Source organism: Ornithorhynchus anatinus, chromosome 5 (genome assembly GCF_004115215.2).
Source record: "Ornithorhynchus anatinus isolate Pmale09 chromosome 5, mOrnAna1.pri.v4, whole genome shotgun sequence".
Lineage (NCBI taxonomy): Eukaryota > Metazoa > Chordata > Mammalia > Monotremata > Ornithorhynchidae > Ornithorhynchus > Ornithorhynchus anatinus.
The window spans coordinates 79,913,355-79,983,661 of NC_041732.1; the positions used below are offsets into that span (position 1 = coordinate 79,913,355).

At 51.8% G+C, this 70,307-nt stretch overlaps 1 protein-coding gene and 1 long non-coding RNA gene across 2 annotated transcripts; both read right to left on the reverse strand.

The window, feature by feature from the left end:
• Positions 1-12,798: 12,798 nt before the first annotated feature.
• On the reverse strand, positions 12,799-19,169 carry LOC114812143. The gene is made up of 3 exons (XR_003759788.1): positions 19,048-19,169; positions 14,838-14,916; positions 12,799-14,055 (listed from the first exon to the last, which is right to left on the reverse strand). It is a non-coding gene; the product is annotated as an uncharacterized LOC114812143 (long non-coding RNA).
• Positions 19,170-21,981: 2,812 nt separating this feature from the next.
• On the reverse strand, positions 21,982-51,805 carry LOC100084474 (zinc finger and SCAN domain-containing protein 2-like). The gene is made up of 10 exons (XM_029065981.2): positions 51,411-51,805; positions 49,622-50,099; positions 48,181-48,307; positions 47,466-47,587; positions 45,794-46,652; positions 29,906-30,462; positions 29,023-29,093; positions 28,263-28,320; positions 26,673-26,786; positions 21,982-24,584 (listed from the first exon to the last, which is right to left on the reverse strand). The coding sequence occupies exons 2-10, from the start codon at positions 50,001-50,003 to the stop codon at positions 23,479-23,481; spliced, it is 3,396 nt and encodes a 1,131-aa protein (XP_028921814.1). The 5' UTR covers positions 50,004-50,099; positions 51,411-51,805; the 3' UTR covers positions 21,982-23,478.
• Between the last annotated feature and the right edge of the window lie 18,502 nt (positions 51,806-70,307).

Here is a 70,307-nt window from a genome sequence, read left to right on the forward strand (position 1 = left end):
TGACTTGTCCAAAGTGACACAAAAGACAAGTAGTAGATCCAGAATTAGAACCCGCACCCCAGAATTTTGTACTTTGCTTTCCTAAAGTTCATTTTCTTTGTCTCGCTCATTTCTTTCCTCCCTTTCCTTAGGATCTTTAAAGAATCGTCCTGTATTTACTCCTTCCAAGGTTTCCCCCTACCTTTCGAGCCTAACAATTCCTGTAATGATCACATCAAGAGATCAAGAGAAGCAGCTGCCTTAGTTGATATCTCCTCTCCAAAATCCTGCTTGAGATTCTGTGGCTGGCTGAATTGTTTCTCCAGCTCTCTCTGAAGTTAGAGCCTGTCACCACTAGATCCTATTCAAAGCCTCTTTGTCAAGGTGTCCAGAGAGAGCTGCACTCTCTTCTCTAGGTTTGGAGGTTACCTGAACCTGAAGTATCTCCACATAATAATAATAATAATAATTCTGATACTTGTTAAACCAGAACACTTTACTAAGAGTAGAGTAGATACAAGATAATCAGGTCCCACACGAGGTTAATGGTCTAAATAGGAGAGAGAACGGGTATTGCATTCCCATTTTGCAGATGAACTGAGGCACAGAGAAGTTAAGTGAGTTGACCAAGATCACACAGCAGAGCCAGGATTAGAATCGAGGTCCCCTGACTCTCAGGTCCATGCTCTTTCTAGGCCATCCTGCTTCTCTGTTTCTGTCTGTCTGTCTCCTCGTCTCAGAGTCTGTGTATGGAGTAACCTTGGGCATCAGGAAATTCCAGGATCTCGGGCTGATCTGGAGAAGGAGGGGTGGGGAAGTCTGATAAATAACAATAATAATAATAATAATAATGGCATTCGTTAAGCACTTACTATGTGTCAAGCACTGTTCTAAGCACTGGGGTGATACAAGGTAATCGGGTTGTCCCACATGGGGCTCACACTTTTAATCCCCATTTTACAGATGAGGTAACTGAGGCACAGAGAAGTTAAGTGACTTGCCCAAAGTCACACAGCTGACAAGTGGCGGAGCCGGGATTAGAACTCATGACTTCTGATTCCCAAGCCCGGGCTCTTGCCACTGAGCCACGCTCCTTCTCTAAAGGACCTGAAGAGGTCTGAGGTTGAGTCAGAAGGGAGGCAGCTAACACCAGTTGGAAAGAATTTTGTAGAATCAACCAGTGGAATTTATTGAGCACTTCATTCATTCAATCATATTTATTGATTGCTAATTGAGTGCGGAGCACTGTACTAAGCACTCAGGAGAGTGCAATACAGCAATAAATGGACATATTCCCTGCCCACAAAGAACTTACAGTCTAGAGGAGGGCAGATACATCTATACAAATAAATAAATGTGTGCAGAGCACTGTGCTAAGTGCTTTGGAGAGTACAATGCATTTCCAAAGGCAGGAGGATGACGGTGGTGAGGGGAGGATGACATCGCCACTTTGGGCATGGCAGAGTGGAAGCAGGAAGAACTTCTTGGTTGCAATGGGGAGGCAGAAGAGGTGAGATACCAGTAACTGAGGGAGGAAGCAGAATTTCCATCCCCATATAGCTGAGCTGGAGTGGGGGCTGGTGGAGTGGGAAGGAAGTGGGAGCAAGACGGTGGAAGGGCCGGAGCGGGACATGGGGAGAATCTGTCCAGTCCAAGGAAGCCAGAGGATGGCAGAAGTCTCCAATCATCAACCAAACTGTTACCCAAACCCTTCGGGAGAGGAGCCTTACCTGCAGGCTCAGTCCTGCCACAGGGCAGAACCGATAGGGACAGTTTGAAGCTGTACGGAATGGGCGGCCCGGGGGGGGGCACTGGGCTCTGGCTCCGATCCTGGAATTCCCGGCTGTGAGATCGTGGGCCGGCTGCTGGGCCTCTCCGAGCCTCAATCTCCTCATGTGACGCTGACCGATAACTGGACGGAGAGAATAAAGCATTCAGTCAATCGTATTATTATTGTAGTCCTATAGACTGTAGGCTTGTCCTCTAGACTATATAATGATAATAATTGCGGTACTTGTAAAGCACTTACTATGTGCTTAACTGCACTTAAGCGCTGGAATGGATATGAGCAAATCGGGTTGGACACAGTCCCAGTAATAATAATAATCATCATTATAGTATTTGTTGAGCGTTTACTATGTGCCAAGCACTGTTCTAAGCGCTGGGGTGGATACGAGCTCACAGCCTTCAATCCCCACTTTACAGGAGAGGTAATGAGGCACAGAGAGGTGAAAAAGTGTCTTGCCCAAGGTCACCTAGCAGACAAGTGGTGAAGCAGGGATTAGAACCCTTTTAGACTCCCCCTCTTAGCCTGCGAGCCGGTTGTTGGGCAGGGATTGTCTCTGTTGCCGAATTGTACATTTCAAGCGCTTAGTACAGTGCTCTGCACACAGTAAGCGCTCAATAAATACGACTGAATGAATGAATGAATGAACCCACGTCCTCTGATTCCCAAACCCATGCTCTTTCCACTACGCCACGCCGCTTCTCTATGTTAAGGTAGGAGGGGGAAGCTGACTGAGAAGCAGCATTGCCTGGTAGATAAAGCACCGACCTGGAAGTCAGAAGCAGTGGTTTAGTGGCAAGAGCCCGGGCTTGGGAGTCAGAAGACGTGGGTTCTAATCCCGTCTCCGCTACTTGTCTGCTGAGTGACCTTGGGCAAATCACTTCACTTCTCTGAGCCTCGGTTACCTCATCTGTAAAATGGGGATTAAAACTGTGAACCAATCCCATGTGGGTCCTGGACTGTGTCCAACCTGATTACCCCAGCTCTTAGTACAGTGCTTAGCACATAATAAGCACTTAGCAAATACCTTAAAAAATAAGAGAATCTTAAAGTTAATGGTAAGGAGATGGAAACCAGGACAGGAATATAGAAAGAGACTGATGGAATTAGGGCCAGAGAGACCTGGAGGATGAGAAAGAGGAGAAACAAGATGGAGGGAGAGAAAGGAAGAGAGGAGAAGGGATTAAAGAATCATAGAGACTGAGGCGGAGACACAGATGCAGAGATAAAGATGGAGAGAAAAAGGAAGCCGCTGAGAGGCAGAGAAAGATGGACACACAGAGCGATAAGGAGAGAGGCTGATACTTGGAAACAAGGTCTTAGAAAGATGGAATCCAAGAGAAAAAGAGACAAAGACAGAATTAAAGATCAAGAGAGTGAAGGGGACATTGGCCCAGAAACAATCAGAAACCTAGGAAGACAGAAAAGAAATCTGGTGGGGCAGAATAGAGACAGAGAGTTGGAGGCGTCTATTGAAAAAGAAGTTGGTCAACTAGCAATAATAATAATAATATTTGCTAAGTCCTTACTATGTGCCAAGCACTGAACTAAGCGATAGGGTAGATACAAGATCATCAGTTTGGACACAGTCCTTGTCCATATGGGGCTCATAACCTAAGTAGGAGGGAATAGGATTTAATCCCCATTTTACAGATGAGGAAACTGAGGCACAGAGAAGTTAAGTAACTTGCCCAAGGCCCCAAAAGAGGTAAATGGTGAAGCCAGGATTAGACCCCAGCTGCTCTGACTCCCAGGTCCTTGCTCTTTCCACAAGGCCACGCTGCTTCTCAAAGAGATGGAAAGAGAACTTGGGAGAGGCTGAAAGATGGGGACCAAGGAACAGGGAGAGAAATGGCGAGAGATGGAGAGGAAAGCAAGGAAGCAGAATACAAGATGGAAACAGAGTCAGAAAAAGAAAGGAAGAGAAAGAACTGAAGGAGGGATGGAGGCAGAGAGAACTTGGGAGAGAAAAAACACAGAGATGGAGAGACAAAGAGCAAGAAAGGGCAGAGAAAAAGGCCAGAGGCAGGCAGACGGAGAGATTACACCTACTCCACTCTGAACTCACCCGGTCCAGAGTCCAGAGGAGATGGTGTTCTGACCAGATGGAGCAGGAGACCATGAGCCCTACATGGTGTCCCAGAATGAACCCCAACACTAGAGGAAGCCAGGCTTTATAGCCTCCTCTCCTGAGGGGATCCTCAGCAGCCCCCAGGAGTCAATGGCAAGTCTCCGCCCTGGGGCCCAGGGCTGCCGGAGCCTCCGTCATCGGTGACGGTAACATCGCCAGCTCCCGCCCAATGTCTCCCACCCGGCAAGAGACCCTCACTCCCAGGGGTCCCTCCAGTCAGCCCCTCTCCACCTGCTGCTGAAGACCCCCACCGGCCCTCCCGTGATGTCCCAGTCTTCCCAGTCTGGGGAGCTGTCCCCGCTACCCAGGAGAGACCGGGATCGGGAATAGGGTCCAGTCCGGAGGGCTGAGGGCCAGGTCACCTCAGTTCAAGCCCTGGCTCTTTGTCAGTCAGTCAGTCGTTAGTCAGTGCTATTTATTGAGTCCTTATTGGGTTCAGAGCACAAACTCTAGGGAAGGTACAGAACAATAAAGTTGCTAGACAATAATAATAGTAATAATAATTGAGGTATTTGTTAAGTGCTTACTATAAGCCAAGCCCTGGGGTGAATACAAGCTAATTGGGTTGAACACAATCCCTATCTCACGTGGGGCTCACATTGTTAATCCCCATTTTACTGATGAGGTAACTGAGGTTCAGAGAAGCGAAGTCACATAATAATAATAATAATTGCATGGTATTTATTGATCACTTACTATATGCCAGGCATTGTACTAAATGCTGGAGTGGCTGCAAGCATTCATTCATTCAATCAATAGTATTTATTGAGCGCTTACTATGTGCAGAGCACGGGACTAAGCGCTTGGAATGAACAAGTCGGCAACAGATAGAGACGGTCCCTGCCCTTTGACGGGCTTACGGTCTAATCGGGGGAGACGGCCAGATGAGAACGACGGCGATAAATAGAGTCGAGGGGAAGAACCTCTCGTAAAAACAATGGCAACTAAATAGAATCGAGGTGATGTACATTTCATTAACAAAATAGGGTGATGAAAACATATACAGTCGAGCAGACGAGTACGGTGCCATGGGAAGGGGAAGGTAGAGGGGGAGGAGCAGAGGGAAATGGGGGGAAAAGAGGGTTAAGCTGCGGAAAGGTGAAGGGGGGACGGTAGAGGGAGTAGAGGGAGAAGGGGAGCTCAGTCTGGGAAGGCCTCTTGGAGGAGGTGAGTTTTAAGTAGGGTTTTGAAGAGGGGAAGAGAATCGGTTTGGCGGAGGTGAGGAGGGAGGGCGTTCTGGGACCGCGGGAGGACGCGACCCGGGGGTCGACGGCGGGACGGGCGAGACCGAGGGACGGCGAGGAGGTGGGCGGCCGAGGAGCGGAGCGTGCGGGGTGGGTGGTAGAAAGAGAGAAGGGAGGAGAGGTAGGAAGGGGCGAGGTGACGGAGAGCCTCGAAGTCTAGAGTGAGGAGTTTTTGTTTGGAGAGGAGGTCGATAGGCAACCACTGGAGTTGTTTAAGAAGGGGAGTGACCTGCCCGGATCGTTTCTGCAGGAAGATGAGCCGGGCAGCGGAGTGAAGAATAGACCGGAGCGGGGCGAGAGAGGAGGAAGGGAGGTCAGAGAGAAGGCCGACACAGTAGTCTAGCCCGGATATAAGTGGACACAGTCCATGGCCCACATAGGGCTCACAGTCTCAATCCCCATTTTACCGATGAGGTAACTGAGACCCAGAGAAGTAAAGGGATTTGCCCAAGGTCACACAGCGGACAAGTGGCGGAACCAGGATTAGAACCCAGGACCTGCTGACTCCCAGGCCTGTGCTCTATCTGCTACACCAACAGCAGACCATGTGGCAGAGCCGGGATTAGAACCCAGGACCTTCTGACTCCCAGGCCCGTAGTCCATCCACAAAGTCACGCTGCTTCTCTCGGACTCGATCCCTTCCCACAAGGAGTTTACAGACTAGAGGGGGAAACGGACAGGGAAAATAAAGTGAAGATAGGGGAAATGGCAGAGTATAAATACCTAGGCTGCAAGCCCCATGCAGGACAGAGACTCTGTCCACCCTGAAAACCTTGTACCTACCCCAGCATTTAGAACAGTGCTTTGCACTTGAGTGCTTAACAAATACCATACTTATTATAAGGACATTAACGTAAGTGCTGTGGGGTGGAGAGGGAAGTAGCAATAGCATTTATTAAGCATTTACTATGTGCACTGGAAAAAAATACCCAATTGTGAATTAAACATAGTCTCGCTTCCTCAGGAGAGCTCAAATTTAAAAATATCCAAGTCCTTAAAGAGCTCAGACTCAAGTGCATAGGTGAAGAAGAAGGAAACAGAGGATGTCAGAAGGATTCATTATTCATTTGCTCAATCATATTTATTGAGCGCTTACAACGTGCAGAGCACTGTACTAACTGCTTGGAAGAGGACAATATAACAATAAATAGTCGCATTCCCTGTCCAAAGGAAAATGAGATCATGATAATGAAAGCGCAGTGGAAAAATCAAAGGGGGATTATATATTCAATAGATTTTTCCCTAACCTGGGAGAGGTTCCGAGAGAGTCTCTGGAAGTTACTTTGAAGAACAACTCTTTTCTTTCTCTCTCCCTCTTTCCCTCTCTCTCCCTCCGGCCCCTGGAAAGCCTCAGAAGCTCGGGTAAGGAAAGGAGAGTCAGCTCTCTCTGGGGGGATTTGTTTGGGACATGGAGATTGGGGGATGGACTAGATGACTGGTTGATAATAATGATTATTAATATTAATAATAAGCACTGGGATAGATAGAAGTTAATCAGGTTGGACACAGTCCCTGTCCCACATGGAGCTCACACTCAATCCCCATTTTACAAATGAGGTAACTGAGGCACTGAGAAGTGAAGTGATTTGCCCAAGGTCACACAGCAGACATATGGCAGGATCAGGAATCGAAAACCGGGTCCTTCTGACTCCCAGTCCCCAGTTCTAACCACTAAACCACTCTTTGGGTCCAACCATCCCACGCATGCCAACATCTGAAGGGTTTTCCACCTCCAGCCTGAAAAACCACCACCGTCCCCATCGCTGAAATCGCCATTTCTTCCTGGAGCTGGAAGTTTCCGGAGCTGGGGAGTCCCTGAGCGGAGCTCTGAGGGCCTGGAATAGCAGACAGAGGGAGAGCGAAGGGGCTTGACGTGGGGCGAGGTGGTGAGGGGATTGGTTAATTGTCACTGAGCTGTGCTGGGCCGAGCGGAAGATCTACCGATTCAAGAGAGCTCATTAGAGCCCGGTCGCTGGGGGGGCCAGGAGACCCCAGACGTGGGCCACCTTCCGGCAGACTGTGGGCCCCCTCTGGAATAGTAATAATCGCAGTATTCGTTAAATGCTTGCTATGTGCCAGGCACTGAACTGAGCACTGTGGGAGATGCAAGGTAATCGAGCAAGACACAGTCCCGGTCCCAAATGGGGATCCCGATCTAAGTTGGAAGGAGAATAATAATAATAATGGTGGTATTTTAATTGTGGTATTTAAATGTAATTGATTTTAAAATTAAATTAATTATTTAATTTTATTTGTCTTTAATAATTGTGGTACCAAGCAAATGAAGTTGGACACAGTCCTTGCCCCACATGGGGGTCACAGTCCCAATCCCCATTTTGCAGACGAGGTAACTGAGGCCCAGAGAAGTAAAGTGATTTGCCCAAGGTCACCGGCAGACTAGTGGCAGAGCCGGGTTTAGAACCCATGACCTTCTGACTAGAAGAGAGAAGCAGTATGGAAAAGTGGAAAGAGCATGGGCCTGGGAGTCAGTACACTTGGGTTTTAATCCTGGCTCCACTGCTTGTCCGCTGTGTGACCTCAGGCAAGTCACTTTAGTTGCCATTGTTTTTACGAGATGTTCTTCCCCTCAACTCTATTTATTGCCATCGTTCTCGTCTGCCCGTCTCCCCCGATTAGACCGTAAGCCCCGTCAAACGGCAGGGACTGTCTCTATCTGTTGCCGACTTGTTCATTCCAAGCGCTTAGTACAGTGCTCTGCACATAGTAAGCGCTCAATAAATACTATTGAATGAATGAATGAATGAATGAATGAATGAATGAATGAATGAACTTCTCTATGCCTCCATTACCTGGATTGTAGAATGGGGATTAAATTCTATTCCCTCCTATCTAGTCAGTCAGTCAATTGTATTTATTGAGCGCATACTATGTGCAGAGCATTGTACTAAGCATTTGGGAGAGTACAATGCAACAATATAATAGACATATTCCCTCCCCACAACGATCTTACAGCCTAGAGGGGGAGACGTACATTAATATAAATAAATAAATTACAGATACGGTCATAAGTGCTGAGGGGAGAGACTGTGAGCCCCACGTGGGCTCAGTATTTAACCTGATGGCCTTGTATCTACCCCAGCACTTCAAACAGTCCTTGGCACACAGTAAGCCCCATTTTAATTACCATTTTTTTTAAAAAAGGTATCCTCGTATTAGAGCCGAGGAAACTGAGCCAGAGAGACGTGCTCCAGGTCATGCAGCCGGCAAGTGGCAGAATCAGGATTAGAACCCAGGTCTCCTGTCTGACTCCCAATCCAGTGCTTTCCACTAGGTAGAGCTGCCCTTCTCAGGTCTCACACTCAGGCAAGTGGAGGCTCTCACGCCTGAGATTGGAGCCTTTGGGCTGATTGGCTGAAAGAGGTTACTCTTATCAATCTATCGCATTTATTGAGCACTTACTATGTGCCGAGCACTGTACTAATGGCTTGGGACAGAACAATTAGCAGACACGTTCCCCGTCCATAATGAGCTGGTATTGCTATTATTATTACTATCGTTACTGTTATTATATTCGTTAAGCCCTTACTATGTGCCAAGCCCCGGGGTGTGTACAAATTAATCAGGTTGGGACTGTGGTTGGAACTAGGCACTATACTAAGCGCTGGGGGAGGTTCAAGATAAGGAGGATAAATTAGTGTCCCACATGGGACTCACAGTTTTAATCCCCATTTTACAGATGAGGTACTGAGGCCCAGAGAAGTTAAGTGACTTGCCCAAGGGCACACAGCAGACGAATGGCAAAAGAGGGATTAGAACCCAGGTCCTTCTGACTCTCGGGCTTATGCTCTACCCACCGAGCTCCCCGTCCCACATGGGGCTCACAGTCTAAGAAGGAGAGAGAAAAAGTATTGAATCCCCACTTTACAATTGAGGAAACGGAGGCAAAGAAAGGTTAAGTGACCTGCTCAAGGTCATGCAGCAAGTAATTGGCAGAGTCTGAATTAGAACCCAGGTCCTCTGACTCCCAGCCCAGTCTCTTTCCATTAGTCTGCGCTGCTTCTCATGTTGGAAAGAAGATGGATCAGTCCCTTGGGCTTTCTCTTGGGGGTTGCGGGGAGAGAGAGAGGGAGAGACAGGGCTTTACCCCACACCCTGCCCCGCCTGCCTCTCCTTGGAGAGAAAGGGAAACGGAGCAGACATAGAACCCAGGCATCCTAGCTCCCCAAACCCAGAGAGGCAATTCTCTCCCTCTGCAGTTGGGGAAAATGGGGTGCAGAGTTAATTAGAAGCGGCGAGGTCTAGTGGTTAGAGCATGGACCTGGGAGTCAGAAGGAGCTGAGTTCTACTCCCGTCTCTGCCACTTTTCTGCTGTGTGACCTTGGACAAGTCACTTCACTTCTCTGGGCTTCAGATACCTCGTCTGTAAAATGGGGGTCAATACCGTGAGCCCCATGTGGGACATGGACTATGTCCAACCTGATTAGCCTGGGTCTACCCCTGAGATTAATACAGTGCCTGCACATAGTAAGCGTTTAACAAATACTATTTTTTAAAAAATCCATGCAAACAGGTAGCCAATAGACAAGCCCAGGTGTTCTGCCTCCCAGATAGGGACACCTCTTATCGAAAAGCAGAGTGAAGAGAGGGTTGAGGGTAGGAATCTGACCCCTTCCTTCATTCCTTCTCCCTATCACCACCCCAACCCCACTTCCTCCTCTTATTTTGACCTCATAACCCCACTTTCCTCTACAGTCTTCTAGGCAGTAAGCACGCTGTAGATAGGGAATGTGTCTGTTTTTTGTTATATGTAGTCTCCCAAGTTCTTAGTACAGTGTTCTGCCCATAGAAAGCGCTCAATAAATACGACTGAATGAATGGGACATATTCTTCTCAAATTTGCTTGTATCCAACCCAGCACTTAGAACAGGGCCTGGCGCATAATAAGCGCTTAACAAATACCATAATTATTAGGGGAGTGGGAGATGAGGAAAAGTAGGGCTTAGTCTGGGAGGAGATCTTGGAGGTGATGTGCCTTCAATAAGGCTTTGAGGTTGGGGAGAACGGTTGTCTGTCAGATTAGAGGAGGGAGGGCGTGCCAGGCGAGAGGCAGAACGTGGGCTAGGGATCGGTGGCAAGACGGGCAAGATGGAGGCACATCGCGAAGCTTAGCCCTAGAGGAGCGAAGTGTGCGGGCTGGGTTGTAGAAGGAGAGAAGGGAGGTGAGGTAGGAGGGGGTGAGGTGAAGGACTGCTTTAAAGCCAATGGAGAGGAGCTTTTGTTCGATATGGAGGTGGATGGGCAACCACTGGAGTTTTTTGAGGAGCGGGACGACGTGTCCTGCACGTTTTTGTAGAAAAACGATCCGGGCAGCAGAGTGAAGTATGGACTGGAACGGGGAAAGACAGGAGGCTGGGGGGTCAGCAAGAAGGCTGATGCAGTAATCCAGCCTGGATGGGATGAGTGAATGTATTAATATGGAAGCAGTTTTGTTGGAGAGGAAAGGGAGGATTTTAGTGATGTTGTGTAGGTGGGATCTATAGGATTCAATGAATGACTGAAGATGTGGGGTGAATGAGAGAGGAGTGAAGGATAACACCAAGCTTATGTGCTCGTGAGACAGGAAGGATGGTGGCGCACTCTACAGTGATGGGAAAGTCAAGGGGAGGACAGGGTTTGGGTGGGAAGATAGGGAACTGTTTTAGACATGTTAAATTGCACATTCCCCCAGCTTCCAACTCAGCATTTGGTGCTCACAGACTCCTGAATGTAACGATTTTCCCACTCTTAAAGCGCTTATTTTATTCACCTATCCATCTTGGGGTTCTCTTCTCTCCCCAACACCATGTATGATAATTCTGTGCTATCTCTCTCATTCGAGATCAGGAATCGTGGGGTAAAATCAAGTTAATTAGGTCAGACACAGCCCTAATCTCAAATACAAATAATACTGATTTGATTGCCTATATAATAATAATAATAATGTTGGTATTTGTTAAGGGCTTACTATGTGCAGAGCACTGTTCTAAGTGCCAGGGTAGATACAGGGTAATCAGGTTGTCCCTTGTGAGGCTCATAGTCTTAATCCCCGTTTTACAGATGAGGTTACTGAGGCACAGAGAAGTTAAGTAACTTGCCCACAATCACACAGCTGACAAGTGGCAGAGCTGGGATTCGAACCCATGACATCTGACTCTCAAGCCCAGGCTCTTTCCACTAATCCAGGGCTTAGCCCTGTGCTCTGCACATAGAACATGCTTAATAAATACGATGATCACATGCTTAATAAATAATGATAACAATAATAATAATTATGACATTTGTTAAGTGCTTACTAAGCACAGGGGCGGACACAAGAAAATCAGGGGGGACACGGTCCCTGTCCCACATGGAACTCACAATCTTAATTCCTATTTTACAGATGAGGAAACTGAGGCACAGAGAAGTGAAGTGGCTTGACTGAGGTCACACAGCAGACAAGTGGAGGAGGCGGGATTAGAACCCAGGTCCTATGACTCCCAAGAGTAATAGTAGTAGCTGCAGCAGATTGTAAGTTTGTTCATTCATCGTTCATTCAGTCGTATTTATTGAGTGCTTACTGTGTGCAGAGCACTGCATTAAGCTCCTGGGAAGTACAATTCGGCAACAAACTGAGATAATCCCTGCCCACAACCGGCTCACAGTCTAGAAGGGGGGAGACTGACATCAAAACAAGTAAACAGGCATCAGTAGCGTTGTTATAAATAGAATTATAGATATATACATATCATTAATAAAAAATAAATAGAAGTATAAATAGGTACATATATACATAAGTGCTATGGGGCGGGGAGGTGGGTAGAGCAAAGGGAGTGAGTCGGGGCAATGGGGAGTGGAGGGAGGAGGAGAGGAAAAGGGGAGCTTAGTCTGGGAAGGCCTCCTGGAGGAGGTGAGCAGGGCTTTGAAGGGGGGAAGTGTGCCAGTTTGGTAGATTTGAGGAGGGAGGGCATTCCAGGCCAGAGGTAGGACGTGGGCCAGGGGTCGACAGTGGAACAGGCGAGAATGAGGCACGCTGAGAAGCTTAGCACCGGAGAAGTGGAGTGTGCGGGCTGGGATGGAGAAGGAGAGAAGGCAGATGAGGTAAGAAGGGGGCAAGGGGATGGAGAGATTTGAAGTCAATAGTGAGGAGTTTTTGCTTCACGCGAAGGTCGATAGGCAACCAGTGGAGATTTTTGAGGAAGGGGTTGCCATGCCCAGAACGTTTCTGTAGAAAGATCATCCGGGGAGCAGAGTGAAGTATAAACTGAAGTGGGGAGAGACAGGAGGTTGGGAGATCAGAAAGGAGGCTGAGGCAGTAATCCAGTCAGGATAGGATGACTGATTGTACTAAGGTGGCGGCGGTCTGGATGGAGAGGAAAGGGCGGATCTCGGCCATGTTGCGAAAGTGAAACCGGCAGGTTTTGGTGACGGATTGGATGTGTGGGGTGAATGAGAGACCGGAGTCAAGGATGACACCAAGGTTGCGGGCCTGTGAGACGGGAAGGATGGTCGGGCCGTCCACGGGGACGGGAAAGTCAGGGAGAGGACAGGGTTTGAGCGGGAAGATAAGGAGCTCAATCTTTGAGGTGGCGGGAGGACATCAAAGTGGAGGTGTCCTGAAGGCAGGAGGAGAGGCGAGCCTGGAGGGAAGGAGAGAGAACAGGGGAGGAGTACAGTAGCAGTAGTTTTGGGGGTTGTTTATTGTAAAAGTTTGTTTTAGTTCTGCGAAGGTTATTTTAGTTCTCCATTCGGGTGTACACATCTAGATTCATAAACATCTCCTTCAAGTTGTGAGTCCCGTGCTAGGCAGGGACTGTGTCTGATCCGATTAACTCGTATCTACCCCAGAGTTTAAGTACAGTGCTTGGCACATAGCAAGTACTTTAGTATTGTTATTATCATCTTCCAGTTTTTTGTATTTCCCAACAGGGGCCTTGGGGAGAGGGTCGTTCTGCCCTGGGCATCTTTGCAGCTGATCCCCACAAGTGGAAACCGGAGAATGTCAACGGATTCCCCAGAAAGGCCATGTCTGAACACTCCCCTCCCTCCTCGGTCCTCGCCGGACCGCCCCCGTATGGTAGGCAGTTTCCTCAGGGATGCATCAGAGAGTCCTTTGGCCGTTGAGAAATGTGAGGATTTGGGTGGAGCTGGTAGGTTCAACTGTCCTGCCCTTCTCCGCAGACTTCTAACATTACAGCATTCCAGACGATCCTGCTCCTATCAGTATTTTCCAAGCTGTTCTCTCACTTGTTCCGGGGACGTACTGCATGTTCCCGATGTTCCGCTGCTGTGACTCTCCTGTTTTTCCCATTTTAGGAGCTTCGATTCACTCTCAAGGACAGCTGCTCCGGCTTTAACTTGTCCCTGAAAAATATTTGTTTTACCAAGCTTCATCACATAGACGCATCAGTTTAGCATCTGAGTAAATAGATCCAGAGGTGCTCCGTGATACAACCAGGCTGTGTATCCTGGGTTCCTATTTCCTAAAAACTTCAACGTTATGTATTAAGAACCATTCTAGAACCTCAGAAGAGAAATTATTTTACAGGTTATTAGAGTGTAAACTTCTTCAGGGCAGGAAAAATGTCCCTTCCCAAACAGCAGCACAGTAAACAGTATTGAATGCATGTTTGAAAAATGCTACCACCTTCTGCAGGGATGAACATTACTTAATTATTCTATGACCTTTATTAAAGTTATTCAAAGCATGACACAATACTAAACAAATGAATTGTTGCAATATGACTATGAGTCTTTGCACAAGGCTGCGGGAAAAGGAATTTGTTCTGCTGACTGTGTAGGAGTTTGCAACTTCAGGGAAGAATTTGTTCCACTCTGCTGGAGCAGCAGTCTTCTTCTTTTCTTAAAGCACCTCGTAGCAGTCTAATTCTTTCCAAAACCTCCACACGCCTTCTAACTCCTCTCTCCACTGAAGTCTTCTTCAATCATATTTAAATAAATAAAAATAAATTTTGGTATTTGTTAAGCGCTTCCTATGTGCAAAGCACTGTGCTAAGCGCTGGGGGGATACAAGGTGATCGGGTTGTCCCACTTGGGGCTCACAGTCTTCATCCCCATTTTACAAATGAGGTAACTGAGGCTCAGAGAAGTTAAGTGACTCGCCCAAAGTCACAGAGCTGACAATTGGCAGAGCCGGGATCAGAACCCATGACCTCTGACTCCCAAGCCCGGGCTCTTTCCACTGAGCCACGCTGCTTCTCAATGAATTTATGAATTCATCCACTTTCTTGAAAATTGAGTCAACCACTTTTGCTTCCAAGATTTTATTCAGTGTCAGAGAAAGCCTCGCCTGGCCCGCTTTAACACCTTGCCGTAATGCGTCGGATTTTTGAAGTTCATTACGGTTGTCATTGGACTAGGATTCCTCCAAATGCGATGCAGCGAACTCATCAATATCTGTGTTGTCCATTTCTAAACCAAACTGCCTCCCCAGTTCAACAATTTCTTTGGTTATTTTGCTCAGAGGGTCGTTTCTACGTCTTGAAAATCAGACAAAAACTGTGGACCCGTCTTCCTTCAAGATCCACTTGCTGTGGATTGCTTAATCTACGCTCAGGTGGGGAGGGGGCAGAGGAGAATCGATTTAGCCACAGCCCTGGGATGGAACATAAAGGCTGGTCCAGCTCATGTGTGGGGTAAAGCACTAACACGATGATATTAATTATTTCTCCAGGGTGGTGGTATCGTGGGGTGCTCTCACCTTGAGCCGAATCATCAGACAATGTCAGTGGGATCCAAAAAGCGGTTGTGGCCTGGGGTGGTTGAAACCTGAGCCGTGCCTGTAGGCAAAGAATGAAAAGCACTGTTGCCTAGTGGAAAGTGCACAGGCCTGAGAGTCACTTGGCTTCATAATCCCACTCCTCCATTTACCTGTCGGATGGACCTTGGGTGAGTCATTTCACTATGTCGCAGTTTCCTCATCTGTAAAATGACCCATTTAGACTGTGAGCTCCATGTGGAGGGCATTTAATAATGTTAATAATAATAATGTTGGTATTTGTTAAGCGCTCACTATGTGCCAAGCACTGTTCTAAGCGCTGGGGTAGACACAGGGGAATCAGGTTGTCCCACGTGGGGCTCACAGTCTTCATCCCCATTTTACAGATGAGGTAACTGAGGCACCGAGAAGTGAAGTGACTTGTCCAAAGTCACACAGCTAAGGGGCCGAGCCGGGATTCGAACCCATGACCTCTGACTCCAAAGCCCGTGCTCTTTCCACTGAGCCACGCACTTAAATATCATTATTATTGTCATTATTATTATTATCATTATTGAAAGTCAGGAGGCTTCACTCTGCTTGCTGACCTTAAACAAATCATCTCTGGACTTTAGCTTCTCTGCCTATAAAATAAAAAGTATAGTCCCTGCCCCTCTCCATTCATCAGGCTGTCAGAGGACAAAACATGTTGTCCAAGGTGACAAAGCTTTAGAAGATAAAAATTCTAGGTGACTACTACCACTAATAATAATAATGGCAATAATAATGTTGGAATTTAAGCGCTTACTGTGTACTGAGCACTGTTCTAAGCACTGGGATAGATACAGGGTAATTAGTTGTCCCACGTGAGGCTCACAGTCTTAATCCCCATTTTACATATGAGACAACTGAGGCACAGAGAAGTTAAGTGACTTGCCTGAAGTCACCCAGCTGGCAAGCGGCGGAGGCGGGATTAGAACCCATGACCTCCGACTCCCAGGCCCGGGCTCTTTCCACTGAGCCACGCTGCTTCTCTAATGGTACTTGTTAAGCGTCGACTATGTGCCAGGCATTTTACTAAGCGCCGGGGTAGATATATTAGTCAGGGTGGACACAATCCCTGTCCCAGGTAGGGCTCACACTCTTAATCCCCATTTTATAGATGAGGTAACTGAGGCCCAGGGAAGTGAAGTCACTTGCCCAAAGTCACACCGCAGGCATGTGGCCGAGCCGGGATTAGAACCCATGACCTTCTGACTCCAGGCTCTATCCACTAAGCCACGCTGTGAATGAGAAATATTATTATCGTAAGACAGACTCTGATCTCTTCAGCCTGCGTATCTGACTCCCCTGCTCCCTCAGGGCAGAGAAGCATCATCTAGGGCAATTCTCTGCTCACAGGACGGGAGTAGGCAGAGGGTTGGGGGTGGCAAAGGAACTTTTAATTACTGATTCGCTTCCTCTCTATTCCCTCCTCTGCTCCAGGAGTGGCCTTACCAGCCCCAGAGCTCAGGCCTTAACTGTAAACTTTCCACAAAGACATTTCCCCCAAAGCCTAATGGGCCTCAAGCGGCTGCTTTCTCCCGGGGCCTCGTTACGTGGCCAGGATAAGTTGTCCCCGTCTGGGCTCTGCTCGGAGACCATTAGTCCGCTCCAGCCTGGGCTCACCTCCCTGCAGTACTTGCCACTGGAGAACCGTGTCCCGCTCCTAAAAGCCCTGAGATCTCCAGCTTATTTTCGTTCTGCCCCAGATTTCCCAGCTTCCCCCACTCGCCAGTTCCTCGGGCCCTCTCGGACCCCAAAGTGCTCTTCCCTGCTCCCAGCGGACGCAAATTAGGCCTCTCCAAGCCTTCCACCGGTCGCCAGCGGAAGTCCGCAGGCCCAGCCAGCTCCGGCTCGTGCTCGGGAGAGGGTCTGGTAGGGAGGAATGGTCTCGGGCTACTACAGACGCTCGGGGCATTGGGCTCGTTTCCACTCTGAGCGGGGCACTCTAAAACACCCCCATCAGCCGAAGCACAGACACCCCGGCACTTCTCTCCCCGAGCTACGAATGCGGCCATCGACGCACCAGTCTAAGAATCGACTCTTGGCTACACCGGGGATTGGCGGCTCCTGTGTTCCCATTCTTCGAGCACCTAGGCTCTGTTTTCTTTTGGTAAGAGGACACCAAACTTCTCAAGAGGGCGGGGTTATAGTGGGTTTAAGAAATTCAGTTCTCTCAGTGTGGCCAGACTGGTGGTTACCAGAAACTCTCTTGTGGGTGTCGGGGAGTTTCTGACCAGGCAGCCTGCCACTCCTCCAATCTCTTTGTTTTTTCTTTTTACATTATTTGTTAAGCATTTCTGAGGAGGGGCAGAAGATCTGGGGGAGAATGCTAGCCCAGGCGAGCCTTCTTGCCTCTGCACTCTCAGATTTCCTCTCGTTAGTCCTCTATTTTACGGTATTTGTTAAGTGCTCACTATGTTCCAGCCACTGTACTAAGCACTGGGATAGATACAAGCTAAGCAGGTCAGACACAGTCTATGTCCCACACGGGGCTCAGAGTCTTCATCCCCATTTTATAGATGGGGTAATTGAGTCATAGAGAAGTGAAGTGACTTACCCAAGGTAACACAGCAGTCAAGTGGTAGAGCTGGGAATAGAAACCAGGTCCTTCTGACCCCCAGACCCATCCTCTGTCCACTAGGCCATGGGGGTCCTCAACGATGAGTACCCCCTCCACTTTGTTGGGACCTTTAACCAGTCAGTCAAGCAATGACATTTGTATTTATTGATAAATTCAGGTCCACCCCTCCCTCTGGACCGTGAACTTGTCACGGGCAGGGAATGTGTCTACCAACTCTGTGGTACTTTCCCAAGCGTTTAGTAAACACAGTAAGCGCTCAATAAATTCCATAATACCATACCACGAATCACCCAAGCCGGACGTTGACTGCTGGATCTAATCTGAGCCCAACGCTGACCTCAGCCCCAGCAGCCCCAGCTCCAATCCCAATCCTGGCCGGAAGCCATACTCTGCCCTTCAACTCACTCTTTGCCCTAACGCCAGTCTTCAACCTCAAGGAAATTTCAAAAATTGGTTTCTGTCCATGATTGAACTTTGGTAGCAGCGATGAAAAGCACTTGGCATTGCTAAGAGCTAACTCTTTCATTTTCCCCCACGGGACAGACATCTCAAGGAGCAGAAGCTGGAGGCCGCCGGGGCAGCCAAGCCCCACTTAATAATAATAATAATAATAATTATGGTATTTATTAAGTGCTTACTCCGTGCCAGGCACTGTTCTAAGCGCCGGGGTGGATACAAGCAAAACGGGTTGGACACAGTCCCAGTCCCACATGGGGCTCACAGTCTCAATCCCCATTTTATGGATGAGATAACTGAGGCACAGAGAAGTGAAGCAACTTGAACAAGGCCGCACAGCAGACAAGTGGCGGAGCCGGGATTAGAACCCATGCCTTCTAACTCCCAGAGCTGTGCTCTACCCACTATGCAGTGCTGCTTCCCCTTAACCCTACAGCTTTTTTTCCTCTGAGTTTCTCAAAGCACCTTACTGAAGTTACCTCACAAAAATATTTAAGCAAATATAGGCAAATCAGTGGTCCATCACTGGTTCATCTAGCCCCATATTCTGTCTCTGACAAAGGATGCTTGAAAAAACGGTGTGATTTTGCCCTCCTGGGTACATTCAGCCTTTACATGATAATAATGGAATTTGTTAAGTTTTCCATGTGCCGAGCTCTGTGCTAAATGTTGAGTTAGATACAAGATAATTGTTTTAATGAGATGTTCATCCCCTTGAATCTATTTATTGCTATTGTTCTTGTCTATCTGTCTCCCCCGATTAGACATTTGGATGGTGTGGATTTCAGGGAGAAACATTTCCATGTTTACCCTGTCCATCCCCTTCATGATTTGGTCAACTTCCCTCTCAGCTTCCATCTTCCCAGACAGAAGAATGAGAATCACTTCATCTGATAAGAGTCTGTTAGTAGTCAGTCTAATTATTGAGCACTCACCGTGTGCAGAGCACTGTACTAAGTGCTCGGGAGAGTACAACTCTAACAATTTAACGGACGCATTCCCTGCTCACTACGAGCTTACAGTCCAGAGGACGAGCTTACGGGCTAGAGAAGGGCAGCGATCGTTCTTGCCACTGAAACGGCATGGCTTTCAAGAAACCGAGGCGGGGAATTAGAGAAAATAACTCATTACCTTCTTCCCTCCTGCCTTGTCTGGTACTCAGGATCCAGAGGGTTAGCTGCTAGGGATAAGGGACCTGTTTTGACAACAAAACACACCAGGTGACACAACCCCAATATTTGTTGTAATGATAATAATTGTAACATTTGCTTACTATGTGCCAAGGACGGTATTATCAATCAATCATACTAATTAAGTGCTTACTAGAGTACAATGTAACAGAATTGGTAGACACAATTCCCCGCCCACAGTGAGCTTACAGTCTAGAGAGGGAGATAAACATTAATTTAAATAAATTATGGATAAGTAAGAAGTGCTGTGGGGCTGAAAGAGGGGTGAATAAAAGGTTCAGATGCAAGAGCAAGGGAGACTCAGAAGGGAGTGAGAGAAGAGGAAATGAGAGCCTAGGTGGGTTATTCCCCTCTAGACCGTAAGCTCATCGTGGGCAGGGAATGTGTCTGTCATATTGTTATATTATCACTCTCCCAAAAGCTTAGAACGGCACTCTGCACACAGTAAGGTCTCAATAAATGCAACTGATTGAGTGATTGGAAGGCCTCTTAGTGGAGATATGCTTTTAATAAGGCTTTGAAGGTGGGGAGAGTGAACATCTGTTGGATATGAAGAGGAAGGAAGTTCCAGACCAGAGGCAGGATGTGGCCAAGGGGTCGAAGGTGAGATCGAGGAGACCGGGGAACAGTGAGAAGGTTGGCATTAGAGGAGCAAAGTGTGCGGGCTGAGTTTTAGTAGGAGATCAGGGAGGTGAGGTGGAGGGGGAAAGGTGGTTGAGTGTTTTAAAGCTTATGGAACGGAGTTCTGTTTCATGCAGAGGTGGCTGAGCCACCTCTGGAAGTTCTTCAGGAGTAGGGAAACATGGACTGAACGTTTTGGGAGAGTATAATATAACAGAGTTGGTAGACATGTTCCTGCTCACAGTCTAGAGGGGAAGAAAGGCATTAAAATAAATTGTGGATATATACATAAGTGCTATGGGTCAGAGGGTGGGGGGCGGATATCAAATGCTTAAGGGGTACAGATCCAAGTGCTTAGGAGACACAGAAGGGAAGGGAGCATGGGGAAATTACTGTTTGTTCATCGAAGGCTCAGACCTAAACGGGACAGGGCCGGTGGGCAAGGAAGAGGGAGGAGAGGATGTTGGAAGATCCTACCTGTTTTGTTCTGCTGTCTGTCTCCCCCTTTTAGACTGTGAGCCTGTTGTTGGGCAGGGATTGTCTCTTTCTGTTGCCCAATTGTACATTCCAAGCACTTAGTACAGTGCTCTGCACACAGTAAGAGCTCAATAAATACAATTGAATGAATGAATGAATACTTTGGGAGTTGTGTTGGGTATGTTTGAAGAGAGAAGGCAAACCAAAGAGCTCACACTGACACTTTCTGGCTGGATATCGATGGGCTTCCTGTCTCATTCCCCTCTCCTAATGTTGGTATTTGTTAAGCGCTTACTATGTGCAGAGCACTGTTCTAAGCGCCGGGCACTGTTCTAAGCGCTGGACTGAGGTCCGGCCTTCTCCGGCTGGACATCAGCAGACCCCCCCAACTCCTTCCCTCTTCCTGGGGCTGAGGAGCTCGCCCCGGCCCTATCCAGCTGGATGTCGCCGGGCCCCCCATCTCAATCCCTCCGCTTGGGACTGAGGCCCGGCCTTTCACAGCTGGACATCGGTGGACACCCGCCTCATTTCCTCCTCTCGGGGGTGAGGAGCTCATCCCGGCCCTCTCCAGCCAGATGTCGAGGCCCCACTTCTCAGCGGCCTTGGGAATTCTGTTCATCCAGCTGGAAGACAGGAAGGGCGATGGGGAAATGGGTGGACAGCTTAATCAGGCCAGCGTTGGACCAGGGAGGGGTGAACTTCTCCACCAGCTTGGGAGAGGATGGGAGGCTCAATCCAAGGACTCAGAAGGAGACCGATTCCCTCCAGAGAAGGGGGCTGAAAGGAAGAAACAGGCAGCCCTGGTTTGGGGTAGTGGGGTAGGGTCCGTTTTCCTGGCACTCATCATTATTATTATTATGGTATTTGTTAAGTGCTTCCTATGTGCCAGGCACTGTACTAAGCGCTGGGGTGGATACAAGCAAATTAGGTTGGACACAGTCCCTGTCCCACATGGGGTTCATAGTCTCCCTGTCCATTTTACAGATGAGGTAACAGAGGCACAGAGAACAGAAGTAACATGCCCAACTTCACACAGCACACAAGCGGCGGAGCCCCAATCAGAATCCATGACCCTCTGTCTCCCAAGCCGGGGCTTTCCTTTTCAAATCCACCAGACCACAGCTCTCCTCATCTTCAAAGCCCTCCTGAAATCCCGGCTCCTCCAGGAGGCCTTTCCCAATCAAGTTCCACCTTCCTAGGCCACATCCAGCTGCTCTTACATCTGTACCCCTCTGCGCTTCTACCTACTCTTCCTTTGGTGGCAACTCACCCGACCGCATCTACCCTCGCTCAACGTCTTGTAGAGTGCAAGATCCTTGAGGGCAGGGATCGTGTTCAACAACTCTGTTGTACTTTCCCACTTAGTACAGTGCTCTGCATATAGTAAGCACTCAATCTATACCGTTGATTGATTGCTTGGAGACCTATATATCTCCGGTCTGTCTCCCCCGTTAGACTGCAAGCTCCTAAAGGACCGAGACCCCGTCTCTTAGCCAACTGTACTCACCCGAGCTTTTCAAACAGTCTTCTGCGTATAGTAGGCACTCAATAATAATTACTGACTGATTGCAAATACCAATTATTGAGTCTTCAAAGACCCATTTTGGACCTGATCTGTTACAATCATTTCATATCCCACATTACCACAGGACAGGGTTTCTACCGAAGACACCCCCTACCCGAAGTCAATTATTCCTGTTATCCACGCAATAAGACTGAGCCACAAAGAACCCTAAAGGCTACTCTGATAACAAAATGGAAACACAAAAACCGGGCATCATATTCACTGTAAGATTTATTCTGAGCTCAGATTCACATGAGAAGCAGATGGCATCACATTCAGCATTTCCTGCCCCCAGCTGGACTTCCCCTACCAAATCTCGGAGTCACTTTAACCCTGGTCTGACGGAACCTCAGTCCCGCTGCACTCCGTCTCTAAAGAGGCCTCGTCGAATTACTCGTCGCCAAGACAGAGGCCTGCAATTACAGATCGAGTCCAAGTTACTTCTTCCTTGTTAAACGTAAATTCGTATTGCTCAAATGACTGGATGGGGGCGGGGGAGGACTTAATTACTGGCTACTCGAAAGAATACTACATCTGGTCTATATAACACTGAGAACTTATAAATGCAGGAATATACACTGCGGGCATAGTCTTAAAAGGATCATAGGGCTACGGGTCCGTCTGGAGTCACGGCACACATTCCTCCAGGAGGGTGGAAGAGGCAGTTGGATCCACCCGTCTGAGCTACTCTGGAGGCGAACCCCAAGGCATAAGCAGTGCCCTCCTGCCGTCCGGTCGAGCCCCGGCCGCCGAGGCCTCTTGGAGGAACATTATACTGGCCACCTGCCTTAACACCTATCCTCCCGGCTGATGATCACATTCTGACATCGCAAACTTTCTTCTCTAATAAACCCATCGTGGACCGAAGCTTCCATTTCTCTGCTGGAGAGTAGGTGAGCGAGTAACCACCGGGCTTCCCTTCCCCCCGGCTGATTTGTTCTACGGGTGAATTCTCTAAGTACTAACAGGCTATCCTCCCTCATCTAGGACCATCCACCAGTTCCCCACAGATGGCTACCGAGTGGGCTACGAATATTCACAAGCCTCAGCCGATAAGAGACTGAACTGCAGAGCTGAATTCCCTCCGTGCCATCACACCGCAAAGGGAGCAGGAGGAATAACGCTGCTTATGCCGCCGGTTGATGAGACCCATTCGACAAACAGAAGATGTTTCCCTCTGAAGTGGGCTGGGTGTGAGTTAGCTGATTTAACCGGATTACCCATGCTGAGATCTTCCCGACTTGTGTGGTCCTATCCATTGCCTGGAACCGTCCCCAGTCAGACGTTGGAAGAAAGGAAAAGACTGTGCTACGGAATCAAAGGGCGGGAGTGGGGAGAAGGAGAGCAGAGCTAGGCTTTTATTAGCACCAAACTTCTCAGCCAGGTTCTCCTTCTTCCAGACACCCAGGAGATTGGTTGAGAATGGAAATGACCTCCCCATATACCCAAGAGGGAAAAGGAAGGGACTAATAATTAAGGAAGTTATTGGTCCAGCCAGAGGCAGGAGCCTGGTTTCCTGACACTCATTCCCAGGCTAATGGGAGACCACTGCCCTGAGCAAGTTGGGAGTCGGGGGAAAATCCTAGAACGTGGGCTGAAGCCACTTAGAGGGGTCCTGTTTAGGAACCATTTCCCTCCACATCGAGATACTTGCGGGATGTCCCTTCCCTAGCAAAATCCTATTCCCAACCCAGCGCCCTTCTGCCTCCTTTAATAGGCTTTCTCCCGCGTGTGAGTTTTTTGGTGCGTAATGAGGTTGGAGCTGTTACTGAAGCCTTTCCCACAGGCGGGGCATTTGTAGGGCCTCTCTCCGGTGTGGGTTCTCTGGTGTATGATGAGAACGGAGCTCCAGCTGAAGCCTTTCCCACAGACAGAACACTTGTAGGGCCTCTCCCCGGTGTGGGCTCTCTGGTGCATGGCGAGGAAGGAGCCCCGGCTGAAGCTTTTACCACACTGAAGGCACCGGTAGGGTTTCTCGCCCGTGTGGGTCCTCTGGTGCATAGCCAGCTGGGAGCTGCGGCTGAACCTCCGGCCGCACTGAGGACACCCGTGCGGCCGCTCTCCCGTGTGCGTTCTCTGGTGCCTGAGGAAGTTGGAGCTGTAACTGAAGCTCTCCCCGCACTCACGGCATTCGTAGGGTTTCTCTCCGGTGTGGACGCCCTGGTGCGCGATGAGGCTGGAACTCTGGCTGAAGCTCTTGCTGCACTCGCAGCATTTGTACGGCTTCTCGCCCATGTGGGTCCTCCGGTGGGTGGTGAGGTTCGAGCTCCGGCTGAAGCTCTTGCCGCACTCGCCGCACTGGTAAGGTTTCTCGCCGGTGTGAGTTCTCTGGTGGGTGATGAGCGCTGAGCTCTGACTGAATGAGCGCCCACAGTCGGGACATTTATAGGGTTTCTCTCCCGTGTGGGTCCTCTGGTGTCTAATGAAGTTGGAACTGTTGCTGAAGCTTTTCCCACAGTCAGCACAGTTGTAGTATTTCTCGCCCGAATGAGAGAGCTGGTGTTTCATCAGATGGGAGCTCTGAGTGAAGCTTTTCCCGCACTGGGAACATATATAGAGCTGCTCTCCTGTAAAGGTTTCCGGATGAACTGGGAATTTCCTTCTGTCGTTCTCCTCGGGAGTGGATTTTCCTGGACTCTCTCCCACTGGGACTAACGGCTGACTTTCCGCGCCACGTTTGCTCTCGGAGGCTTTGCTCCAGAAAGAATTCTGGACGACGGCCCTGGAGGACCTTCCCATTGGTGTCCCACGTGATTCCATTTCCTCAGAAATGTCCGGCTTCGTATGTTCCTCCTCATTCTCACTCATCTCAAAACCTGAAAGAATTGATAACAAAATGCAGATATCACCCATGGATGCCGCAGGAAAGGAATGAATTGCGTTAAGGAGAAACAGAAAAATCATAATGAGGAATTGTGTTCTATTTATTCCCGCGAGAAGGTTCATCATTTGAATTTGGAGGAGGGCTGAAGGGGGTGGGGCGAGGGAGAGACTGCAATGTGGAAAGAAGCTGAGAGTGATGCTTGGAGAGAATGGAATGAGTGGGGGAAGAGAAAGAGAAGACCTTTTCACAGCTAAAGGAGGCAGGAAACTTATGTATAAATATTTAGACTTGGTGGAGAAGAAATGTGGTTTGTAGCTGAAGGGGGAGGTGCAAGAAAGAAACGGGAACTGGGGAAAAATTAGAGTTTTCAGATCCGTTTGAGGTAGGGGAACAAGTGAGATCAGTGGGAGAGTTGCCTGGTGACAGGAAAATGGGCAGGAGCACTTTCAGGGCCACCACTAAACAAACTGATGAACCCGACCACTAATGATAAATTCAACAGCAAAACTTTCCATGAGAAATTTATTCCAGGCATGCAAATAGAGACAAACCTACTGGCCATGCCTCTTGCCAATCCTCCCCATTCTCCCAGCTTCCTGCCGAAGTAGAGGTAGGGATCAAAGGCCAGCCAGTAACAACCGGAGAGTTGGGGGAAGGGAGCGTGTGTGCACTTGTGGGACCGAACTCCCCCAGCACCCGTAAAAGGCAAAGCAGTGGGAGGGAGCGGGTGGGAAGCGGAAGCCGCGCTCCATCCCCCAACCTCAAAGGGATGGGAACGTGGCCACTTCAAAAGGGTCCTGGGGAAGGAGGAAAGCAGCCATGCCTCCGGGCCTCCAGGGTCCACCGGGGAAATCTCTTCCAGGTGGAATTGGACATCTTGGATAAGTGGGAACTGGTATTCCTTAGACTTTAGCTTTACTTGTGACACTTTTTTTTTACTCACACTGACTCCTCATCCAAATGGATTTGCCTCACAATCATCAGCTTTTCAGAGCGCGCTATTTCTGGAAACCCCATTTCTCCCCGGGGGCCCTGCAGTAAGGTCCCGTTTAGCTTAGAGATAAGAACTCGGGATGCAGAGCCCAGAAAACTCGACCGCTAGGGAGACCGTAACTTCCTCCTCTAGACTGAAGGCTCCTTTTGGGTGGGCAACCAACTCTATTACACTGTACTCTCCCAAGCGCTCAGTACAGTGGTCCGTACACTCAATAAATATGACTGATTGATTGAGCTCTCTGCCCATGTGGGAATCCAAAAAACGAAGGGGGTATTTAGCATTTGGGATCTGCTGGGGCTGGTCTGGACTGCGGGGAGTGCTGTCAATAGACACTGACTCCCCAGCTAAGACCCGGGCTGAAATACTCACCCAAATCAAGGTGGACAGGAGGAACAGGATAGGTCTTGAGATGGTAGGGAGCTATTTCGAGCAATCAAGGAGATGGGGGTGAGGGTGCAGACCTGGAGGAGAGGATGGCCGGGGTGGAGAGTTTAACAGCTGAAGTCAGAAAGGAGTGCGAGTGGGAAACAGGTTCGGCGGAAATGGTGAGTTATTATATGGGTGTGATTTGAAAGAGCGGATGAGACCAGGGAAGGAGCAGCAGCAGAACAGGAAAATGACCCCCAAGCCAAGGCTAAGAACAGTCAACCCTAGATCCTGTAGGCCAGAATGACTTTCAGATTTAGGCCGGTGTCCACCATCTTGTTTCTTCAAGAAAATAATCCAATGAAATGGCCTGAAAAGACATTTTCCTAGGCAAAATCTGTGCTCGAAAATGTCAGGCGTTAGGAGAGCAAAGGCATTTTCAGGTGCACAGAACAGACAGGGGTTCAGGAAATCCAAAGACAATTCGAAAGGTCTCCAAAGTTGTGAGAAATCTGAAAGCCACCGATCTGATCTAACAGGAGGCTGTGGGACAGGGTTGGCAAGGAAGCCAACGTGGACTGATGGGATATACAAAGTAGGCAACAATACGTAACTTTGGTTCAAATTTCACTTTTAATGTAGAAATGTAGGGTAGCGACCCCTGCACGTTCAACACCGGGGTTGATGGTGTTTAAACCACTGTCACCGGCTCCTCACCTTTGTGGACTTCTCCCGGAATTTCCTCCTCACTGGAGCTCTGGGAGCCCGAGATCCACGGTTCCTCCCCTCCCTCTAGCCAGGAGATCATGCCGGGTTTGGGAACCGTAAATCCTACTCGAGGGGAAGGAAACAGGACACAGGTTAGAGAAGCAGCGTGACCTAGTGGACAGAGCTTGGGCCTGGAAGCCAAGAAGGACCCGGGGTCTAATCCCGGCTCCGTCATGTGTCTGCTGTGTGACTCTGGGCAAGTTACTTCACTTCTCTGGGCCTCAGTTCCCTCATCTGTACAATGGGGATGAATACTGTGAGATCCCGAGCGGGACGTGGACTATCTCCAACCGGATTAGCTTGTTCCTACCCCCGTGCTTAGCAAAGTGCCCGTTACTTAACAAATACCATTAAAAAAAACCAAAGGGTTAGGGCAAGATTTCCTCAACCCGGAAGTGAGCGGGGCCTCAGAAAGGCAATCAAACCATTGACCCAAGACCCCCCTGAAGTTCATAAAACCAATGCAGTTGGAAAGGGCCGGTTTCCCTTTAATGCCTCCTCTGAAAAGGCAATGACCTTCTCCTCATTTCCCATTCCTCCCCTCTGCCTCTGCTCTACTCCCCTTTTACCCCTAGTCCCCAGGTCGAGGGGTCTGGAGCCTGATTCCCTGAGTCAGAAAACAACAACAAGTCTCCTGAAGCCTCCCAGGTTCACGGGGAGGTGGGAGACACGGTTCAAGATGTGTTAGTAGGTTGGGAATTCCCAATGGGAGCCTTTATTGGGAGCGAAGTTTTTCTGGACTAATAAACAAGCTTTAAATTGGATTGTTCGTGAGTAAACAAGACCAGAATTCCATCCGTTTCAGCCCCAAAACAATCAGTTCATCATGAATACAGTCGAGCGGGAGCTCAGCTGGGCTGCTTCAGATTGTGGACCAGAGAAACAGGCCCCTGAAATGATCTGTGAGGCAATTCATGTGATTTTTACCTCCTGGAACAGAAGGGAAGGGCGGGTGAGAATTTACTTCTCCGGTACACTTATTCTTTATCGTTCAGCCCCTTGGCCCCGCCAATGGAGAGGCCAAGGAATTGGAATGGTGGCCTTCAACACTCTCTCAGGAAGGGAACAGAAAATGGGCCGCAATTTGGCATTTATTTCTCTTCTGCCGGGGAAGAGGATCACGTCTCACATCGGCTCCGGCAGTCAATCTCGGAACTTCAAGGCACTGAGCACATTAAGGCACTGAAACTCATGGAAGCTGCGATGCCCAGTGGAAAGAGCACGGGTCTGGGAGTCAGAGGATCTGGGTTCTAATCCTGCTCTACCACTTGTCTGCTGTGTGACCCTGGGCAAGTCACTTCACTTCTCTGTTTCACTTCTCACTTCACTTCTCAGTTTCCTCACCTGCAAAATGGGTGAGACTGTGACCCCTATGTGGGACAGGGGCTGTGTCCGACCCAATTATCCTGTATCTACCCCAGCGCTCAGTACAGTGCCTGGCACATAGTAAGCGCTTAAATACCACTATTTTTACTATTATTATTACAACTACTATTATAGATCCCACAGTCTCTAATCCCTAGGGGAAACAGGTCTTACCCAAAGTGACATCCCTATAGCAAGTCTTTGAACCGGGATCCAGGCGTCTCCACTCGTCCTGAGAAAGAGAAACAACCCCCGATCTTTAAACTTTCATTCATTCAATTGTATTTACTCAGCGCTTACTGTGTGTACTAAGCGCCTGAGAGGATACACTATCGCAATAAACGGCGACATTCCCTGTCCACAACGAGCTTACAGCCTAGAGGGGGAGACAGGCAATAATAAATAAACCACAGCTTTGTACCTAAGTGCTGTGGGGCTGGGAGGGGAGACGAATAAAGGGAGCAAGTCAAGGGGACATAGAAGGAGTGGGGGAAGAGCAAAGCGGGGCTCAGTCAGGGAAGGCCTCTTGGAGGAGATGTGCCTTCAATTAGGCTTTGAAGGTAGGGGAGAGTCACTGACTGCCAGATACGATAATAAACGTCAGGGTCCTGTGTAATAGCAGGAAGCTCCCGCTCAGTACCCTCTCCCCCAAGCTCCCTCCTCTGTCCTGCTCTGGGCAGGTTCGTTAGGTCCCAGGAGAGATGATGTGATGGACGGTGGTGCACTGGGGATGGTGAAGAGAGGTAAGTCGGGGAGAAAGAGAGACACGGACGAAAAGACATAACGTTCGGCACGCCACATTTCCCAGTGAAGAGTGAACTCCAGAGACGGAGGGAGGCATAAGCAAAGCACTGCAGGGAAGAGGGGATGAAATAGAACTTCACTCAGAGGAGACACCGAGATTTAGGATGGGCACAGAGAGCCCGCAACTCACTTGAGATCTGGCCATAAAAAGAGAAGTTGTCATCTCTTGGTTTTCGGTGCTCTCCTGAGGAGCAGGCAGGACTGAGAGAGGAGAAAGGACCCATTAGTTCCTGGTACCACGCGGTTGCCCTAGGGCCAGAAGGGACCTAGCCCTCTCACATGGGCCTTCTCTCACCCACTGTCAGGAAGATGAGACAAACCTATAAACGGTGGCATTTTGACTTCATGTACAGATGACCTACACCTCACTCTTACCAAGGACCATGTATTTTTTTTATGGCATCTGGCCCAGGGTGGCCTGTCCCTCAAGCCAAGCCTCCTCGGCCGAGGAAGGACGGCGGCGAGTGAGACGGGTGTCGAATGCCTCGCAAATCTACACACTACAGATTCCAAAAGGAGACAGGGACCCCCACACACACACCACCTCCCTCCCCCCGGAACCCTCTCCTCCCATCTCTCCCCCAAATCAGACAATAATAATGATGGTATTTGTAAAGCGCTTGCGTCAAGCACTGTTCTAAGAGCTGGGGTAGATTCAAGCTAATCAGGTCGGATACAGTCCCCGTCCATGGGGCTCACAGTCTTAATCCCCATTTACAGATGAGGTATCTGAGGACAGAAAAATTCAGTGACTTGTCCAAAGTCACGCAGCAGACACACGGTGGAGCCGGGATTAAAATTCAGGTCCTTCCAGGCCTGTGGTCTATGCACTAAGCCGTGCTTCGTATTCAGCCCACACCGACCAAAAGGATAATCAATCTTGGGTCAGACAGAGAGGCTGGGTCCCCCAAATTTCAGCTCACGTGGAGTCCCGGAGGGCACATCTTCTTGGAACTGCCTTCCTGACCCTGAACCGAGCCCCCCGCCTCCTCCTAAGGCTCTTGGCTCCTCACCGCTGTCCTCTTCCACCAGGGTCACCACTTCGTCGCTGCTCTCCGGACGGTGTTCCCGGATCCAGGTTTGGATCTCTGCAGGCAGGACCGTCAGCAGCTGCTCTCGGGTGTGCATCTCTGGCCTGAGCCACCGCCGACAGAGTTCCCGGAGCCGGCTGAGCGCCTCCCGGGGCACGGCTGCCTCCTGGGAGCAGGGCCGCCCAACAGGCTGCTGGGAGCAGCCGGGGGCGGGGCCGCCCTCCTGCAAGATGGATTCCCGCTCACAGTCAGAGCCGCCGACGTCCTCCTCCGGCGTCGTGGCCGGTAGTTCGTCGTTCTCCTGTGGAGCTGTGGCGGCCGCCTTCTGCTCTGCATCCATCTCCAGCTGACACGGAGATCTGGGCTCGGGCGGGCAAACAGTCCTCTCCCGTGGGCATCCTCTTCCAGACCCGGGGAACGGAGAGGGGTTTCTCCCTTGGAGCCCTGGGGGAAGGAAAACTACCCAAGGATACATAAAAATGCAGCTGGAACACCAGAGGAACTCACCAGGATTCAACTGATGTAACAGGACACCAATTTAATTGGGTTTAGAGAGGACATTATTTCTAGTCCCGCTCCTGGACAGGTCCAGGTCAGTGAGGACATACCCAGGAGACTCAATCGATGGCATCTATTCAGGGCTGTATGATATAAGCGCTTGGGAGAGTACGATATAAGAGAGTTGATAGATGCATTCCCTGCCCGCAAGGACATTAAAGGGAATTACCGATGTGTACGTAAGTACTATGGAGCTGTGGGAGGTGGACAAAGGGTACAGATCCGAGTGCAGGAGACCAATATTCAAGAGATCCAGTCCCCCAACCCCACAGTTTTCACCAAAACATGCTCCGCCATGCGTTCGGAGTCCTCCTACAAAGGCATCTCCTTTAGCGGTATTTCCAGGGTGATCGTCACCGTCCTGGTCATCCCATCCAATCACCTCAGCGCTCATATTTACCGGCTTATTTATTCATTTACCTATTATTCGATATCGAGTTCCTTACTGCAACTATGGGATATTGCTTCATTTACGTCTGTCTTCCTCATTATATCGTAAGCTATATGAAGGCAGGGATGATGATGTTGATGATGATGACGATATTTGTTAAATGCTTATTATGTGCCTCGTACTATACTAAGTACTGGAATAGATACAAGATAATCAGGTCATACTGTCCCTGCCCTACATGGGGCTCACAGCCCAAGTGGGAGAACAGGTATTTAATCCTCACTTTACAGATGAGGAAACTGACATAGATGGCAAATAGGTCATGCTATTTTTATTTCTCCTGAACGTCCCCGAGCACCTATTACACTGTTCAGCACTCAGTAGGCACTCAATAAATATGGTTGATATTGTCCCTACTTCAGGGGACTTGGAGAAAGGGAAAAATGGCCCCCTAGCCATCTTCTGACATGTAAATCCAGGGTTCTGCCTGACCCCACTCCATCTTCTCCTAGAGAAGAAGAACAATTTAAAGATTCTGCCTTCTAAAATCTGAAATGGTGACCCATCCAACTTTGGTTTTAACACTATAATCTCCCCTACAGCACAGTGACAAGATCAACCATTTTCCAGAGTAGCTAAAAGGGGAAGAACTGCATCAAGAAGTCGCCGCTCCCTAAACACTTCTCCCCTCCTAAAGGATCAGTGGTTGGAAAGATTTTTTTTTCTAAGTCCTAGAGACCTGAGACGTTTTCCCGGACCAGGTTAGGGCTTGGGTGAGTCTTCTCTCTCACTTTCATGGTATTTGCTAGGTGCTTACTATGTGCCTGGCTCTGTACTAAGCACGGGGATAGATACAAGCTAATCAGGCTGGACACAGCCCATGTCCAACATGGGGCTTACAGTCTTATTCCCCATTTTATAGATGAGGGAACTGAGGGGTAAAGAATCAATCAATCAATAGTGGTTATTGAGCACTTAATATGTGCAGAGCACTGTGTATTTAGTGTTTGGGAGAGTACAACAGAATTGGCAGACACGCTCCCTGCCCATAACAAGCTTACAGTCTAGAGGGGGAGACAGACATTACTATGAATAAGTAATCTATAATTAAAAACACGTACACAAGACAAGTGAAGTCACTTGCCTAAGATCTCACAGCAGACCAGTGGTGGAGTCAGAATTAGAACCCAGGTCCTTCTGACTCCCAGGCCTGAACTCTATCCACTAGGCCATGATGCTCTTTCTCCCTAGAGTTCCCCCACCCTGGTTGTCCGCCCAAATGTTTTCTTGCTTTCTCCGAGATGGTTTCGGAGAGATTGTAGTTGCACAGATCCCTTCCTGGACAAGTTTAGATCAGTAAACCGAGACTTTACCTCCTTTTCCTATCCCCATGGGTTTGTGTCCCCCTCTCACCGCTTAACCATTTAAGAAAGAAATCACCTGTTGGAGCCTCTCAAATTAAAGGGAGACAAGAGAGATTTAAATGGAAACAAGGGAGGTCACCAACGGACACACACACATTATTTTCAGGCATTCGATTCTGGCCCAAAGCCTTAAAGAGTAACCCATTACCCCGATATATTCCCAGCTATCAGGCAGGGAATAATAATGTTGGTATTTGTTAAGTGCTTACTATGTGCTGAGCACTGTTCTAAGCACTGGGGTAGACACAGAGGAATCAGGTTGTCCCACGCAGGGCTCAGTCTTAATCCCCATTTTACAGATGAGGTAACTGAGGCACCGAGAAGTTAAGTGACTTGCCCAAAGTCTCACAGCTGACAAGTGGCCGATCCTGGATTCGAACCCATGACCTCTGACTCCAAAGCCCATGCTCTTTCCACCGAGCCACGCTGCTTCTCTGTTCACCCACAAGATATGTAGTTTTTATTTGATCGCTTGTAGAAACCATACAAATTGGCACTGAAAGGGTACCAGGGGAGGAAATAGCACACGAAAACCATTAAATTAGAATAGTGGCATCGTTGAGTACAACTTGATAATACTTTCATTAGACGCTGTCAGATCTTCTGAGCTCCTTTCTCTTAATGCATTTGTGTGGATTTTCTACGAGATATTAGTATTCCCAAATCTCTCCTTCCATTTAAATTACTACTAGGGCCATGGCCACAGGTTTTGGAACTCATTTTTACCTTCTTAGTTCGTTTAAAATGGATACAGTAAAACAGTGTACCCGTCTCCCGTTTTAAAATAAGCAGGGAGAGGGGCAGAGGGTGCTACGACTGTTGAAAAGGAAATGTTCATGCATTCTATTAAAAGTCACCTATCGATATCAGTCTAACGTATCTCACTAATGGAGATGAATATGAGAGTTCAGGCCGGATTTCTTCTATTTCTCATATTGACTTTCTTTGTCATCGGCGATTCAAAAGTATTTTTAGTACTTTATTTTCCTTTTTTAATGTACGGCAGCACTCAAAATCACACCTTTCTTTCAATTTTGAGGCAAAAAAAGAAACCACAACAATATGTATTTGAAATCTGACAGACTGAAAACATTTTTGGTCTGTTGAGCAGTCTAATTATACCGAGGGAAGAAGGATATCCCCCAACCCCCATCGTTTCTAGTGCCACCCAACCACTGGTTCCCCTTCCTACTTAGACTTGAGCCCAAAGTGGGACACGGACCGTGCCCACCCTCGTTATCATGTGCCTATTCCAGGGTTTAGTACGGTGCTGGGCACAAAGTGAGCACTTAACCAATAGCGGTGTTATTATATTAACATATTTACATCAGTTTTATTAGTAGTAATATTACTGCAAAAACAGGAAAAGTGATTTCGGGTGCCTCCAGCCAAAACGATTTGGGTATCACAGGTCTAAGCACTCTGAAACGCCAAAATACGCCCTCGGCTCAAAGAGGGTTTATGAGACATGAAGCGTTCGGTGCCTGAAGGCCGTTTAATAAGCTCTGGATTGCCTCCATCAGGTTTTCAAGGTAGGAGGTTCCTAGGAGGATCTCCGAATTTTGGCTCCGGGCGAACGCGTCTGTTCTCTTGATCTTATGCCAGGCGGCGCTTGGGAAGGAAGTGGCATGGCTTGGGGTGGGAACGGTTTAAGGCTTTAGTGGGTCTTTGGTCCAGAGGGACTCGCCATCCCCAGGCGGGATTCTTCCCTACGGCGCTCTGCACATAGTAAGCGCTCAATAAATACGACTGAATGAATGTTGACGCACGGCCCGGGCTTGGCACGTGACCGCGTCTCTCCGGTATCGCCGGGGGCTATATTTAGTAGGAAAAGGCAGTCAGAGAACAGTTTCGTGGCGGCGGGAGGGGCAGAGGCTGCGTGCGTTTGTGGGTTCGTACGGGGCAAGGGGGTTCTCTGAAGATGACGGACTCTAGGGAAGCAGCGTAGCCTAAGGAATAAAGCACAAGCCTAGGAGCTAGAGGACCTGGGTTCTAATCCCAGCTTTTCCACTCACCTACTGTGTGACCTCGGGCAAGTCACTTAACTTCTCTGGGCCTCAATTTCCCCAACTGCAAAATGGGGGTTCAACACCTCTTCTCTCTTCTATTAGACCTGTGTAGGGCAGGTACTGGATCTGGCCTGACTTGTATCTACCTAGTGCCTAGAACAATGCCTGACACACAGTAAGTGATAAGCAAATAACACTTAAAAAAATAAGGTAAATGCACAGTTTGCTTAATGAACAAAGCAGTCCCAAGGGGGTTCATCCTTTTTTTGTTTTAAATGATGGGGGGTGGGGGTGGGGTGCATATCGAGGGGCAATCAGCAAATAAGACAAGTACCACCCCTGACTCGTGCAAGGGTCGAGTCAGGGACCACTAACGAGACTACTAGAGAAGACAGACGATGGCATCTGTTAAGCGCTTACTATGTGCCAAGCACTGTTCTAAGCGCTGGGGGAGATACAAGGTAATCAGTTTGCCCCACATGGGGCTCCCAGTCTTAATCCCCATTTTCCAGATGAGGTAACTGAGGCACAGAGAAGTGAAGTGACTCGCCCACAGTCACACAGCTGACAAGTGGCAGAGCCGGGATTCGACCCCATGACCTCTGACTCCAAAGCCCGTGCTCTTTCCACTGAGCCACGCTCACACAATAAGCACTCAATATATACGATTATTTAGAATAATAACAATGGGTTCTATTCCCGGCTCCGCCACTTATCCGCTGCATGAACCTGGGCAAGTCACACCACTTCTCTGGGCCTCAGTGACCTCATCTGTCAAGTGGGGATTGACACTGTGAGCCCCATGAGGGACAGGGGCTGTGTCCAACCTAATAATAATGCTGGTATTTGTTAAGCGCTTACTATGTGCCGAGCACTGTTCTAAGCGCTGGGGTAGACATAGGGGAACCAGGTTGTCCCACGTGGGGTTCACAGTCTTAATCCCCATTTTACAGATGAGGGAACTGAGGCACCGAGAAGTTAAGTGACTTGCCCACAGTCACACAGCCGACAAGTGGCAGAGCTGGGATTCGAACTCATGAGCCCTGACTCCAAAGCCCGTGCTCTTTCCACTGGCCCAACCTGATTTGCTTATATCCACCCCAGCGCTTAGAACAGTGCCTGGCACAAAGTAAACACTTAAATGCCACTATTATCATTATTACAGAAGCAGTGTGGTATAGTGGGTAGAGCACGGACCTGGGAGTCAGAAGGTCAAGGGTTCTAATCCCGGCTCTGCCACGAATCTGCTGCGTGACCTCGGGCAAATCACTTCACTTCTCTGGGTCTCAGTTACCTCATCCTTACAATGGGGATGGAGATTGGGAGTCCCATGTAGGACAGGGACTGTGTCCAACCCAATTTGCTTGTATCCACCTCAGCGTTTAGTACAGTGCCTGGCACAAAATAAGTGCTTAATAAATACCATAGTTATAATTATTATCATTACTTGTGGCCCAAAGGAGAAGAAGTGTGGCTTAGTGGAAAGAGCCCGGGCTTGGGACACAGAGGACGTGGGTTTTAATCCCACCTCCACCACCTGTCTGCTGTGTGACCTTGGGCAAGCCATTTAACTTCTCTGTGCCTCAGTTCCCTCATTTGTAAAATGAGGATTAAGGCTGTGAGCCCCACATGGGACAACCTGATCACCTTGTATCCCCCCTAGCACTTAGAACAGTGCTTGGCACCTAGTAAGCACTTAACACATGCTAACATTATTGTCATTATTATTTCCGCTGAGCCACGCTCCTAACAAATGCCATTATCATTACTATTATGCATTAATTGTACTTCCCAAGCTCTTAATAATAATGTTGGTGCTCTGCATACAGTAGGCACTCAATAAAAACAACTGAGGGAATGAGTGAATGAATGGATGAATGAGTGAATGAATGGATGAATGAGTGAATGAATGAATGAGTGAACGAGTGAATGAATGAATTAATTAATGAACAAATGAAAGAATGAGTGACTGAAAGGGTGATGAATGAATGGGTGAATGAGTGAATGAATGAATGAGCGAATGAATGAATGAATGACTGAAAGAGTGATGAATGAATGGGCGAATGAATGAGTGAACGAATGAGCGAATGAATGAACGAATGAGTGAATGAATGAGGGCATGAGTGAGTGCATCAGTGAATGAATGAATGAGTGAACGAATGAGTGAATGAATCAGTAAATACTACTGAATGAATGAGTGAACGACCTAGTGAATGAATGAGCGTAGGAATGAGTGAGTGAACGAGTGAGTGAATGAGTGAGTAATAATGCCGGGATTTGTTAGGCGCTTACTCGGTGCAGAGCACTGTTCTAAGCGCTGGGGTAGATACAGGGGAATCACGTGAGGCTCACAGTTAATCCCCATTTTCCAGATGAGGTCACTGAGGCCCAGAGAAGTGAAGTGACTCGCCCCCAGTCCCCCAGCTGACAAGTGGCAGAGCCGGGAGGCGAACTCACGACCTCGGGACTCCCAAGCCCGGGCTCCTTCCCCCGAGCCACGCTGCTGCCCCAGTGAGTGAACGAGTGAGTGAATGAATGAGTGAACGGGCGAATGAATGAATGCGTGGTCTCCATCGTCGCGCGAGAAGGGGGGGGGGGGCGGGGTGTGGTCAGGCCGCGGGGGGAGGGGGGGGGCTGCGGGGCGAGCGGGCTCGGGTCGGGGGTGGGGGCCGAGACGAGGAGGAGTGAAAGTGCCAGTGCGGGCGGTTGCGGGGGTTGCGGGGGTTGCGGGGGTTGCGGGGTCTCCGGGCGGCTCCCGGCCGGGCTCCTCCCTCAGCGCATCACTCACCGCTCCCGCCGCTCCCGCCGCCGCAATCCCACAATCCCCTCCGCCCGCCCCCCGCTCCCATTGGCCCGCCGCCCCCCGCCCCCGGGGGGGGGGGGATCCTCTCCGCCTATTGGCCGGCGGGCGCCGCCGCGGGGCACCCCGGGAGTTGTAGTCCCCCGGCCCGGCTCCGCCCGCGCCCGGCTGGGGGAGCGGACTCGGAATCCCAGGATGCCCCGCGCGGGGGCTAACGGTCTCTGAAGTAATGGGGGGGGGAATCATTCATTCATTCAGTGTATTTATTGAGCGCTTACTGTGTGCAGAGCACTGGACTGAGCGCTCGGACTGGACAATCCCGGCTCTGCCACCTGTCAGCTGGGGGACTGTGGGCAGGTCACTTCACTGGGCCTCAGTGACCTCATCTGGAAAATGGGGATCCACTGTGAGCCTCACGTGGGACCACCTGATGACCCTGCCTCTCCCCCAGCGCTTAGAACAGTGCTCTGCACCTAGTCAGTGCTTCACAAATACCAACATTATTATCCCGGCTCTGCCACTTGTCAGCTGGGGGACTGTGGGCAAGTCACTTCACTTCTCTGGGCCTCAGTTTCCCTCATCTGGAAAATGGGGATGAAGACTGGGAACCTCATGTGGGACCACCTGATGACCCTGTATCTCCCCCAGCGCTTAGAACAGTGTTCTGCACATAGTAAACGCTTAATAAATACCAACATTATTAGAATATGGCAACAGATAGAGACAATCCTGCCCAGTAAAGGGCTCCTGAGGGACAGAACCCTCTCCCCCTCACCATGACCAAAGTCCTCAGGCCAGTGCTGCTCACCATTTAAAATCAAAAGGAAGAGAAATTGGAAAGCTAGGGAGGCTCCCAACCAACAGCCTCAGAAGGAGAAGGCTCTGGGTTCCAATCCCCCCCTCTGCCACTTGTCTGCTGTGTGACCTCGGTCAGGTCACTGCTCTGGGCCTCCATGACCTCATCTGCAAAATGGGGATTAAAGCTGGGAAGGCCAAGGGGGACAGGGACCGTGTCCATGGTGATTAGCTTACATCTACCCCCGGTGCTCAGTACAGTGCCTGGCACATTAAAGAAGCAGCCTGGCTCCGCCGAGTCAGAGGTCATGAGTTCTAATCCCGGCTCCGCCACCTGTCAGCTGTGTGACTTTGGGCAAGTAGCAATAATAATAATAATAATAATCGTGGTATTTGTTAAGCGCTTACTATGTGCAAAGCACTGTTCTAAGCACTGGGGGGGGACACAAGGTGATCAGGTTGTCCCATGTGGGGCTCACAGTTTTAAGCCCCATTTTGCAGATGAGGTAACTGAGGCACAGAGAAGTTAAGTCACAGCTGGCAAGCGGCGGAGCCGGGATTAGAATCCATGAACTCTGACTCCCAAGCCCAGGCTCTTTCCACTGAGCACGCTGCTTCTCTACTTCTTCTGGCACTCAGTTCCCTCATCTGTAAAATGGGGATTAAGACTGTGAGCCTCACGTGGGACAACCTGATTACCCTATATCTACACCAGTGCTTAGACAAGTGCTCAGCACATAGTAAACACTTAACAAATGCCAACATTATTATTAAGCGCGAAAATACTTTATAAAAAAGAAGGAGGGCAAGGAGAGGGAAATGGGGAAGGGAAAGGCCAAGGGAAAAGGACAGCCCTGGGTATCCGTTGAGGAGAAGCTCGGGGGCAGGATTCCAGGTGGGATTGGAGCAGGGACGGAGAGCAGGTGGGCCGCGGTTTTCCTCCTTTCCACATTCCTGTCGCTGCTCTGAGACAGCCAGGGTGGAAGCTGTAGCCGCAGGCGGATCCCACCTGGGGCGAGGGCACCCAGCAGACCCCGACTTCACAGGAAGGCAGGCCCTGGGCCCAAACTGTCTTCATGCAAGAGCTGGATTCCAGAAGAGCAAATCCCATCCCTACAAATAATCATTATTATGGTATTTGTTAAGTACTTACTATGTGCCAAGCACTGTACTAAGCGCTGAGGTGGATACAAGCAAATCAGGTTGGACATAGCCCCCGTCCCATATAGGGCCCTCAGTCTTAATCCCCATTTTACAGATGAGGTAACTGAGGCCCAGAGAAGTGACTTCCCCAAGGCCACCCAGCAGACAAGTGGCAGAGTCAGGATTAGAACCCATGACCTTCTGATCTCCAGGCCCGTGCTCAAAGCGAAGGGAAAAGGCAGACATGGCCTGTGTACCAAAATATCCGGCTTCCGGGTGAGAACGAAGCTCCAGGTTTTCCAAGCCCTTTCTGGGGAAGGAACTGTTGCCGTCTGCGGTGCTGAGACGAGATGACCCCAGGGCCGAGATGACCTCAGTGACAAAAAGGGACTGAATTCCACAGGGCCGATTGCTCTTCCTATTAAAATGAAAGCCCCTTATGGACAAGGAGCTTCCCCCTCTAGACCGTTAGCTCCTTGTGGACAGCGAACCTGTCTATCAACTCTGGTATATTGTACTCTCCCAAGCTCTAAGTACAGTGTTCTGCACAGAGTAAGTGCTCAATATTTTTGATAGGCAAATTCACTCGGTTGTATTTATTGAGCACGTACTGTGTACAGAGCACTGTACGAAGCACGTGGGAGAGTATACTATAACAATCAAGACACGTCCCCTGCCCACGAGCTTACAGTCTATTGGGGGAGACAGATATTAATATAAATGGCAGATATAATAATGTTGGTATTTGTTAAGCGCTTACTATGTGCAGAGCACTGTTCTAAGCGCTGGGGTAGACACAGGGGAATCAGGTTGTCCCACGTGGGGCTCAAGTCTTAACCCCATTTTACAGATGAGGGAACTGAGGCACAGAGAAGTTAAGTGACTTGCCCACGGTCACACAGCAGACAAGTGGCAGAGCCAGAATTCGAACCCATGACCTCTGACTCCAAAGCCCGTGCTCTTTCCACTGAGCCACGCCTTTTCTCCGTAAGCGCTGGCTCGGTGTACGAATGTACCTATGTATGTACATAAGCGCTGGGGGGCCATAAGAGGGGATGAATAAAGGGAGTGCTCTGCACATACTAAGCACTCAATGAATACCACTGATTGATCTCCTCAGTTTTCACTTCTACATCCCCAATCTTGCCTCTGATCCCTTATTTCTCTAAGGTGAATTCTGGATCCAAGCACCGCCTATTCTGAGTCAGAGCCAGAAAAGGGTGGGTTGGAAACGAGACCCAGATAATAATAATGTTGGCATTTGTTAATCGCTTCCTATGTGCAAAACACTGTTCTAAGCCCCAGGGGGGATATAAGGTGATCAGGTCCCACGTGTGGCTCACAGTCTTCATCTCCATTTTACAGATGAGGAAACTGAGGCACAGAGAAGTTAAGTGACTTGCCCAAAGTCACACAGGTGACAAGTGGTGGAGCCGGGATTTGAACCCATGATCTCTGACTCCCCAGCCTGTGCTCTTTCCACTGAGCCACGCTCGGGTTTAAAAAGAAGGCCAAGGGTCTCCTGGGTCTCCCTTCCAACTCTAGGATTCCAAAAAAAAAAAAAAAACGTTTCCTTCAAATCTCTTGCACACCCAGATTTTTAATAGATTTAAAGGAGCCAAGTCAAAGAGGAAATAAATGCGGTCATTGAAATCAAAACTAGGATCCATTTCCATTTGATGCCCTTTACTCCTTTGAGGGAGCTTTGATGTTGGTTCGCATTCCTGGCTGTCTTTGGAGGGGACTTTCTACTTTACCTCTGCTCTAGTAACTTAACTAGAAGCTGCGGGTTTTTAAAGTCCTTTTGGGGACTTAAAGGGACTGAAGTCTAGTCAATTAACTTTGATTTCAATGAAAGGTGCAGGCTGCAGCCTCCAATACTGGTTGCACTTGAGAGACTTCTTCCCTTTATTTCTGGGTGGGCTTTGGCTAAGCACTACCCCACACACACACACATACCCCAGCCCTTCCCTGTTGCCCCTTCCTCACTGCTGAGATTTCAAGGACTTCTAAGGTTGCCTCACCATTCTGCTCTAAAGACCCATCACAGCACTTTCTCTCCAGGGGCTTCCTGTCCTCTCCCCCTGTGAGACTCAAAAAATGCTAGGAAGCTGCGGGGTCTCCCCTTTGTCCTTGAATCCTTCCCCCGCCAGGGCTCTTCCACAAACCCCTCGGTTGCCCCCGAGTCTGTGGCAACTCCACCTGTAGACGAACAAGGCTGTGGGCAACAAATTTTCGGTTGGCCATTCGAGGTTACGCTTCCCTGAAGGCAGATTTCAAATTTCCATTCTTCCAACAAGCTCACGGGCAAAAGCACAGTCAGCTGGAGATGTATTCTCCAGACTGGGGTGACAGCAACACAATTAAATCCACCCCCTCCAAGGGATTTTGTCTGATTATTGTACCTGGGTCTCCCGTGATCTATCGTGTCCATAATCCTCAAAGTGCTGCGGGGAGGAAGAAGAACCAAATTTAGGGGTTTTGCCACAGTGAGGCCCAATCAGAAATACCACCGATATTCCGAGTAAAGGGGGTGAGGTTTCAGTCGGAAAGCTACACCAGCAAATGGAACAGCTCTAGGTGGCATTCCTCTACTTGCAGAGCCAGGACTAGAACCCAGGCCTCCTGATTCCTAGACTCGTGCTCTTTTGCTTGGACCTACAGAAGTGTAGGAAAAGGTGACTGGAGGGATAAATTATTTGTCCATTCTGAGTATCTGATTTTAGAAGTCTCCCATCCAGGGTTATCTCATTTTTTTATGGCATTTGTTAAGGGCTTACTATGTGTCAAGCACTCTTCTAAGCACTGGGGTAGATATAAATCAACCGGATCGGACACAGTCCCTGTCCCACAGTCTGAGAGGGAGAACGCGCATTAAATCCCCATTTTGCAGGTGAAGAAACGGAGGCACAGAGAAGCTAAGTGACTTGCCCGAGATCACACAGCGGGCAAACGGAAGAGCCAGGATTAGAACCCAGGTCCTCGGACTCCCAAGCCCGGGGTCCTCCCGCTAGGCCACGCTACTTCCCCACGCCGCTTTGATTTCAAAGCAATAAGCCACATTAATTTTTAAAGCGAGCCAATATCTACCAGTCCAAATTCCGTTCCTCTGAAGCCCTCACGATGTCTGCTGAGCGAGGAACGGATCCCTGAGGAGGCCAGCGGAGATTCCGGGATTTAGGAAGAGGGTATCCGAGTCGAAATGGGTTCTCCCGCAGCCCTCGTTCCACCCTGCCTTCCTGAATCCCACTCCCCACCCTCATCCACAGGATTTACAGGACAAGACAGGAGAACCAAACAGTATTTATTAAGGAACAACAGAAGAAAGTCATTGTACTACCGGCAACCTCACACCTGAGTGCATGCTCAGACCCGACAGCATTTCCCACGGCCGGACCTCCGGGCCCCGGCCTGGTCCGAGCGGTCTCGGGGCTCCCGGGAGCCGAGATCCTATCCAGGCAGCATTCCCCAAGGCAGAGACAGAGAGCCGGGAGCCTGGAACGGATCAAGAGTGTAGGGCTCAACTCTAGCCGCGTTAGACCCCAGAAACGAAGACTCGTACCTGGTCCCGACAGACCCAGTCATGCCCGCCTCGCACCCGGAGAGGACGGATGTCCCGGCTGTGCGCCGGTGCTCGGCGCCCCTGACGGCGGCTTGGACGGGATGTCCGCGTAGACGCTGTTTCCGCGCTCCCCTAGTACCTCACCAGAAGCTCCAGTTCCCGCCTGCCGCGGAAGCCATTTTAGGGCGGTCCGGTGACCGCCTCCAGGCCCATCAGGAAACCCTTCGAGCTTGCCTTCCCAGACGGAGGCTGGGCTCGACTCAGAGTCGACCTAATTCTCATTACGGATCTATGGAAAAGCTAGCTTGTAAATGCAAGAAGGGGCCCGGTCGGGTGCTTGGAAGCGGCCACAACTCCCTCCACCAAGTGGGACTACTCCTACGCAGGACCCGTGACCCACCTGGACGATAAACTTGCCAGGCTTCTTGAATTCCACTAACATCATTTACAACAAACCCCATCCCCTCTCCCTCTCTGCTCAAAATCGGCCCCCGCCTCGGCAGAGGCTTAGGCGCAGGACCTGTGGCGAGACAACGGGGGGAAACCCCCCCCAATCTGGGCCTGCCTGAATGATCCGGCCTGTATCTCGATATCCTCAAGAGAAACCTCCCTGAGCCCTCAGGAAGATCTCCAGGCACTTTCCCCACCCTTGACTAAGGCCCGATTTGGGGTTTAAAATCTAACTTGGGCAAGTAACCTTTGGGGAAAAATACAATTTGAATTTTTTTTTAAGCTCCCACAAGGGGAATGAGATGAGGGAGTCTCCTGCCAAGGATAGGAGATTTTGGGGCCGAGACCCTTCGTGAAGGTACTGATTACAGTGGGAGAGGTTTGCTCGGCGATCCTCACTCGGGACGGTCCCCGCTTAATTGTGCTCACGCTGGGGCTCGGAATACAACAAGCAAACGTGGCTGGGTGCACCACACCCTGAAGCACGCGCGGGACCTACAGGCAGCCCAAGTGATCCGGACAGGCAGCCGACTCCGTGCCTCGCCACAGCGCTCTGACCCAGCGATGCACTTGCCTCGGTAGTCACTCCGGTCTCCATCATCGCCCCCCGTGTCACCCACGTACTTTTCCCGACGTCTGCTGGGCCCGTCCACCTCGGGAAACACCTTAAAGGTGGTCCTTGGATCAGAAACCTTCATCGCTGACGGCCTCACCCCAGCGATTCCCGCCTTGTAGAGACGGGGCTAGAGCCCAGGCCTCTATTCCCGGTGCCGGACTCTTTTCCACCAAGCCAGAAACAAGATTTGGGAGTCGCTCGAAGATAGGAGCAACAGAAAAAGAGCCAGAGGCCCTAAACTTTGCAACCCTGCTCCAGCAGCAGATTGTCTCCACCTGCCCGCCCCCGAGGCTCGCTCCTACCGGCTCAGCCTTCGAGGTGGGAGGAAAGGGGAGAAGGAAAAAAAAAGAGGTGGGTGGGGGTAAGGGCCGAAGCGACTGGGGGGAGGAGGAGGGGGTGAGGGAGGAAGGCGGGGCGGCGAAGCAAAGAGCAAAAAGTGAAGACAGAGCTCAAGAAAGTTCTGTGGTCAGAGGTACATTCAAGATGAGTTTGGGTTTAACCTGATCTGTAAAAAAAAAAAATGAATCGGGGTAGAAGTCTGGGTAAAATTGTGTCAAACCTGAAAAAAAAAAGAAATCCATCCCCTACACATACAGAGTGATGCCCCTAGTCTATCCAACATGCAGGCACTCCCATAAAACGTATTTCCCCCACCCCTAATCTATTTTCATGTCTGTCCCACCATGGAGACGGTAAGCTCCTTCTGATCCAACGTGCAGGCGCTCCCAGAAAATGTATTTCCCCTATCCCTCATCTATTTTCATGTCTGTCTCCCCCAGTAGACGGTAAGCTCCTTCTGGGCAGGGATCATGCCTACCAACTCTGTGGCCCTGCACGTTCTCCCAAGCACTCAGTACAGTGTTCTGCACACAGTAAGCGCTCAATAAATACCACTAATTGCTTAAAGTGGGCCCAGCGAACACACAAGGGAGTACCTCCGCATACAGGTGCAGGAACTTCTCAGAAGCCTCTTCCTCCGATTTCTGGGAGCCAGCCGGGGCCCAGCCAGACCCAGCCAAAAGAAAGTCAGAGACCGGGCTAGGATCGGGTCTTGGACTCAGGCCAGGAGGCCGGTCCAGGCAGAGCTTCGTATTTTTTTCCTCTACAAACTCCCAACGGGACACCGGAAACCCTTCGGCTGCTCGCCCTCCTCCCTCCTGCCCCTCCCAGGATGACCCAATTTGAAAGCGTCTCCCTTTGAGGCGGTTCTTCCCAACATCCCATCGCCGCCAAGAAAGGCGCCGTGGCCACCGAGGGTCCCCACGCTCAGCGTGCTCCGGGAGTGCCGGGCGGGGGGCGGCGAAAGCCGTTCCCGTGCGCTCTCGGACTCTTGGGTCGCCGCCGAGGAAAGCGCGGAGGTAACTGCCGTCTTCCCTCCCAACACCGAGGGTCCCCGGCTGCCGACTTGGTCCCGCACCCTCTCGGACCCCACCCCGACCGCCGAGACTTAGACGGCCCATCACGTGGCTTCATCTGTGTCGCGGTGGAATTTTTCACCGCACCTGCCGCGTCCGTCTCCAACCCCTCTTCGCCCCGTTTACACTTTCCGACCGTCAGCTCCACGAGGGACGGGGACCTTGTTTCATCCCCGCTGGGAATCCTCTCCCGGCACTCGGTACAGTGCGCTGCACACAGTAAGTGCTTAATAAGTACTCTATGAGCCCAGTTCTCTCCTGGAAACTAAGGAGTGCACCAGACTACCCCCGCAACTAGCAAAAAGAATGAAGAAGCCCAAAAGCACAGCGATCCGAACGGTACCGAGCCCCCGGGCCGGGTCTCCGACCTCTCTCCGGGGAAGCCCAAAACACGACGGCCCGGTCTCCGGCCTCTCCCACCCGGGAGAGATCGGGGAGAGGCGGGGATCTTTCAACTTTGAACCGAGAAGAAATCTAAGGCACAAAAAAGGGAGCGGGCTTCCGGAAATGAGACGAGAGACAGGGCCGCCACCCGGGGAGGTCTGGCCCTCCGGGGCCTAACCGAGCCCCAGAGTTTGCGAGTCTTGGCTTAACCTCCTGGAGGCGGAGAGAGGCCCAGGGAGGAGCCCCAGTAAGCAATCCCTTCACTGAGCGGCCGTCTCAATGAGGTAGAACGTGGATCTTCCCACCGGTCCCTCTTCCCTCACTTGGGGGCTCGGTAGGGCCTCTCGCTGGAGTGGGTCCTCTGGTGCCGAATGAGGTTGGAGCTCCGAGAGAAATGCTTCCCGCACTCGGAGCACTTATAGGGCTTCTCCCCGGTGTGGGTCCGCTGGTGGGCCCCGAAGTTGGAGATGTCGCTGAAGGCCCTCCCGCACTCGTTACACTTGTAGGGCCTCTCCCCCGTGTGGGTCCTGTGGTGTACCCCGAAGCTGGAGCTGTTGTTGAAGCTCTTGCCGCACTCGTAGCAGATGTAGCGGGCGGTGTCCGTGTGGGTCCTCTGATGCACGGCCAGGGCCGAGCTCAGGCTGAAGCTCTTCTGGCACACGCCGCAGCTGAAGGGTTTCTCCTTCAGGTGGGTGCGCTGATGCAGGGTCAGGTCGGACCGCTGCCCGAAGCTCCTCTGACACTTCGAACAGCGGTAGCTCTTCTCCTCCAGGTGCGTCTTCTGGTGCCTGATGAGGTTGGAGCTGCGCGAGAAGCCCTGGCCGCACTCGGAACACTTGTAAGGTCTCTCGCCCATGTGGATTCGCTGGTGGGTTCTCAGGTTGGAGGTGTTCCCGAACCTCTTGCCGCATTCGGGGCAGGCGAAGGGCTTCTCCGCCGGCGGGGGTGGCGGTTGGGCGAGCTGGTCCCCCGGACTTCTTTCCTGAAGCAGTTTCTCCCACTTCACCGCGGGGAGCATCCCCCACGGCCTTTCCGACCGGCTCTTTCTGTCGCGCTCTGCTTCCTTTTCGGAACAATGGGGCGTATCCCCTTCGAACATGCCCCACAGCATACTGGGCAATTCCATCTCCTCCGAAATAATGTGCTTCGGGCTCTCCTCGGTCCCGCTCCACGTGTCCCAGCCTGAGAGAGTGAACGGAAACAACCGTCAGCTACCTCCCGGCTCTGATCCCGGTTCGGCCGCGGAAGGCCGGCCGAGTCGCCTTAGTTCCCCGTGCTCCGGTTTCCTCATCTCTAAACCGAGAACCCAGGCCCAGACCACCTGTGTATCTACCCCAGTGCTCGATACAGAGCTGGGCACACAGGACACGTTGAACAATGGTATTTGTTAAGCGCTTACTACGCGCCGGTCACTGTACTAAGCGCTGGGGCGTATATAAGCTAGTTGGTTTGGACACCGGCCCTGCCCCACATAGGGCTCATGGTCTTAATCCCCAGTTTACAGATGAGGTTAGTGAGGCACAGAAAAGTGAAGTGACTTGCCCACGCTCTTACAGCAGACAAGCAGGACTCATAATAATCATGTAATAAAGTTGGTATTTGTTAAGCGCTTACTATGTGCCGAGCACTGTTCTAGGCGCTGGGATAGATACAGGGTTATTAGGTTAGCCCACTTGGGGCTCCCAGTCTTGATCCCCGTTTTACAGATGAGGTAACTGAGGGGCAGAGAAGTTAAGTGACCTGCCCAAGGTCACACAGCTGACAAGTGGCGGAGCCAGGACTAGAACCCAGGTCCTTCTGACTCCCGTGCTCTATCCGCTAGGCCTCGCTGCTTCCCAATACTCCAATTATTATTCCCGTGTCGGAGAGGGAGAGAATTCCAGGAGAGAGAGAAAATCCCAGGGGAGAGAAGCACAAGTTAAAGGACTAAGCGTCCACCCTTAGACATCTTCACGCCCTAGGGTTGATCTCCTACAGAGCCCACTTGGTCCTCACCCGAGTGGACGCTGATCAGGCTTGCCTCCTTCTCGGAGTCCGGACGATCCGAGTCCCACTGCTCTTCCTCCGGCTTCACGAAGGCTCTTTCCTCCTCCGGCCTGGGACTTGGAATTCTACTCCTGGGGACGGACACAGAGGAACGTTGCGGCTCTGGCCGGTTAGGGTGGCTCTCCCCAGGTTTAGAGGAAAAGATGATCAGGGCAAGTACAGAGAAAGGGCCCTCCAGGAGCCGAGGAGCTGCGGAAGCCCCGCTGAAGAGGTTGGGCTGCCATGGCCCCTTCGGTGGCTAGGAGTTGGGGGAACTGGGGAGCCTGGGGGACAACTAACCCAGCAGGGCCTAACGGCGACCATCCCGCGCAATCTCTCACTGAAACGGGCTCTCCGGGTGTCTATCGAGTTTTGAGCTACGACAGGAATTGAGACGCTTTGCCCCCCAGGATCCCACCGAAGGAACGGGATTCTTATTTCCAGGGCCAGGGACGAAGAGCTGCTGGGAGTTTCTTAGGCCCGCGGGGGAGGGTTAAGGAGAGGAGGGGAAGGTGGGCGGTGGGGGAGCGAGGGGAGGAAAAAGGGGGGGAAACAGAGGGAGGGGACAGATGGGAGAGCTCTGACAGAGTTTCCCCACAGCTTTCGAGGCTCACACGGGCTCAAGCCCGGTTCCGCCTGTCAGAAACCCAAGGAGTTTTAATATGCCGAAGGAATGGGTCCTTACCCCAGGGGGCCAGGTTCTTGGAATTCAAATCCAACGCTCCACTGTGGACTGTCCCCCGAGCCGGATCTGGACTCTGCCGCTCCTTCTGGGCAAAAGACCTGACCACACCTGCCCATATCATCAATGTCTACAACGACAGTGAAGCACAAACTCCGACAACGAGGAATTGCAATGGACATCGGAAACCACATCTCCTCCGGGAAGGCCTTCCCTGATTCGCTTCCCGTTTCCCCATCCTCGTTTCACCCTCCCAGCACCTCCGCATCACCTGAGGGCTAGAAACCTCACTCCCTCACCCCCACTCCGATTGCGCTTAGGTACCCATCTTTATATTCTGTTGCTTCCCCTCACTTGTACTAGTAGCGTCCGTCTCCCCGTTGAAATTCAAAGATCCTTGAGGGCAGGAATCGTGCCTGCTCTACTAAACTCTCCCCAAGCGCTCTGGGACCAGCAGGCGCTCGGTAAATACGATCGACTGGCTGATTGAGATGACCGCAAAGCCGATCTGAAGCGGGGCGGCTCTTTTCAAACAGAGCCTACGGGAAATTCCCGTGAGCAACAGGAGGGATCCGAACAGAGTCGGGCTCCGCCACGGCGGACGCGACGGCACGGGGAAAGACAATCCTCGTGGGTGTTCGGAAAGGGCCACGGGGCAGCTTTCGCGGGCGTATCCACACACCCGGATCAAATCTGCCCGCAGCTAACTCGTCGTCTTCGGACGTGGAAGACGAAGGACAGCCGAACAAAAACGCAGGGTTAGTGACCGCTGCGCCAGGGGCGACTCCTCCGCTCTGCCCCGAGCAAGAGCGGAAGCAACAGTATGGAGAGGAACGGACGTAGTCGGGTGGGAGGGGGAAGAGTGCGCCAATCGACGAGTTTCCACCCCACCCCTGGTATCTGGTGGGACTCGGTCACGGCCCCTCACACTCCTCCACTGCACATTCTAACGTGGTAGGGGGCAAATACAAGCCACGGGCCAGATCCGCCCCATCGCCGATTCAATCCGGCCCAGTTCCTGAGCCTTCCGCTTTCATCCCTAGCGGCTCCTACCCTGCTCTGTTCCAGGGGTTAGGAATCCCTCGGCCTGCCGTGACCCCGAGCTCAGGGGCAGGTGGGGTTTCGAACCACCCGTGGCCGGCTCGGAATCGGCAAGGAGCCACGGGGGTCAGAAGCGGTGGCTGGCATGGCCGCAATCCCGCTCTGCCCCGCTGGCCAGCTCCCCAGCCCGTCGCTTATAAAAACGGGAAGTGGCCCACGGACCAGAGCAGTCGCCCGGTCCCGGCCCGCCCCCGGCCCGCTGGTGCCAAGTAGCCGATCCCCTGTGCCTCTCCGCGATCCGGGAAGCCGTCGGGCTCCACGGCGCCCACCTGACGTAGCAGCGTGCCCTCCGCTGCCCCTCCCTCCCCACCGCCCCCGCCCCGAATCGTTATCTGCTCCTCACCATCCTCCTCCTGTAGGATCTGGGGCAAATCCTCCACCACGGCGACCGCCTCCTCGCCGCTCATGGGCCACTGCTCCCGGACGCAAGCCTGCAGTTTCCCGGGCAGGATGGTGAGGAACTGCTCGAGCACCAGCAGCTCCAGGATCTCGGCCTTGGTGTGCTTCTCGGGCCTCAGCCACTGGCAGCAGAGCACGCGGAGCTGGCTCAGGGCCTCGTGGGGCCCCGCCAGCTCCCGGTAGCGCAGCTGCCGGAAGCGCAGGCGGGCGGCCTCGGGGCTCAGGTCGTCCCACTCCCGGTCGGCCTCCGGGTCCTCGGGGAGGTCCTCCATCAGAGCCCCGTGCCGCAGACCCCAAGCCGCAGCCTCTCCGAGGGCGGCCGCCATGGCTCCGCGAGGGAATCACCGTCGGATCCGCGCAACTCTGGTCTGGGAACCCCGGGGACGGTCCTTCCGCCTCTTCTCACCAGGCACCCGGGCAAGCTAGGGACAGAGACAGACATGTGATGGTGTTAACGGAACCGTGGCCTTCACTCCCCTCCCCAGCCCTTCCCCATGATGCCTCGCCTCACCAACAAAGCTCGGTTTTTCTTGTTGTTTTTTTTTAAATATAGTATTTGTTATGCGCTTACAATGTGCCAGGCACTGTTCTAGGAACTGGGGTAGTAGATACCAGGTAATCAGGCTGGACACAATCCCAGTCCCACATGTGGCTCACAGTCTTAATCCCCATGTTACAGAGAGGAGGGACTGAGGCACAGAGAAGTGAAGCGACTTGCCCAAGGTCACAGACGAGACGAGGGGCGGAGCCGAAATTCGATCCCAGGTCCTTCTGACTCCCAGGCCTGCGCTCTATCAAGTAGGCCACGTGGCTTCTCGCTGTGGGCAGGGAGCCTGTCTACCGACTCTGCTATTTTGGACCCTCCCAAGCGCTTAGCTCGGTGCTCTGCAGTAAACGGTAAACGCTCAGTAAATACCCCGACTGGCTGAGCGCCACCGGCACTTTCTGGACCCCTACTTGTGGGCAAGAGGTGTTTGAGAACAAATGATAAAAGGAAAAGAAGACGTCGGCCCTGTCTTCCAGGAGCTTACGATCTAATGGAGGGGACAGAAAGAACCAGATTGACAATAGCCATCACGTAGAGGTATAGAGGAGCAGGATGGCCTAATGGAAAGAGCCCGGGCCTGTGAGTCAGAGGGAACTCGGTCAAGTTATTTCACTGGGCCTCAATTACCTCATCCATAAAATGGGGATTGAATTCTCTTCTTTCTGAATTAGACTGAGAGTCCCAAGTGGGACCGACTGTGTCCGACTTGATTCTCTTGTATCTATCCGAGGGCTCGGTACAGAACCTTGCTCAGAGTAAGCATTTAACAAGTACCAAAAAAAAATATATGGGAGAGCTACGGTAAAACAGTGCTCACCAAGTGCTTACTGTGGGCAGAGCACTGTTCTGAGCGCTTGGGAAAGTCAGCCAATCGAATATTGAGCGCTTCCTGAGCACTGTAATAAGCGCTGGGGAGCTACGACAATAAACAGTCACATTCCCTGCCCTCAGCAAGCTTAGGATCTAGAGGGGGAGACAGACATTAATAGAAATAATTAATTACAGATATGTACAGGAGTGCTGTGGGACTGGGAGGGGGGATGAAGAAAGGGAAAGGTCAGAGTGACGAAGAAGAGAGTGGAAGCAAAGGAAATGAGGGAAAGTACCACATAACAGAACGGGTGGGCGTGATCCCTTGCCCACGAGGAGAAATCTACTGAAAAGTGAAGGATAAATCACGGAATACCTTGTGGAGGAGGTGATTTTTGAAGAGGGCTTTGAAGGTGAGAAAGGATGGGCCTTGGCGGATTTAAGCAGGGGAAAGGTGTGAGCAATGGATAATAGGCAGGAGCCAGGCACGGTTGGATGGTTTGTTTGGGAGGTGAGAGTCCAAACTGGGCCGCCCTTGAAAAAGAGGAAGGAAAGAAATGATAGCCAATGGAAACTAATGGTTTCCCAGGCGCCAATCACATCCGCTGACATAAAATCATACTTATCTGGTCACCTTTAACATGGAAAAAAAATGAGGAAGGGTGGGTTTAAGATCTGGTTCCCAGGATGAGATGGGTGACGGTGGAATGAACATAGAACACCATGGGGAATTAATTTCTAGCCGCCTGCGCATCAGACCCCATTCCTTCGCACCTTATAAAAACTCTCCACCCCTTCCCTCCTTAACTGCCATCTTCAACCGTTCACTCTCCAATGGCTTCTTCCCCACTGACTTCAATCACGCCCACATCTCCCCCTTGACCCCACAGCCCCCTCCAGTTTTCGCCCCATCTCCCTCCTACCCTTCCCCTCCAAACTCCTTGAGCGAGTCAGTCGTCTACACTCGGCGCCTCCGATTCCTCTCCTCCAGCTGACTTCGGCACCCCCTCCAATCTGGCTTCTGTCCCCTTCACTCCACTGAAACCGCCCTCTCAAAGGTCACCAGTGATCTCCTTCTTGCCAAATCCAACGGCTCCTACTGCATCCTAATCCTCCTCGAGCTTTGACACTGGAGACCATCCCCTTCTCCTCAATACGTTTATCCAACCTTGTCTTCACGGACTCGGTCCTCTCCTAGTTCTCATCTCTCTGGCCGTTCATTCTCAGTCTCCTTCACAGGCTCCTCCTCCCCCTCCAATCCCCTAGGTGTAGGGATTCCTCAAGGGTCAGCTCTTGGTCCCCTTCTATTCTCCATCTACACTCACTCCCTTGGAGAACTCATTCGCTCCCGTGGCTTCAACTATCATCTCTATGCGGAGGACACCCAAGTCTGTATCTCCTTCCCTGTTCTCTCTCCCCCTCCCTCCAGGCTCGCATCTCCTCCTCCCTTCAGGACGTCTCCACCTGGATGTCCTCGCACCACCTCAAACTCAACATGTCCAAAATTGAGCTCCTTATCTTCCCTCCCAAACCCTGACTTTCCCATCACCGTGGATGGTACGACCATCCTTCCCGTCTCACAGGCCCGCAACCTGGGTGTCGTCCTTGACTCCGCTCTCATTCACCCCACACCTCCAACCCGTCACCGAATCCTGTCGGTCTCACCTTCACAACATCTCCAAGATCCGCCCTTTCCCCTCCATCCAAACTATCACGTTAGTAAAATCACTCCTCCTCTCCCGCCTGGATTCTTGCATCAGACTCTTTTCTGACCTCCCAACCTCCCGCCTCTCCCCACTGCAGTCCAACCTTCACTCCGCTACCCAGATTATCTCTCTACAAAACCTTCAGGGCATATCGCCACCGCCCCCCCCCCCCCCCCCGAAAAATCTCCAGTGGTTGCCTATCAACCACCAGATCAAACAAGAACTCCTCATTATTGGCTTTAAATCTCTCCATCACCTCACCCCTTCTTACCTCATCTCCCTCCTCTTCTTCTATTCCCAGCCTTCACACTCCGCTCCTCTGGTGCCGCTAAACTTCTCACTGTGCCTCCATCTCGCCCGCCTTGCCGCCAACTCCCGGCCCACGTAATAATAATGTTGGTATGTGTTAAGCGCTTACTGTGTGCACAGCACTGTTCTAAGCACTGGGGTAAAGACGGGGCAATCAGGCTGTAACTGAGGTCCAGAGAAGTGAAGTGACTTGCCCACAGTCACACAGCTGACAAGTGGCAGAGCCGGAAATCGAACTCATGACCTCTGACTCCCAAGCCCGGGCTCTACGTGTATATATATCTGTAATTTAGTTATTTCTATTAATGTCTCCCCCTCTAAACTGCAAGCACATTGTGGGCACGTGTCTGTTAGTGTGTTGTACTCTCCCAAGCGCTCAGTACAATGCTTTGCACCCAGCGCTCAATAAATACGACTGAATGAACCCCAATTCCTGGGGGTCATCGAGGCCCCTCCCCACTTCACTGTAAGCTACTTGGGGGTGGGGAAACACGTCTACCAGCTCTGTTGCGGTCATCAAAGCTCTGAGAAGCAGCGCGGCTCAGTGGAAAGAGCCCGGGCTTTGGAGTCAGAGGTCATGAGTTCGAATCCCTGCTCTGCCACTTGTCAGCTGTGTGACTGTGGGCGAGTCACTTCACTTCTCCGGGCCTCAGTGGCCTCATCTGTAAAATGGGGATTAAGACTGGGAGCCCCACGTGGGACAGGGACTGGGTCCAACCTGATTACCTTGTATCTGCCCCAAGCAACGGTGCTTGGCACATTGTAAGCGCTTAACAAATACCGTAATTAGAGCTTCTGAAGTCCAGGGTACTTAATAATAGTGACTATGGTATTTGTTAGGTGGCTACTACATTTGTAAGGTGCTTACTACAGGCCAAGCAACGTTCTAAGCACCAGGGTCGAACTCTGTGCCTCCGCTACACAGGGCTCGAAGAGTAAGTCTGAGGAAGAACAGGTATTTAATCCCGTTTTACGTATGAGGTCGCTGAGGCACGGAGAAGTTCAACAACCTGCCCGAGGCACCACAGCGGGCAAGTGGAAAAGCCCGGATTAGAACCCAGGTCCTCTGATTCCCAGTCCCACGCTCTTTCCACTAGGCCATGCCGCTTCCCGAAACATCCTCGTCTCTTCCTACTGCTCCCCTTACTGATAAATCACTTTTTTTCTGCCTCAGCTTGTCAACCCCTTGAGGGCTAGGACTGCGCCTTCTTTCTGTTGATCACTGATCGATCACAGGTTATGAATTCTACTAATCGTGGCATTTAAGCACTTCCGATGTGCTAAGCGTAGCGCCAAATGCCGGAGTAGACCCGAGATGACCGAGTCGGACACAGTCGTTGCCCTACGTGGGGCTCAAAGGCCTAGTGGGGGGAGGGGGGACGGGCATCTTCTCCCCATTTTAGAGAGGGGGAACCTGAAGGGAAGTGACTTGTCCAAGGTCACACAACGGGCAAGCGGCGGAGGTGGTTTTAGAAGGCAGGACCGCTCCCGACCCCGCTGTCACCGGGGCCTGGCAGTGCAGGAGGAAACCGACATAGCGGCAGCACCGGACCAAGGCGGAACTTGGACATCATCAGCGCGGGGCTCATCTTGGACCAGGCTACTTATTTTCACCCCCCGGAGGCGGAGTCAGGGTGGTCTCTTAGGGCAACCAAGATTCATTCTCCTCTCCCCCGAGGCCTGCCTTCCCTCCTCACCTACCTCCCTTGCCCTTCGGCAACACCCTTTCCCCCTCAGGAAACGGGTTCGACGGATTTCACCGGCTCCCCTCCCCAACAAGGATACGAAGAGGCGGAAAGGGAGACGGCACCAAAAAATGAGCCAAAAAAGACCCGGAAACTTGGGCCCGGAGAATCAGAGAAGGGGGTAGAGACGTAGCGACTCGGAGAGAAAAACACCCCAAAGCACCCCAAGATCCAGCGATACCCCAAGGCCTAGAATCAGCGAAAGCCGACTCTAACAGTAGATACCTAGTGTGTCGAACCCACCTACGTTCATTCATCCAATAGTATTTATTGAGCGCTTACTCTGTGCAGAGCACCGGACTAAGCGCTTGGAATGCACAAATCGGCAACAGAGTAGGCACTTCACAAATATCACAACGCTGATCCGTGTGGGAGTAGATCGTACTCCGTTAAGTTCGCCCCTCTTCAAGGAAAATACCGGTCTGAACGACCCCTTTTCAAACACCCTCTTCATTTTTCCAAACGGTTCATTCATTCAATAGTGTTTATTGAGCGCTTACTCTGTGCAGGGCACCGTACTAAGCGCTTGGAATGCACAAATCGGCAACAGAGTAGGCACTTCACAAATATCACAACGTTGATCCGTGTGGGAGTAGATCGTACCCCGTTAAGTTCGCCCCTCCTCAAGGAAAATACCGGTCCGAACGACCCCTTTTCAAACACCCTCTTCATTTTTCCAAACGGTTCATTCATTCAATAGTATTTATTGAGCGCTTACTATGTGCAGGGCACCATACTAAGCGTTTGGAATGCACAAATCGGCAACAGAGTAGGCACTTCACAAATATCACAACGCTGATCCGTGTGGGAGTAGATCGTACCCCGTTAAGTTCGCCCCTCCTCAAGGAAAATACCGGTCCGAACGACCCCTTTTCAAACACCCTCTTCATTTTTCCAAACGGTTCATTCATTCAATAGTATTTATTGAGCGCTTACTACGTGCCGAGCACTGTTCTAAGCGCTGGGGGAGAGACAGGTCATCAGGTCGTCCCACGTGAGGCTCACAGTTAATCCCCAATTTACCGATGAGGTCACTGAGGCCCAGAGAAGTGCGGCGACTTGCCCCCAGTCCCCCAGCTGACGAGTGGCAGAGCCGGGATTCGAACCCATGACCTCTGACTCCCAAGCCCGCGCTTTTTCCATTGAGCCACGCTGCAGGTTCCTCCCGCCTCCCAGGCCCGGGCTCTCTCCACTTCGCGGCACCGCTTGCTCTAGGAGCTGGGGAGAGCGCGATATAACAATGAACATCCCCCGTCCACAACGAGCTTACTAACTCACCTTACGGGTTCGTTTCGTTATCTCGCACCTAGCCCGGCGTCTAGTACAGTGGCGGGCCCACAACGAGGGCTTAACGAAAACCAAGACAAAGCAGTCAGTTTGCCGTGAAGCCCCCCATCTTCCATTTAATAGCTACGGGCTTCCCGCTCCCCTCCTCGGCACCCTGGGCCCGGCCCTGCCATGGAAGCGCTTCACTCATAGTCACTCATTCGGGGCTATTTATTGAGCGCTTACTGCGCGCACAGCACGGTCCAAAGCGCTTGGGAGGGCACGATATAACAGACACGTTCCTCCCCACGACGAGCTCACAGCCTAGAGGGGAAGAGCTCTCTTCCAACACGGTTGTACTCATTCCTTCTCACTCCATCGTATTTATTAAGCGCTTACTGGGTGCAGAGCACTGTACTAAGCGTTTGGGAGGGTCCAATACAATAAAAAGCGACATTCCCTGCCCACAGCGAGTTTACAGTCTCGAGGGGAGGAGACAGACGTCAATGCAAACCACTAAAATAAGATGGACTCTCCCCGGCGTTGAAGTAGAAGAGAAGCAGCGTGGCTCAGTGGAAAGAGCCCGGGCTTTGCAGTCAGAGGTCATGAGTTCGAATCCCAGCTCTGCCACTTGTCAGCTGTGTGACTGTGGGCGAGTCACTTCACTTCTCTGTGCCTCAGTTACCTCATCTGGAAAATGGGGATTGACTGTGAGCCCCACGTGGGACATCCCGATTCCCCTGTGTCTACCCCAGCGCTTAGAACAGTGCTCGGCCCATAGTAAGCGCTTAACAAATACCAACATTATTATTATTAAGTACAGTGCTCTGCACACCGGAAGGGCTTCACAAACACCATGAGCCCGTTGGGGGCGGGCAAGTGTCTGTTTTACCGTCCTCTCCCAAGCGCTTAGCACAGTGCTCCGCACACCGGAAGCGCTCCATAAAGACCAGGAGCCCGTCGGGGGCAGTGATGTCTTATACCATACCGTCCCAAGCGCTTAGCACAGTGCTCTGCACTCCGGAAGCGCTCCACAAACACCATGAGCCCATTGGAGGCAGGAACGTGTTATACCGTACCGTCCCAGGCGCTTAGCCCAGTGCTCCGCACCCCGGAAGCGCTCCACAAATACCACGAGCCCGTCGGAGGCAGGAATGTGTTATTCCGTACCCTCCCAAGCGCTCAGCACAGTGCTCCGCACACCGGAAGCGCCCTAGAAAAATGACAGGATGAATGAATGAATGTGTCTACTCTCCCCAGCGCTCGGCACAGTGCTCCGCACACCGGAAGCGCTCCAAAAACGACTAGATGAATGTGCCTACTCTCCCGAGCGCTCAGCACAGTGCTCCGCACACCGGAAGTGCTCCAGAAAAACGACTGGATGGATGAATGAATGTGCCTACTCTCCGCAGCGCTCAGCACAGTGCTCCACACACCGGAAGCCCCCCCCAAAAACGACTGAATGAATGAATAAATGAATGAATGTGGCTATTCTCCCGAGCGCTCAGCACAGTGCTCTAAAAAACGACAGGATGAATGTGCCTACTCTCCCCAGCGCTCAGCACAGTGCTCCGCACACCGGAAGTACCCCCCAAAAAACGCCTGAATGAATGAATGAATGTGGCTACTCTCCCGAGCGCTCAGCACAGTGCTCTGCACACCGGAAGTACCCCCAAAAAACGCCTGAATGAATGAATGAATGTGCCTACTCTCCCGAGCGCTCAGCACAGTGCTCTGCACACCGGAAGTGCTCCAAAAACGACAGGATGAATGAATGAATGTGCCTACTCTCCCCAGCGCTCAGCACAGTGCTCTGCACACCGGAAGTACCCCCAAAAAACGCCTGAATGAATGAATGAATGTGCCTACTCTCCCGAGCGCTCAGCACAGTGCTCTGCACACCGGAAGTGCTCCAAAAAACGACAGGATGAATGAATGAATGTGCCTACTCTCCCCAGCGCTCAGCACAGTGCTCTGCACACCGGAAGTCCCCCCAAAAAACGCCTGAATGAATGAATGACTGTGCCTACTCTCCCGAGCGCTCAGCACAGTGCTCTGCACACCGGAAGTGCTCCAAAAAAACGCCTGGATGAATGAATGAATGTGCCTACTCTCCCCAGCGCTCAGCACAGTGCTCCCCACCCCGGAAGCGCTCCGGAAAAACGACTGGATGAATGAATGAACGAATGAATGAGCCTGCTCTCCCCAGCGCTCAGCACAGTGCTCCGCACCCCGGAAGCCCCCCCCCCAAAACGACTGAATGAATGAATGAATGAATGTGGCTGCTCTCCCCAGCGCTCAGCACAGTGCTCCGCACCCCCGGAAGTGCTCCAGAAAAAAACGACCGGATGAATGAATGTGCCTACGCTCCCCAGCGCTCAGCACAGTGCTCCGCACACCGGAAGCGCCCCCCAAAACGACGGGATGGATGGATGAATGAATGAATGAATGAATGAATGAGCCTACTCTGCCGAGCGCTCAGCGCAGCGCTCCGCGCCCCGGAAGCGCCGTAGCAAAAGGACGGAAGGGATGAATGGATGTTGGGCGGCGAGGGGCGGCCCCGCCCCCCGGAGGCCCTCCCGGCTTGCCCGAGCGCAGCGCTTCGCAGAGCCCCCCCCCCGCTCACCGCTCGCTGCTGCCGCCGCCGCCAGGCCGCCCCGCGCTCCCCCCTCCGAGGCCGAGAGTGCGCCCGCCCGCCCCGCCAGGGCCCGCCCCCGCCGCCCCGCCATTGGCCCGCCGCCCCGGCGCCGCCCGCCCATTGGCCGCCGCGCCCGTCACTCGGGAGGGGGCGGGGCCGGGAGGGACCAACCCGCTCGGGGCGGGGGACGTCACGACCGGGGGCGGGGCTTCCGCCCCGGCCCGCTGCGCCCTCTAGCGGCGGCCGCCCGCCCGCCCGCCCTCTGTCGATCCGTCAATCAATAATAATATAACGTTGGGATCGGTTAAGCGCTTACTATGTGCGGAGCACCGCTCGAAGCGCTGGGGGAGAGCGCCTGGATTCTATTTAGTGGCCAGCGTTCTTACGAGATGTTCTTCCCCTCCACTCTATTTATTGCCATCGTTCATAATAATGTGGGTATTTGCTAAGCGCTTACTGTGTGCAGAGCACTGTTCTAAGCGCTGGGGGAGAGACAGGGTCAGCAGGTGGTCCCACGTGAGGTTCACAGTTAATAATAATAATAATGTGGGTATTTGTTAAGCGCCTACTAGGTGCAGAGCACTGTTCTAAGCGCTGGGGGAGAGGCAGGGTCAGCAGGTGGTCCCACGAGGGGCTCACAGTCTTCATCCCCATTTGACAGATGAGGTCACTGAGGCACAGAGCAGTAAAGTGACTCGCCCACAGTCCCCCAGCTGACAAGTGGCAGAGCCGGGAGTCGAACTCACGACCTCTGACTCCCAAGCCCAGGCTCTCTCCACTGAGCCACGCTGCTTCCCGATTAGATTGTAAGCCCGTCAGTGGGCAGGGACTGGCCCTCTCTGTTACCCATTTGTCCATTCCAAGCGCTTAGTCCAGCGCTCTGCACATAGCAAGCACTCAATAAATACTATTGAATGAATGAATGAATACAGGGTCATCAGGTCGTCCCCCGTGAGGCTCCCCGTCTTCATCCCCATTTGACAGATGAGGTCACTGAGGCCCAGAGAAGTGAAGTGACTTGCCCACGGTCACACAGCTGACACCTGGCAGAGCCGGGGATAATAATGTTGGTATTTATTAAGCGCTGACTATATGCAGAGCACCGTTCCAAGCGCTGGGGGAGATCCAGGGTCATCAGGTGGTCCCCCGTGAGGCTCACGGTCTTCATCCCCATTTGACAGATGAGGGAACTGAGGCCCAGAGAAGAGAAGTGACTTGCCCCCAGTCCCACAGCTGACAAGTGGCAGAGCGGGGATTAGAACCCATGACCCCTGACTCCGAAGCCCGGGCTCTTTCCACCGAGCCACGCTGCTTCCGTCAAGAGTATTTATTGAGCGCTTCCTATGTGCAGAGCACTGGACTAAGCACTTGGAATATACAATTTGGCAACAGATAGAGACAGTCCCTGCCCAGTGACGGGCTCACAGAGAAGCAGCCTGGCTCAGTGGAAAGAGCCTGGGCTTTGGAGTCGGGGGTCATGAGTTCGAATCCCAGCTCTGCCACTCGTCAGCTGTGTGACCGTGGGCGAGTCACTTCTCTGTGCCTCAGTTCCCTCGTCTGTAAAATGGGGCTGAAGACTGTGAACCCCACGTGGGACAACCTCATTCCCCTGTGTCTACCCCAGCGCTTAGAACAGTGCTCGGCACATAATAATAATGGTGGCATTTGTTAAGCGCTTACTTTGTGCAGAGCACTGTTCTAAGCGCTGAGGGGGGGAGACAAGGTGATCAGGTCGTCCCACGTGGGGCTCACGGTTTTAATCCCCATTTTACAGACGAGGTCACTGAGGCCCAGAGAAGTGAAGTGACTTGCCCAAAGTCACACAGCTGGCAAGCGGCGGAGCTAGGCGCCCAACAAATACCGACATCATTATTATTAATCCGGGGAGACGGCAGTGCAGAACAGAAACGAGACAACCTCGAGATGAATCGAATCGAGGACATTTCCATTAACAAAATAAAGGGGGTAATAAATAATATATACAATGAGCACAGTGCTGAGGGGAAGGGGGGGAGAGCAGAGGGTGGGGAGGGGAAGGGGAGCAGAGGGAAAGGGGGGGCTCCGTTTGGGAAGGCCTCCTGGAGGAGGTGAGCTCTCACTTGGGAGAGGACTCGCCATTAGAGTTGGTAGCCGCGCGGTCCCCGCCCCCGACGAGCTCCCAGTCTAGAGGAGAATCTCATCCTCTCCCATCTCATATCCGGGTGACTTTCTGAGCGTCTGGGGGACCTCGGGTCCCGGGGGGCAGCAGGCAAGCTCAGCTGCCGGTTCCAGAAGCAGCAACCTGGGGTCAGACTTCTCAGTGCCTCAGTTCCCTCATCTGCCGAATGGGGATGAAGACCGTGAGCCCCCCTGCGGGACCACCTGATGACCCTGTATCTCCCCAGCGCTTAGAACGGCGCTCGGCACATAGTAAGCGCTTAACAAATACCAACGTCATTATTATCTAGGGCTGGAGGCAGCGGTTCTCTATCAGGCCCGACGTGGGTTCATCCGGTGGGCCTCCGAAAGTCAGAATCCCACCGTTGCACAGCACAAGTCCGTCGAGTCGCAATCCTACCGGCCGGAAACTGGAAAAGGCCTCTCTGCCGTCGGCACTAACTGCTGCTGGTTTGAGCCTGGTGGGAGAACCTGCGGGGAAACCTTATTCAGCTGGGATTAGTGCACCGCTCTCATGCAGCTTCATCCGTCGAATTAGAGAAGCAGCGTGACTCAGCGGAAGGAGCCCGGGCTTGGGAGTCCGAGGCCAGGAGTTCGAATCCCAGCTCTGCCCCTTCCCTTCCCGCGAGAGTATTTACTGAGCGCTTACCATGTGCAGAGCACCGGACTAAGCGCTTGGAACGGACAAGTCGGCAACAGATAGGGACAGTCCCTGCCCTTTGACGGGCTCACGGTCTAATCGGGCAGACGAGAACGATGGCAATAAATAGAGTCGAGGGGAAGGACGTCTCGTAAAAACAGTGGCAGATACATAGAATCGGGGGGATGTGCATCTCATTAAACCAAATAAATAGGGCGATGAGATATATAGAGTCGAGCGGACGAGTACGGTGCCGAGGGGGTGGGACGGGAGAGGGGGAGGAGCGGAGGGAGATGGGGGGAGAAGAGGGTTAAGCTGCGGAGAGGTGAAGGGGAGGTGGTAGAGGGAGTAGAGGGAGAAGGGGAGCTCAGTCTGGGAAGACCTCTTGGAGGAGGTGAGCTTGAAGTAGGGATTTGAAGAGGGGAAGAGTCAGCTGTGTGACTGTGGGCAAATCACTTCTCTGTGCCTCAGTGACCTCGTCTGTAAAATGGGGACGAACTGTGAGCCTCACGTGGGACGACCTGACGACCCTGGATCTCCCCCAGCGCTTAGAACGGTGCTCGGCACATAGTAAGCGCTTAACAAACACCAACGTTATTATCGTTATCAATTCCACAACTGTTTCTGTGGGTGGTGTCTTGCCTGAACATCTGGCTCTGGGTCTTCCCCACCTGAAAGGGCTCTGCCTGAGTCTGGCACCTGGGTGTAGGGTCTGTGGGTCTCCAGGTGTGCTCAGTCAAAAGCAATTCAGAAATGGAGCCACTCCTGCAGGTCCACCAACTGTCCTGCTGTGCGTGTCCCTGGCCTCAGCACTGTTGTAATTCTCGTGATTTTGTCCACCTCCTGAGAGCAGAACGGTCCGTCCCGCCACTCCTGTCTCTGCGCGTTTGTCCTGGCGGCAGAATGGGCTTCTGCCGCTCAGGGCGGGGAAGGACACGTGGCTGGCTGTCGCTACCGCTAATAATGATGTTGGCATTTGTTAATCGCTTCCTATGTGCAGAGCACTGTTCGAAGCGCTGGGGGAGATCCAGGGTCATCAGGTGGTCCCACGTGAGGCTCCCGGCCTTCATCCCCATTTTACAGATGAGGGAGCCGAGGCCCAGAGAAGTGACTTGCCCAGGGTCACACAGCTGACGAGCGGCAGAGCCGGGATAATAATGTTGGCATTTGTTAAGCGCTTCCTATGTGCAGAGCACCGTTCTAAGCGCTGGGGGAGATCCAGGGTCATCAGGTGGTCCCACGTGAGGCTCACAGTTAATCTCCTTTTTACAGATGAGGTCACTGAGGCCAGAGAAGTGACTTGCCCACCGTCACACAGCTGACGAGTGGCGGAGCTGGGATTCGAACCCATGACCTCTGACTCCCAAGCCCGGGGTCTTGCCACTGAGCCACGCTGCTATATGCTGAGCGCTTCCGCCGTCCGGAGGACTGGAACCGGGAGCCCGTTGTTGGGCAGAGACGGTCTCTTATCTGTTGGCCATTCCAACCAGTTAGCAGGGTGCTCTGCACACAGTGAGCACTCCATAAATACGATTGAATGAATGACAACAGAGTTGGTGGACTTGCATTCCTTCATTCCATCGTATTTATTGAGCGCTTCCTGTGTGCAGAGCACTGTGCTAAGCGCTTGGAATGTATGATTGGGCAACAGAGACAGTCCCTGCCCAACAACAGGCTCACAGTCCAAACCGGGGAGACAGCAAAACAACATTCCAAGCTCTTAGGACAGGGCTCTGCACACGGTAAGCGCTCAATAAATACAATTGAATGAATGAATGACTGACAACAGAGTTGGTGGACATGCATTCGTTCATTCATTCCTTCGTTCAATCGTATTTATTGAGCGCTTCCTGGGTGCAGAGCACCTTACTAAGTGCTTGGAATGTACAATTCGGCAACAGATAGAGACAATCCCTGCCCAACGACGGGCTCACAGTCTAAACGAGGGAGACAGCAAAACAAAACAATTCCAAGCGCTTAGGACAGTGCTCTGCACCCAGGAAGCGCTCAATAAATACGACTGAATGAATGAATGAACAACAGAGTTGGTGGACAGGCGTGGCATAATCGATAGAAAACGGGTCTGGGAGTCCCAAGGTCAGGGGTTCATTCTTTCAGTTGTATTTATTGAGCCCTTACTGTGTGCAGAGCACTGTCCTAAGCGCTTGGAAGTACAATTCAGCAACGAATAGAGACCATCCCGGCCCACATTCTGTTCCCGGCTCTGCCACCGGTCTGCTGGGTGACCTTGGGTAAGTCACTTCACTCCTCTGGGGCTCAGTTACCTCCGTTTAGACTGTGAGCCCATTATTGGGCAGGGATTGCCTCTATCTGTTGCCGAATTGTCCATTCCAAACGCTTAGTACAGTGCCCTGCACATAGTAAGCGCTCAATAAATGCTATTGAAGGAATGAATCTGTGCAATGAATGAATCACCCAGAGCGTTATATTGGGATAGTTTGGCTCCTGCAAGTTCTTCCCTCATCAGTCCAAGTCCTCTCTTGTGACCCTCGACCTCTCCCGTCCTGTCCCTCTGCCCCACCCAAGGGGCGCAGAAGGGGCTCAGATGCAAATACTTGAATGCTGGGGGAGAGACAGCTGACCTGGGGGCGGGGAAGAAGAAAACTGTTCTGTTCCAGACTTTGAGCAGGAAACTGACAACGTGCAGGTGGAACAGGAGCTCAAAAATGCTGTCATCGCCGCCACGTCGACTCGGGACCCCCCCGCTTCCTTGGAGCCGCGTTATCAATCCTCGATGACCTGCCCCCGGGCTTATAGTCAGCTCTCCTACCAGGACTTCCGCACCCCCGCTCAAGGACTCCCACACTGAGGATCCCCGCCCCCCACGCCACCAGATCCACGAATAGCTCCCAGCCCCCCCACAACTTTCCCTGCCCCTCGTAGCCCGTCCTGGTAGCAAACCCGAGCCGCAGGACTCTATTCTCCCCAGCGCCGCCCCGCTCCCATAGTCGTGGGACATTGTGCTCCCCTGCTCGGGCCTGGGGACATTGTGCTCCCCTGCTCGGGCCTGGGGACATTGTGCTCCCCTGCTCCTCCCACCCCCAGGCCTTGGGACATTGTGCTCCCCAACCGCCCTCCCCCCACTCCGCCTGGAAGCGGCCATCCTTTGGAAAGCCCTCGCTCCCTCCTCCCCCGTGAGGTGATTGATTTCCCCTGCCCCCCCTCCCCTCCCCCATCCCCGGGCAACAAAACCCTTGTTCTCAGTGTGTTACCTTAGCCACCACCTGCGCCCGCAACCCACCCCGGACATCCTCAGGGCTCCCGCCGCCGCCTCAGAGACATCTGGACCATGAGCCCCGGGACTCTCCTTGCCGCTGGCCTTTTGACTTTGATTTTGAGCGGGTCGACCCTTAGTCGAGTCAACACCCGACCCTGGTCGTCACCCCCTTATTAATAATATCTTATTGTATCATGTTTCTATAGCACCGGTTTTGCATGTTATCGTTAATTGTTGTCAGTGCTGCCACCTGCCTCTCTGGCCTCACCATGTCCTTCCACCCCCCCTCCTCCCACCTGCCCCTCCCAATCCTCTCCTTCCCCTTCCCCTCTCTCGCCCAGCTCTTTCCCACTCTCTCCTCTGCCTCCTCCCCCCTCCCCTCCCCCGCCCTAGAACCCCACTTTACCAGCGCCACCCCTCTTCCTCCTCCCCCTTGCTCCCCCCACCAAACTCCCTCCTCCCACCCTCCCCGCTTCCCTGTTCCCAACCCACGCCCCATCCCAGTCCTCCTGTCCCACCGCCACCCCTCCTCCCCCTCTCCCCATCCAGAGCCCCGCCACCTCCTTCCCATCCAAACCCTCCCCTCCCCCGGCTCTTCCCCCTCTTCCCCCACCCCCGTACCCACAGCTACTTTCAAATGTGGCCTCTGGAACCCCCGCTCCATTACAGGTAAACTACCTTTCATCTCTGACCTTTTCCTTTCCCCTCTCTCCTCCTCCTCGCCCTTACGGAACCTGGCTCACTCCCGAAGACACGTGTCCCCCGCTGCTCTCTCCAGCGGTGGCCTCTCCTTCTCTCACTCCCCCAGACTCACCGGAAAGGGAGGAGGCGTCTGTTTCCTTCTCTCACCCCGATGCCGCTTCCGCACTATCCCTCCTCCCCCTTCCCTCTCCTTTCCCCCTTTGAAGCCCACATCATTCGCCTCTACCATCCCCTCCAGATACTTGTAGCCGTCAACTATCGCCCTCCCGGTCCCACCGCCGACTTCTTCAACCACCTCGAACCCTTTTTCACCTTCTTTCTCTCCTTCTCTCTGCCCACTCTGATCTTCGGAGACTTCAACATCCACGTGGATGTACCCGATGACTCCTCTGCCGCCCGCCTGCTGTCGCTCCTCCACTCTGACGACCTCCTGCTCCACCACACCGCGCCCACTCACCGACTCGGTCACACCCTCGATCTCGTCATCTCCTACCGCTGCACTACCTCCTCCCTCACCGACTCTGAAATCCCTCTCTCTGACCATAACCTTCTCACCTGCCTCATCTCTCACACTCCTTCCCCCTGCAAATCTGTATTACTCCCCCACAGAGACCTCCGCTCTCTTGATCCCATCCGTCTCTCCCCACCTCACCTCCCTATCTTCTCTTCCCACTCTCGATGATCAGGTTACAGCTCTCAACTCCACTCTTTCCTAGAACGAGTCGTCTACACTCGCTGCCTAGAATTCCTTAACTCCAATTCTCTCCCGGACCCCCTCCGATCTGGCTTCCGTCCCCTCCACTCTACCGAGACTGCTCTCTCAAAGGTCACCCTTGACCTCCTTCTTGCCAAATCCAATGGCTCCTACTCTATCCTAACCCTCCTCTACAGCTCAGCTGCCTTTGACACTGTCGACCATCCCCTTCTCCTCCACACCTTATCTCACCTTGGCTTCCCAGACTCCGTCCTCTCCCGGTTCTCCTCTTATCTCTCTGGCCGGTCATTCTCGGTCTCCTTCGCGGGCTCCTCCTCCCCCTCCCATCCTCTAACTTTTGGAGTTCCTCAAGGGTCAGTTCTTGGCCCTCTTCTGTTCTCCATCTACACTCACTCCCTCGGTGAACTCATTTGCTCTGTTAATAATAATAATGGTATTTGTTAAGCATTTACTATGTATCAGGCCCTGTTATTAGTAATGTTAATAATAATGGTATTTGGTAAGCACTTACTGTACGTCAGGCCCCGTTAATAATAATAATGATGGTGTTTGTTGAGCACTTACTAGGTGCCAGGCACTGTATTAATAATAATAATAATAACAATGTTGGTATTTGTTAAGCGCTTACTATGTGCCGAGCACTGTCCTAGGCACTGGGGAGATACAGAGCAATCAGGTCCCACATGGGGCTCACGGTCTTCATCCCCATTTTCCAGATGACAGAACTGAGGCCCAGAGAAGTGAAGTGACTTGCCCAAAGGCACACAGCGGGCAAGTGGCGGAGCCGGGATTGGAACCCAGAACCTCTGACTCCCAAGCCCGGGTTCTTTCCACCGAGCCACGCTGCTTCTACTGTACTGAGCACTGAGGTAGAAACAAGCAAATGGGGTTGGACACGGTCCCTGTCCCACCTGGGGCTCACGGTCTCCATCCCCATTCTGCAGCTGAGGTCACTGAGGCCCAGAGAGGTGAAGTGACTTGCCCAGAGTCACACAGCGGACAAGTGGAGGATTAGAACCCACGACCTTCTGACTCCCAGAAGTGAAGTGACTTGTCCCAGGTCACCCAGCAGACCAGGGGAGGAGCCGGGAGCTTATTTAAGGAGAAAAATGGGCATATAAATAGTTACATAGCGAGCCAGTCGAATGTATCGAGCGCTTACTGGGTGCAGAGCACTGTGCTGAGCACTTAGGAGCAGACACTAGAAAAGACAGATTCCCTGCCCACAACCAGCTTTGCGGGTCGGATGGCCAGGGGGAGAAAGAAGCGCCTAAGTATGGCTTGCTGGTTAGGCCATGTATGTGAATTGCTCCATGCATTGGGGAACGGTAAGTGTGACATAAATGCCAGCTCTTAGAACAGTGCTTAGCACAGAGTAGATGCTTAAATGCCGCAATTATCAATTAGTAAATGCCGAGGGGGTGATTTGGGGGCTGTGATTTGGGAAGAACAATCGTCGCCTAAACTCCCTCTGAATGGTAAAGTTCGTCGTAGGTAGGGACCAGGTCTACCACCCTCCCAGCGCTTACCACAATGCTGTGCACACTGTAAACTTGTGGTGGGTAGAGCTCATGTCCACCAACTCTATTATATAATGCTTTCCCAACTGCTTAGTAATAATACTAATGACGATATTTGCTAAGCGTTTACTCTGTGCCAAGCACTGTTCTAAGCACTGGGGTAGACGCAAGGTCATCAGGGTGTCCCCACGTGGGGCTCCCAGTCTTCATCTCCATATTTATCGCTCTATTTATTTTATTAACGATTTGCATTTCTCTATGGCTCTATTTATCTACTTTGATGGTCATGATAATAATGATGGCATGTGTTAACCACTTACTATGTGCCAAGCATTGTTCTAAGCGCTGGAGAGGATACAAGGTGATCGGGTTGTCCCACGAGGGGCTCACAGTCTCCATCCCCATTTTACAGATGAGGGAACAGAGGCACAGAGAAGAGAAGCGACTTACCCAAAGTCACACAGCTGACAAGCGGCTGAGAGGGGATTCGAACCCATGACCTCTGACTCCCCAGCCTGGGCTCGTTCCACTGAGCCACGCTGCTTGGTAATGATGCCTGTCTACTTGTATCCGTCTACTTGGGTTGTTTTCCTGTCTGTCTTCCTCCATTTAGACTGTGAGCCCGTTGTGGGGCAGGGATTTTCTCTATCTATTACCCTATCATTACCCTATTTATTTTGTTAATGAGATGTACATCACCCTGATTCTATTTATTTGCTATTGTTTTAATGAGATGTTCTCCCCCTCGATTCTATTTATTGCCATCGTTCTCGTCTGTCCGCCTCCCCCGATTAGACTGTGAGCCCGTCAAAGGGCAGGGACTGTCTCTATCTGTTACCGATTTGTACATCCCAAGCGCTTAGTAGAGTGCTCTGCACATAGTAAGCGCTCAATAAATACTATTGAATGAATGAATTTGCTCCCACAGCTTCAACTGTCATCTCTCTGCAGATGACACACAGATCTACATCTCTGCCCCTGTCCTCTCCCCCTCCCTCCAGGCTTGTATCTCCTCCTGCCTCCAGGACGCCTCCACCTGGATGTCTGCCCACCTCCTAAAACTCAACATGTCCAAAACTGAGCTCCTCATCTTCCCTTCCAAGCCCTGTCCTCTTCCTGAACTTCCCCGTCCCTGTGGATGGTACGCCCATCCTTCCCGTCTCTCAATCCTGCAACCTCGGTGTCATTCTTGACTCGGCTCTCTCATTCACCCCACACATCCGATCCGTCTCCGAGACCTGCCGGTCTCACCTTTATAATATCGCCAAGATCCGCCTTTTCCTCTCCACCCAAACGGCTATCTTACTGTTATGGGCTCTCATAATATCCTGACTGGATTATTATGTCAGCCTCCTCTCCGATCTCCCTTCCTCCCGTCTCTCCCCGCTCCAGTCTATTCTTCATTCCGCTGCCCGGCTCATCTTCCTGCAGAAACGCTCTGGGCCTGTCACTCCCCTTCTTAAAAACCTCCAGTGGTTGCCTATCGACCTCCACATGAAACAAAAACTTCTCACTCTAGGCTTCGAGGCTCTCCATCCCCTTGCCCCCTCCTACCTCACCTCCCTTCTCTCTTTCTACCGCCCACCCCACACGCTCCACTCCTCTGCCGCTCCCTCCTCACCGTCCCCCGTTCTCGCCTATCCCGCCGTCGACCCCCGGGCCTCGTCCTCCCGCTGTCCCGGAATGCCCTCCCTCCTCACCTCCGCCAAACTGACTCTCTTCCCCTCTTCAAAGCCCTACTGAGAGCTCACCTCCTCCAAGGGGGTCTTCCCAGACTGAACTTCCCCTTTTGCCTCTGCTCCCTCTGCTCCCTCTCTGCCCCCCCCTTCATTTCCCCTCAGCTAAAACCCCTATTCCCCCCATTTCCCTCTGCTCCTCCCCCTCTCCCTTCCCCTCAGCACTGTGCTCATCTGCTCATTTGTCTATCTTTTTATTACCCTATTTATTTTGTTAATGAGACGTACATCCCCTTGATTCTATTTGTTGCTATTGTTTTTGTCTGTCTGTCTCCCCCGATTAGACTGTAAGCCCATCAGTGGGCAGGGATTGTCTCTATCTGTTGCCGAATTGAACATTCCAAGCGCTTAGTACAGTGCTCTGCACATAGTAAGCGCTCGGTAAATACTATTGAATGAATGAATACAATGGGGATCGAGACCGTGGACCCCACTTGAGACAAAGACTGTGTCCAACTTGATTTGCTTGTATCCACCCCAGCGTTTAGTACAGTGCCTGGCACAGAGTAGACACCAAATACTATTATTATTAATATTATTATGACTTCTCTGGGCCTCAGTTCCCACATCTGTAAAAGGGGGATTGAGGCTGTGAGCCCCTTGTGGGACCGGAACTGTGACCAACTCAATTTCCTTGTATACACCACAGCGCTTAGTACAGTGCCTGACACATAGTAAGCGATTAACAAATACCACCGTTATTCTCATCATTATTATTACCCACAAGGATGTCACAGTCTAGAGGGAGAGATGGGCATTATTATAAATGAATTATAAATCAGCTGTGGGGCTGAGGGGGTTGGGTGAATAAAAGGATTTAAGCAGGGTGACGCAAAAGGGAGTGGGAGAAGAGGAAAGGAGGGCTTAGTCAGGGAAGGCCTCGTGGAGGAGACAATATTAT

What these genes read in the sequence shown, in the direction of transcription:
- LOC100084474 (XM_029065981.2), bottom strand. Translation starts at nt 50,003, where the DNA reads ATGGCGGCCGCCCTCGGAGAGGCTGCGGCTTGGGGTCTGCGGCACGGG. An exon ending in GATCCTACAGGAGGAGGATG is followed by an intron (nt 48,308 to 49,621) that starts GTGAGGAGCAGA and finishes CTGTCGTTGTAG; the next exon opens with ACATTGATGATATGGGCAGG. An exon ending in CTATAGGGATGTCACTTTGG is followed by an intron (nt 26,787 to 28,262) that starts GTAAGACCTGTT and finishes CCCCTCGAGTAG; the next exon opens with GATTTACGGTTCCCAAACCC.